Source organism: Akebia trifoliata, chromosome 14 (assembly GCF_017979445.1).
Source record: "Akebia trifoliata isolate Shusen 1 chromosome 14, ASM1797944v1, whole genome shotgun sequence".
Taxonomy (NCBI): Eukaryota; Viridiplantae; Streptophyta; class Magnoliopsida; order Ranunculales; family Lardizabalaceae; genus Akebia; species Akebia trifoliata.
This window is the reverse complement of record NC_141388.1, coordinates 34,121,543-34,193,631: the sequence shown is the minus strand read 5'-3', so window position 1 is coordinate 34,193,631 and position 72,089 is coordinate 34,121,543. Positions and strand designations below refer to the sequence as shown.

Below are 72,089 nucleotides of genomic sequence, written 5' to 3'. Positions count from 1 at the left end.
AATGTTGAATTCCTCCCGAGTGTTTTGAAGCAACGCATCAACAAACTTCCTTACTGGACCAATTCTTCTTCCATTATTAGTTATATTCATGATGTATATCCGCTAATATTTACATCTGTGGTTCGCTAGGTATGTGGAGTGCACTTCATCAGTAGTTCAGGCCCTTGCATTATTTAAGAAATTATATCCTGGATATCGTAAGAAAAAATTGAAAGTTGCATTGCTAGAGCAATACGTTACATTGAAGACACAAAATCCAAATGGTTCATGGTATGCTATTTTTGTTATATACGTCATATGTGATAACCTTGCTAAGTTTCCGAGAACGACACTTTAATATCGAAGCACTTTATAGCTTCTTATTTTCAATTTTTCCACTATAATTCCAAGTTTGCCAACATATGTTCTTCAGGCACTTTTCATAATTTATACTTCCCTACCTTAAGGATTTGAATTCCTTGAATGGTATCCATCATTCACATATATCATCCCCATTGAATGAAAGACCTTGTTGGTCTGTGTTTCATGTCAAAATGTGATTCCATCGTAAACAAAAAATCTATGTATGTCAGTAATTTCACATGTATGGTGCTATTTTTTTTTTTCCAAAATAAAGATTTACATTGATGTTTACATGAGAGTAACATTTTTTTAAGTATGGTAGTCGAGGAATCTTCTTCACCTATGGACCATGGTTTCAGTAGAGGAACTGGTAGCTTGTGGGGGGAATTACCATAATAGCCCTAGTATTCGTAAAACTTGTGCATTTTTACTATCAAAACAACTACCATGTGGTGGATGGGGAGAGAGTTATCTTTCAAGCCCAAATAAGGTAATTTTTTTGTTCTTTCAAATTCTTTTCTTGACTTCTATAATTGAATAATATGGAGTCTTGGATCTTGGATGAGTCAACGAATGGGCAATTCACAATGGATATCTCATCGGATAACTCCAACTTGGCTGAGTTTTAAAACCATGGATATAACCGATTTCTTTGTCCTGTCTTTATCCTTCACAATTATTTCAAGCTCTACAAGTTGAAGATGTAAACACAATGTGAAAAAAGCCCAAATTTGATTGCCCAGGGCCATCAAATTTCATAAAATTCGACGAACAAAGGGGTCGAATTGGCATCAAATTTTTCATTGTCAAATTTTTATTTACAACAGGCCCAAACTATCAAATTAATGAGGATGAGAACATCGAGAATTTCGACGGTCCTAGATCGTCAAAATTCAATTTCTAAAATCCATGGGCCTTGGCCCATCAATTTTTTTGTTGTTGAATTTTCCAGTTTTCACGTGGTGAATCCAACATTGCTGAATTTATTTCAGAGGATGAGTGTTCCATGGAAGCCTTTTGAATTTGATTTAGAAAGGAACAAACTTATCTTTATTACTTCCCGTTTAATAGGCATTGCTTTGTTTGTTTGTTCAAGCAAGTGTATACAAATTTAGAGGGCAACACTACAAAATCGAGGGCTTTTAGAGGCTTTATTTTTGGGCGGTTTTCTTAAAGAGTTGAGATATGCAAAATGAAATGGGACTTTTAGAGGCAGTTTCGTTGGAAATGCCATTGAAGAACAAGGAGCACCTTTTTCAATAGATCAAAGGGAGGTGTTTCTGTTGGAAACGCCTATGAAGAAAGAAGAAACGAGGCTTAAAGAGGGCATTTTAATGGCAAAAATCTGAAGCACTTTTCCTTAAGCGTCGAGATAGGCGATAAGGAAGAAATGAGGCTCCTTTGAATGGATTTTAATGGTGAAAATCTATTGCCATTTTGTGAACCACTACAACAAACCCTAAATCAAGGCTCCTTCTTCCAAAATGCCATTAAAGAGATGAAGAATTGAGGCATTTTCAATTTGGCGACTTCGCAATCTCCTATTTGGCAATAATTTTTTTGTTTCCTCTCTTCTCCTCTCTCTCCCTCTCTTCCACTCCCACTATATATCTCCATCCCATTTTCTAACGATCTCACTCTATCATGATTTCTAAAGGTTGAAGAAGAAAAAGGAAAAAAAAAAAAGGTTTTTGTTCAAAACTCAAATCTGTTGAGAGTTGGAACGGGTAAGTTAGTTTTTGTCCTTTTCTCTGTATCAATTCCTTGCAATACAATTGGTTTTGAATGTTTTATTTATTTATCACTAGGGTACAATGCTGATTCAAATTTAATTTAATTTTTTTTTATTTTTTAAAAAATTTGATTTACAATATTTGGTTGATTCCAGATTACCAAATCTCCTAAACTTTCGTTCTACTGCTCTCTCTATATATATCATGTAAGTAGGTGCCCTTCTTCTCAGACCCTTTCTTGTTCTATTTTTCATTTTAATTTTTTTTATATAATTTTTTATTTGCTTCTGTTTGATCGTCTATTGTGAAAATGTATGAAGTTTTGTGTTATGGTTTTCCCTTTTCGTGTTGTTTTTGACATAATTTGTAAGGTAATTTGTGCTATTTTTTGAAGAAAAATCGAAGGTGTTGTTCTTCATATTCCTCGTTTAGTTTGTTATTTGTGATTTTTTACTTCATGTTCCTCATTTAGTTTGAATATGAATTCTGACTCACCTTGAATCCTGAATTACTTCCATAAACAGAATTATGTGAAAAAAGAGAGAGATTAAGGCTTAGAAATAGCACCTTTGGTGATTCAGTAGGAACCATGTCATCCCCATTAGAGTATTTGGGCTGAAGAAAATATCATGAATGGAGAAAGAAAATATGATTGCTAACTAGTAATTCAACCATGCTCTCTATTCTTGGCTAGGATTCAATTGATTGTTAACTAGAAATTCAAAATATGTGAAAATAAAAAACATATTTTCTTATATGGGGTAAGAAAATATGTTTTTTATTCTGAAATTGGTTTGGATTTTCCTTTAACTATGCTCTGTTCTTGGCTGGGATTCAACTGATTGTTAACTAGTAATTCAAAATTATCTTTTACTCATCATATACATTTGTTTTTTCATCATGTCTACCTTTTAGTTTAGGGACTTCACATCGGAATCAAGCTAGCTTTTCTAGTATATACATACACAAAATGATTGTCTAGTAGGTGAGGACCTTCACCACCTCTAAGGGGAAAATTGTAAGACGGCAGCTCAAATCTCAAACCTTAATCATTTGCTCATTAGTTCTTACCATAAAATCTTCATTAAGAATGAGAACTCTAAAATTTATATATCTTATGTTCTTCAAATGCTTCAAAATGCTAATTTTCTCTTCTTAACACACTTATTCATGAAAGATATAAGGATGATAAAATTAAAATAACCAAAATTATTTCCTCTGATAAAGCCTACCTTGATTTTACCAGCTTCATCTAATAAAAAGTTAAATAAGCAAAATGGCTTACCAGATGGGTTTAATGAAAAGTAAGAGACTAACAGCTCTAAACCACATGTAGGTCCTTCAGAAATATATATTCATTATTTATTTGCAATTATAAAATTTCCCAACAAAGCTTAACAAGTTTATGGTTCAACAAATAAAAATAATATACAATCACCCCTTCTCATTTCGAAACCCAAGGTTGAAACTTGAAAGTTTTACACTAAATACAATTAAGAAACCTTCCTAATTTTAATTATAATCCAAAAAAACAATAATTTTCCACATTAGCATCATCAACAAGCATTGCTCTTTCCTAAATGTGTAAAAATGCTTACCTTTCCTTTCTCCATTCATGGTCTTTTCTTCAGCCTGAATACTCTTATATGGATGGGGATGGGACGGTTCCTACTGAATCAGCAAAGGTGTTATTCCTAAGCCTTAATCTTTCTCCTTTTCACATAATTCTCTTATGCACGTGCGCTTAGGTTCTTTAATTCATCGATTAGGTTTTGCCACTTGGATTTGCTTTTATGCCTAACAATGATGTAGTAGGAAATGAATAAGAGGACAAGCATGGTTATAATTTCTTTTGATCTCTCTAACCTTACTGCAGATAACTGTAGGTAGGATCCTCTTGTAGTAATGGTTTTGGGAATTGTGAACGTTGTCTTATTTCTTGAAGACTTGAACTGCGTCCTTCCATTTGTTATAGGTTCTCATCTTCTCATAACAGTGCAATGGTTTTATTGCGTGAATTGAAATTGTTTTTTTGAACTCTTAATTATATTGTTTTACAATTAGTTTTACTTTGGGCATAGGCCTACATAGTGTTGAATACATTTCTTGATTTATTCCTATTTGATTTCTTATGGTAATGGAATATAGTAGTATTTAATATCCATATTTGCGAATGAAATTTTCATTTCCTTAATTTCAGTCACCGAATAAATGAATAATTGCTGGATTTGTAATTGGTTACTATGTTCTAGAGTACTATACCATCAAATTGCCCACTTTCATCATATAAATGTAGCCATAACATCAGATTTCATGTCTGGCCAAATATGCCGGTTATATTTTGGTTGTTGAAATCCCACCTAACTTCCTCGATGTTAGAGTTGCTTTCACTTACGGTATCCTAATTCTACCAAATGGTGTATGCTCCATGGTATTCCAATTATCTCCTACTAGTTCTAAGCCTCTTGCGTAGTCTGTATAAAGTAGTTTATGAAAATAACCCACAAAGTTCCCTTAATCCCTCCATCTTTTACCAAGACTATGTCACTGTCAGGGGAAGATTTAAAGTGGAGGCACTTGCCCCTCACAAGAATTTTCAAAGTCTAGGACCTTCTAAGACCAAATAACTTGACTATGTGGGTTGCCTTTATTAATTTGTGGGGTACTTCTATAATTTTCATTTTATTAGATGTGATGATAATTTCTATTCTCATTAATCTTATTAATAACAATAGGTATGTTGTATAGATGTTTGGATTTTAAAATTTTTATTACTCAGCCATAGTAATGAGTTTGATATACTTGTTCGATTCATACCTTGGATAATTCTAGAAATACTTCATGAATGATGAGTAACCTCGTCTTTTACTTGGAGGCAAGTATGAAGTTTTAGTAATGTCTATAAAAGTTAGAATATATATATCTAACTCTTTCTCGCTTCTCCATTTTAGTGTCAGTTCCTTTATAGAGAAACATAGGGAAAGATACATGTATTTACATATATACTATATATGTATGTATGGCATTTCTTTCAGGCATGTGTTGCAGATGACTGCCAAGCTAAAAGATCAGTGCTGGAGTTTCTTCTTCTACCTTTATTCTCCTTTTCTTCTGTTCTCTCACTACAACTATTTTTTATTCCTCATTCAGGTTAAAGAGTTGTGAGCCTGAGTTCCTTGTTTCCACTCCTGAGAAACTTTTGGAGCTTGTTTCCTTAACGGCAATTGACATATCTAAGCTATACATATTCGTAAGGTACTATCATAGTTTATTGGCACTTGGTATTGATGCCATTGCACTTCATTAAGGTTTTATCATAGTTTGTTGACCGAAGATCGTTTTAAATGAAGTGCAACTATTCTTAATACTTGAGTAGGAAGTGAAGTGTGTAGAAATTGTCCCATCTGACATACCATACATGACACAGACCTAAGCTTCATTGGACCTGCCTTCTGGTAAGCCCCAACAAATAGGTCTCCCGGGTCAAAAACATGGATCCCATTAGATTGTACTTGAAAAACCATGTTATTAATCATATTCTTTTGGGAGATTTAGGCATACTCCTCCATGTTATGATGAATAATGTTTATGTGATTTTAGTTTCTATTTGTTTATTATTTTGGGGCGTCTTTATCATTGCTTGTAGAATTTGCTCGCTTTTTGAATATTTGAGTCAAGATCCTTTGATAGTTGGATTTTTCCCAGGATTGTGGTTTTCCGTATTTAGTATTAATAGTATTAGTTTACTATGGTTAAGTTCAATGTGGGTAGTAATATGAAGTGAAGCAAGCTGATTAGTGGATTTTATATTTTTCTTTTGTTTTGGGGTCTGGTGAACTATGGGTTCTCTATTTTAATGTCACTAATATAGTTGATGATTCCAATCTAATTCAATCTTTATTGTTATAGTGTCCATCTTTTGCTTTTGAGGGCATTTTAATTTTATTATCCCATACCTGTGAAATAAGATCTATTAGAACTCAAACATTGGAGTTTCCTTCATTTTCTTCTCACTGAGAAAACTTGATCTTAATGAGTTCTAATGTGTTATGAAGTGGTTTTTTATTGATATAAGGAGTGCATTCCCATCCGTTCTTCTAGTACAAAAGAACATGGGCTTGGGAATTGAAGAATTTTTTGTCCTCATTGCTATTAGTATTGGGAGCTATGATTTTTCTTTCCACTGCACTTATAGCTTTTGCTGAAATGTAATTTTCTTCCAACTAGTTTGGTAAATATAAATTATTTTTTCCCTGCAACAGTCAATGGTTGTTCATAATGAGCACCTCTTGTGTTATTTCACGTCCAATATCATGGTGACCAGATGATTTATGTACTTTACATTTGTGGAATTTTGTGTCCCAATTTTGTATCATGGTTACTAATGGTCATGTTCATTGGACTCTTCTCATGTATTCATATACTTGATCTGGCATGTTTATGAATCATGGACTGTTGGCAATTATATCCTCTCTTTGAATCATTTTTCTGTGAATATTGAGTTTTAAAAAGTTAAGAAAGTTGTTGCATATGTATATGGTTCAGCTAGTTTTTTCTCACTTGGTATCATGGTATGTAACTACAATTTCATTATCTGTGGATCCTCAGAGAATGCTATAAAATGGGGACTCGACCTTTGTTAAGTGGGGTGGTGTGTAGGCGAGCCAAAGTGGGCAAGGGACTCTCTGAATTCTCTAGCCTCTTCTTCTCTTCTCTTCTCCAGAAAAGTCTCCGACGATTTTCTCTCTGTCATTGCCTTTCAGACCTCAACACTGAGTTTACTAATTTGCAGAGTTTTCTAATTTATTTAATTACATGGACCCAGATTTAATTATTGCTAAAAAAAATTTCAATACCATTGAATTGGAATTGCACCTACCCCTCTTCAAACAAACTTGATGGGAATTTTTGAAAAGTATAAAACGATTGCTTGTTGAGTAGAAAATTCAAGGATTCATACAATAGGTCGAAGACATGGTCAAATAAGTTACAAATAATTTATCCTAGAGGTTGAAGAGTGTGAAGAAGATGGATTTTTGTGAGAAAAATCAAGGTTTTTCCGCTAGAGGTTGAGAATGAGGGCATTTATGTAATTTTCTCGTAGTCTGTCATAGTAGACCAATGTCAAAGGGGAATGTGATCAGTTTGAAAACATAGGGTATCTCAAATATTCACAAAAAATGTGTGTGTGTGTGTGTGTGTGTGTCTCTTGGACAATCCAATGGAAGTAAAGAAAAATATCACAAAGAACCATAGATCTTATGGTGTCAAGCACAAATTCAGAAATTTTAATTGTAATTTTCACAACTGATTGAGATGATGCATTTTTGTATATTTTCTATTTTCTTACAACTTATCTTGGGTGCATTTTTGTTCAATTAGCATGGGCTGCTTTGCATAGGTCAAATGAGGCACATGGAGTTCTCCATTTTGAAAGGTTCTAAACTACTTCATACATGCATTGATATTTTCTTGCCATTGAACTATATTCTTTGTTCTAAGTGACGATTCAATCTTTTTTTGTTTTCATATATTTTCCAGATATTAAGAGAGCATTAAATCACTATTTTAAAAATTTTCAGATGTTTCTTTAGGCACAAATAATGCTTGGAATTGTGCAAGTTTTGTAAACCTCAATCATTCTAAATAGCTTGTATTTAGGTGGAAGTAAAGATCCTTGGAATTTTAAGGTAAGAGGTTTAAGATTCTAGGTTGGGGAGGCATTAAAAATTGTTTTTGTTTGTTGAATATTATTTTTTCATATGCTTTTCTGTGAAATTGTTTGAAAAGAGTGTGATAATGTTTTGTAGTGTGAATATTGTGTTTTATTCTATTTATGGTGTGATAATTAATTGAAGAAATTGAAGTTTAATAAGTAAAATGTGATGTGCCAATAGCATTTCTTAAGAAATTGATGTGTGATAAAATAAATTTGGGGTGTCAATAGCAGCTCTCTTTCATTATATATGTGCAAGGGTTTTTTTTTTTAAATGAAAATTTATTAAAATTTTCTAACAATATTATAGGCAATTTTGAACCTGCCTAAAATCATAGTCATTTCATTAAAATAACATGGGTATCTTTTTTTTTTATTTTAAAAACACAATTATATGCAGTTATAAACCACCTCTAAAAGTATTACATCCACCTATAAATCATATACATTAGAGGTGGTTTTAAAATTGTCGTTAAATGTATAGAATTAGAGGTGGTTTTAAAACCGCCTTCACTTGGCCTCTATAAGTTATTAGCAACACCACTATAGTGGGCGTTTTGTTAAACTACCCTTAAACCTTTTGGAGGCGTTTTTCATGATTTTGGAGGCAGTTTAAAACTACCTCCAAAATCATCATATTTTGTAGTGCAATCGATCAAATTTAGTTCATACAGCATGGGCTATGTTGTCTCTTATAGATGCTGGGATGGTCAGTATGAATTTTCTTTTTCTAATTCTTCAAAGGTTTTATCCTTAACTAAACACTTGTTAGAAGTCACAAAAGCTATACCGTTTGCTTGCTTGTTAGATGCCAATTTGTTTGCTTTGTTTCGTATGGATATCTAAGAGCATTGGTAATCAGCTAAATAATTCCTATTGTTTTTCTTACTCATGAATAGAGATGACGTTACAAAACAATTAGCAAATATGTTGAAACAAATCATTTGTTGGTCACTTGTTGCATGCTTAAGGAGCTCAAACGTATAAAATCGTGTTAAAAGACACATGTCAGAACATGGGGGAGATACATTGGGAGAGAAGTCTGAGTATCAAAAAAAAATTGACTCCTTTTAAAATTCTATAAAACCCATCAGAAGCTATTCAAAATTCAGTTACAATTATCCCCATTGACAATGTTGAAGTTTTTTCTTTGTTTTATTTTATTTTTCTATATAATCATGTAATCTCCAAGCCACTCAATCTACATATATTTATTCTCTTATTATATATAAGATCACTTTTCTAGTATCTCTAAACAAAAATTAAATTAAAGCAATGACACCAGCTTTATGCAAAATTGGTTTAATGACAACATGCAGAGTTCATGAGTCCCTTTTTTTATTATAGGTTTCAACCAGTTTAGACTGCCTATTGGTGCCTTTCTTGGCAAGTTCAATCTTGACGTTTAGGTAAGGCACCAATCCACAAGTTTCCTATTATAATCATCAAAATTTTACGTATACTATCAGTTTGTATAAGTTTTAAATTTTATTTAAAATTTACACTTTGAAACGGTTTTCTATTCTTATTCAATTATTAAGATTTATATTTGTTTGCTACAGATTTTGACAATGCTAACCAATGATAAGAAGTATGTATGTTATGCTCAAGAAATGACATTGGGTGAGTTGCAGTATTACCTTACCACTTCTAATTTGTTGACCTTTCATGCTTTCTATTTTCCATGGTAAATTTTGAAGGAATTTATGTAGTATGCATCCATTCCTTGAAACTGTAAATTTTACATGCATGCATTTAGTCTTATATATTTACAAGAAAATTTAGGCATATGTGTTTGTACTTGATCCATGTGTTGAATGCATTTTGGATAGATGTGTACTCATGACTTGATGAGTCTACATTAACTCTTTATTTGATTTGCATGTGTTTCTTTATTGAAAATTATTACTCTAATAGGAATTGATTTGCATTGCAACCTTATGCTCACATATCAGATATTTTACATGGCTTTTATAGTATTTGTTTAGATGTTGATTATGTTTCTATGAATTTTTACTGATTGCAGGTAATGCATTATGATATTCATAATTAAGTATGGGAGTACAACAATGTTGGAGGACCACATTTGAGTAGCTGATTTTTTATTTTTTTATTTACAATGTTAGTGTTTCAATTAGTACTTGGTTTGTCATTATAAGAACTAACCCTTGTATGTTTTGTAATGTGAATGTTATGTTTTATTCTAATTATGGTGTGATAATTAATTAAAGTATAATAAATAAAATGTGAGGTGCCAATAGAGCTATTTTTCTTTATATAATTGTAAGTTTTATTTTGAATCGAAAATGTTAATAAAAAAATTTTACAACATTAGATGCGATTTTGAACCGCCTAAAATAATATTTATTTAAAAAAAAAATTGTTACTAGGGGGCGGTTTTAATCCGTCGGGTATAGTTCATCTACATAATTATAGAAATTAATTCGAGGTGATTTTCAAATAGCCTATAAAAATATAACAACCGCTCTTAAATTGCCATTATGCAGTTTTCAAATAACTTCTAAAAGTATAAAAATCACCCTTAAATCACATTATTTAGAGGCAGTTTTAAAATCGCCCTTAAATTGCTTTTACTAAAGGCGATTTTGAAACCCCTGTTACTTGGCCGCTAAAAGTAATTGGCGACGCCACTATAATGGGCGTTTGACTAAACCGCCCTTATATATATTTGAGGCAGTTTTCATGAAATTGATGGCAGTTTAAAACCACTTCAAAAACCTCCTTCATATTTTGTAGTAATTGATGTGTCATAATTTTAAGTGTCAAATATGAGAATTATTCAAACTAATATTATTAGAGACAAAAGAGTAATTTAAAATAACAATTTTATTAATATTTTCAATTAAATGCAAATTTTCTAATAACTCTCCTCTAATAATTTGGACACCATTGTTTTTCATAATTACACCACTCGACATAAAATGAATAGAGAAACCAGTCTTATCCAATATAGCAATTGAAATAAGATTTTACGAATACTGGGTGCAAACAAAACATCATTGAGAGTAACCTCTACTCCGGCAATATTAACTTTACATGTGTCTTTGCCCAACACATCACAATATTTGGTATTACCATATAAATGTGATGTTCCCTCAGAATTATGGCTTCTATGTTGACGAAATAATTATTGATGTTTGTGATATGCCTTGTAGCCCCCGATTCAAGATATCACTTGTTTGTGTTTGACCCTATCAACATTACTTCAAATACAATCATGGAGATGTCCATTGCATCCTTGTACTTCGGACAATCTTTCTTGAAATGACCAACCTTTTTGTAGATGAAACAAGCACATTTCTTCTTCGATTTGAATTTTTTTGCATTGTTTCACTTTTTATATTTTAAGTTTTTAAACTTGTTATATTTCTTTGGAATAGGATAGATATTTTTCTGAAATCCTTCTGCAATCATGAGTTTATCATTTTTATTATGATCAAATTTTCTTCATTTCTTACGTTCTTCAATTGCTAAAAGTGTTGGAAGAATGATCATGCTTAGTGTTTGCCTCCACGAGAAAGAGAAGTTACTACATGTTCTCAAGAAGGTGGGAGACTATTCATGATAGTTGTAACTTGCATCTGATCCGATAGTGGATGCCTAACATTGGAAAGTTCTTTTGCAATCAATTCTAATTTATGAACATAATTTATAATTTGTTTTGCTTCAGTCATATGCATCCCATTAAATTGATCTAGTAACAACTGGATATGATATCGATATAGGACCATATTTTTCTTGAAGTGCATCCATAATATCCCGTGTTGTTTCATAATCCTCATAAAGAGGAACGATATTGTCTACCATAATTATTAAGAGAGTAGCCCTAACCAAGACATTATCCTCTTCTCATTTCTTAAATTAGGTTGAGGTCCATCCGATTTGGGGTCGATGATTGTGTAATATGTCTTCTCATGAATTAAGACATAACAAATTTTTCGTTTCTATATACCAAAATTCGTGTCATCCATTTTATCTATTTTAAAATGGTCATTGGAACATTTTTCGGACATTTCTTAAAATAAATTATATGAAATATCACAAAAGATATGAAAAATATTAAATTAAATAATAAATTGAAAGGAAAATAATGAACTTACAAATTTTCACTATTTCTTCCAAAGAAGTTTGGCTTGAAATTTGTTCAAACGCATGCGATGTAGTTGCAAATTAGGTCATACTTTTGGAATTTGTTGTCGAAAAATCTCGAAAACCACTTCAATTCCATATTTTTAAATCTCCTTCGCAATCACAATGGGTATCTTCCTGATAGTCTTCGTGAATAATTGATCTTAGTCAAGGATTTGTTTGGAATACTGAATTCAATTTCCTAAATTCCAGAGTGATGGTTGTAATATCTCGAATATTTATACTTCGAATAAATATACTAACGTAGATAAATATCGAAGGTCTGGATTTCACAACAAGTGCAAAAATCCTAGTTTTTTAATCCACCTAAAATTTTAGATATACAGGAAAATCGAAAAGTCGAAGGTGCTAGTTCTACCAAGTTAAAATTATTTTTATTTGGCAATTCAAATAATAACGAATTTTAACCAACACTGCAATCTAGAGAATTTTTTCAGATTTCTAAACACACACAAAAATGAAGGGAGAGGTGAAGAGATCTTCTACTTTCCTTCAAACGAAATCAACCTTGCTCTAATACCACTAGTGGAGTTTTGATCTTGTAACGATGTGAGATATTGTTGTTAGACTCGAGAAGTTCACAAGGATTTGCCTAAGAAGAAAATAGAGTGAATGATCCTTATGGATCATCTAATATTTATAAGTATTGGAGGGGCCCCAATGATTTCCAAGAGGCATAAATGCTGGGGTGCCAAAAGTATTAATAGGTGTCGCATAAGTGACCGAACCATTGCATCTCCATGGCTTAAAACCGAACATAAAGCGCTAGTGTTTGCTCGTGTAAAGAATTTTATGGTGTCTCTTTGTTGAAACACCTCTTTAAATAAGTTATAACTACTTAAAGGAGTTATCTCATAACTAGTGAGTAACATAATAAGTTACTTCCAACCAATACTCTCTTACTTCTTTAAATCTCCTTATGTGAAAACTATCTCACGGTTTTGAGTAGTACAATTACCGTGGACCAACACATTGTAATAAGTTCTATTCGGAACAATCATGCATACACACTTACACATAACCTAACTTTTATTTTCTAAAAGGCTAAGAGTCAAAGTTGTGGATCTTCTTAAATCTACACCTAACTCTCTAAGCCAACAAAAATAATTCAAAAGTGAGCAATATTCTCATACATAAGGTTCTAGATCAATTATGGTGATGTCCAACTCATGGACATTAACTATGAACTAAACTAACAAAAATGGCTCTCACAGGAGCACATAAGTGTCTAAAAAAGCTTAGGGACCCAAACGAGTGAAATCCATGTGAATTTGAACTCAAGTCCCAAGCTCACAAAAAATCCAGCAAGCATGCACCCACTTCTTTATTTGGCTTGCTCACCATCTTCCTCTTTTCAATTTTACAAAACTAAAATATAGTCGATTTAATTAGTAACTTCTCTCATCTCCTCTAATTTAAAATTTAAAAAAATCAAAAAAAAAAATTTAAAAAAAAAAAAAAAAACCTTTAAAAATAATTCCATACTTCACCCTTGGCCAATCCATGGTGACCATCACTTGATGGGTTAGATAAGGTGCCTAACACCTTCCTTGTCCCTCAACTAAACCTCCTTACCTAGTTCTTTAGGTAGATCTACCCCTTATCCATTTGATTGTTAGTCATTATAAGCCAAAAATAGAATTTCAAAACTCTTTTACTTGCTTGCTTAGCCAAAAAGGAAAAAAAAAAAAAAAAAATAGTAGTTACTAGTTGATTTGTCATATCATTGCAATGAGTTCCCCCTTATAAGTAGTGTTCCACTACATGAAAATTGAAAATTTTGACAAGAAAATTCAACGGGTTAAAGCTCATATATTTTAGAAATTGAATTACAACGAGTCATGGTCGTTGAATTTTTTTATGTTCCCCAATTTGATGGCCTAGAGTCATCAAATTTCTCCCATCCTCCATTAATTTGATGGTTTTGATCCGTCAAAAAAAAAAAATTGACAATGAAAAATTCGACGCCTTCACTACGTGAAAAAAACCTATATTTGACGGCCCAAGGTTATTGAATTTCATAAAATTTGACGGACCAAAGCGTCAAAATTTTCATTGTCAAATTTTTTTTTCGACGGACCGAAAACGTTTAATTAATGGAGAATGGGAGAAATTTGATAGCTCTAGGCTGTTGAATTGGGGATAATCAAAAATTTCAACAACCATAGGCCGTCAAAATTCGCTTTCTAAAATTTGTGGGCTTGGCCCATCGAATTTTCTTATCAAAATTTTCAGTTTTCACATAGTGCTTGGTTCGTCGAATTTTATGATATTTGACGGCCTTGGGCTGTCAGATATAGGCTTTTTTCACGTTGTGTTCCAGTGCTCCAGATCTTTCTTGAAATTTATTAGCAATTTTAAATCTAGCCAAAACATTTTCATATCACAAACTATCCATTTAGGATCAAACCAAACATTTTCTATAAAATCCCTCATTTCCTAAAGAAAATTATCAAAATATCCCTTATTTTTATCTCAGTGACATGATATTTTTAAGGGGAAGAAGAAGACAACAAAATTTTTGGAAGAAAAATATTCTAAGGTTTTCTACAAAAGGTAGAATAGGTTAAAAAAATAATTCAACATAGAGTCTTGAGATTTAGGGTTACCTATTCAACATGTTGCACCAAGAAGCTAACAAGAAGTAAAGATCACATCCATGGGATATGATCAGATCTTCTTCACTATTAGAATCAAGAGAAAATTTTACTAGAAAAACACTCAAGTTTCAATCCCAAACTCCAACCCTAAAACTCTTGTACAAACATATCCTTACCTCTTTCACATCTTAGAAAGAGAATATCCTATCGAAATAAAAATGGTCTCATACGTTATTATTTTTAATATTCTTAAATAGAAAATTTGTCATTATGTATAGCAATATCTATTGACGGGGATAAAAGGAAAAATTAACATAGAGGGTGAAGCATATTAACAAAGATTGGATTTGGCTATTATCCGGTAGGTGTTCAACTCAGCTAATTTTCATAATTTTCGTAAAAATAAAAAAAATAAAATAAAATAAATAAAAAGGAAAAAAGTTGGGAGTGTGCGATTTATGTTTTTAGGTTTCTTATAAAAACCTTTCAACTTCAACCTCCCTAAAAACACTATCTTATTCTTGACATTTAAATGTTGAAGAAAATAAAATTTTGAGGGTAAAAGGTAAAAAATGTTTTCATATTGAGCAATTAATAGATAAATCACTAATTAATTCGTTGATTCATCTATTTATCTGCTAGTTCTTTATTTGGAGAATTTGATGAATTTTTCTAACAATGGGGTGAAGAGCTGAGTATATTGGCATTGTCAGAGGAAACCCAAATTTTAATTAGGGTTGGCAATGGATTAGATAGTATATACTTATCCGACCCGAGTTATTCAGGTATGGGTACATTTTTGTATTTGATTAAGAATTTGGATAAAATTACCTGTAATTATATTATCCAAAATTTGTTTACGGTTGGATGTGGATATGCATCATATCCAACCCAAAGATCCATTTATTAGTTTAAAATGGTAAATTCACAATGACATGTATATTCCCCCCAAAATTATAGGTTCTCCATCGCCCACAAAATGAGCTACACATATATCGGACTCGAATATTCATTTGAAATTTGAGTACAAGTTGGATACGGATTTCATTTAAAAGTTGGATAAATAATCAGATATAGATATCCTTGACAAAATCGAATATGAATAACCGACTTTAGTATCAGATACTGATACAGATACAGATACAGATACAGATATATGCCTTAATTTTATATAACTTGATGAAAAGGGCATTTAGGTCATTTTCTTAATCATCCAAGTAGACCAAGGTCAAGGGGTATGTCACCATTTCTAAAACATAGGAAGAGGGTATCTCAAATATTCATCAAAATGTGAGGGGTATGTTCTAAATAATCCTACTTTTTATCCATTCTCTCTCTCTCTCGGTGTCTCCCCTCCAAGCTCCAACTCTAACGGATAAGAGCCGGGACCCATTCCAACATTTCTCTCTCTCGTTCTCTCTGTAATGGCGACCTCTCCTTCTGTATCTCCACTCTCTAACATCTTTTCCAGGATAAGTTCTTCTTATTCTTCGCCAAGATCTCATCCATCTTCGCTTCTAATTTTAGAAACCCACCCCATCTCTTCGATCAAACAAATCTCTTCTACAAGCACCGAATCTAATCATCAAGTCTCTGGGAGAAGAGAATTTCTCAGAGGAATTGCTTTGATTTCAGTTCTATCCAGAGAACCATTGATCGCAGAAGCTCGAGAAGTCGAAGTTGGATCTTATCTTCCTCCATTGCCCTCTGATCCTTCCTTCGTCGTCTTCAAGGCCACTCCTAAAGATACTCCTGCTCTGCGTGCTGGTGACTCCCCACTTTCTTCACTATTTTCCGTTCTAATTCTAGGAAAATTGCAGTCTCTATGTAATGTCGTTGGACATTAATTTTCCAACTATAACGGTAACACTGATCCCTAGGAAAGCTCTTATTTATCTTTCCACATTTGCTGTTTGTTGAACCAACCCTAGACAAGTCGTAATTTAGTATACAGAGCTGCTATTGGCACTCTAACTTTTACTTATCACATCCCAATTTAAAAAAATCAGTGGTTGAGAATAAGTAAAAATTCGGATGCCAATAGAAACTCTCTAGTTTTTTTTGTGTTTTTTAACATTTCTATTTGTGTTAGATTTAGGATTGAGTCGTCATTTAAGAACGTTTCCCGTTACCATAACATTTACGGTGTCTACGTGGCATGTTTTAATTTGTGTTTAGAGACATTGGGTCATGGGCTCAAAATAGTATGCCACATGGTATTTTGTATTCCAAATTACATATTACAAAAGTAAAATGGGGATACGTAAAGATAGATGTTACTGGCACCCTAACTTTTACTTATTACACCCCAATCCGTTAAATTACTTCACCCCCTAGTACAATTGAACCACACCATTCAAACATAACTAACGTTTATTTCAAGATTATGAAATTTACCATTAGAATTAAGCCCATATAAAATCCAAAAGAGTCAGAATCCGGCGTCCCGTACAGTGTCTACGTGGCATGTTTTTGTTGGAGTTTAAAACATTTAGGACTTCTAACTAAGCCATTTTATATGCACCCTGCAGCCCAACGTCTTTAAACACAAATTTTGGATATTCAAAGAGCATGCACTCTAACCGTGCAATCCAAAATGACTTCATAAATATTTTAATATTTTTTTTAATTCAATCCAAAATAGAGATGGGAATGGATTGTGCACTGGAGACCCTTATTATCCAAAATGACTCCCCCAAAATAGTAGTTGGGGTTATGAAATTTTTGGAGCCAAAAAATAGACTCCAAATTAGCTAATCCAAAATGGGAAGAGGGGGTGGGTAATGCCTTGGAGACCCCTGTTTTGGATTTCGCTCTCCAAAATGACAGTTGAGAGGGGATGGAGAGTGGGATAAGGAGTGTGTTGAAATTACTCTAATGTCAAATATTGACTTTCATGGCTCTATTTTGTGCAGGAAACGTGCAGCCCTATGAGTTCATCCTTCCGCCCACTTGGAAACAAACACGTATTGCCAATATACTTTCTGGAAATTACTGCCAACCCAAATGCGCAGAACCTTGGGTGGAAGTGAAATTCGAAGATGAAAAGCAGGGTAAGGTCCAAGTGGTGGCTTCTCCATTGATACGGTTGACGAACAATCCCAAGGCCACCATTGAAGATATTGGGAGCCCTGAGAAGGTCATTGCCTCACTTGGCCCCTTTGTCACAGGAAACAGTTATGATCCTGATGAACTCCTCGAAACTTCAGTGGAAAAGCATGGTGACCAAACGGTAGTTTTCAGTCTTTACTTCTATCCATTTTACTATCACAATTGATATATGTTTTTATGTCTGTCAAAGGTTCTTGTAGATTTAAAACATTTCTTTCCGTGGTACACATGCAGTATTACACCTACAAGCTTGAGACTCCGCTGGCATTGACGGGTTCACACAATCTCGCAAAGGCTACCGCCAAGGGTAACACAGTTATCTTATTCGTCGCAAGTGCCAACGACAAGCAATGGCAGGGATCTCAGAAAACCCTCAAAGCCATACTTGATTCCTTCCAAGTGTAGTTATGTCGTCCAAAACAAGTGCTTACATTCAATTTCTTACAAAACCCATCATCCTTTATACCTCCCTAAAAGCCCCATCTTTCTCTTGATATTTGAATATTGAACAAAATAAAATTTTCACGGCAAAGGGTAAAAATATTACTATATTCTGCTATTAATCAAAACATTGCCAATTAATTATACCAGAAAATTTTAAAGAATTCAGAGAATTTTGTGACTGTTACTTGAGAATTTGAAACTCTCCATCTTTGCAGTTGGGTTTCAACTACATTATCTACAATTCGGATTCGCCTATATGTTACTTCTCTATATCAGTTCAAAAGCATAATATATAAAATAAGACTCATGGAACTTGAAATATTAAATTGTAGCGAAGGAAAACATTTTAATCTCCAGCCAACTTGTTCAGGTTGCTCTAGTCATGCTCACTGCGGGACAGTGAGGCCATACTTTAAATTTTAGAACATAAAGTCAACATGACTAAGAAAGCTTGGAAAAGATTTCCCCAAAATGAAATTTCTACCATTTTGATAATTCTACAATGAAATTCTTGCGTAGAAGAAAGAAAAAATGTTTATTTTAACAAAATTGCAATTGTTTTATAATTTCAATACATTTGAAATTTCCTTCAAGGAGAACATCCACACAGGACCTCGAGGTCGAAGATTTGAAAAATAAGTCTACAATAAAAAATATTTCAAATCTGATCCGATCCTGATCCAGAACCATTGACAGCACTAGATATTATAAGGTCTCCTAATCTTTAATTGTCATTGATTAGTGCATTGAAAAATTAAATAAAATAACTCACAATCAAACTAAAAAATTACTTTATAATAAATGGATTTTCAAATCCACAATAAGTTTTACAATAAACCTACATCATCTCCCAAATACAAATAAAACACACCAACAAACAACAAAAAGAGTTTTATGAGTTACTTCTACTTTACGAGCTTTAGCCTGAAATCAACTTCATAGACCGAATCGGACAGACGATTACAACTTCTCTACTTTTTTCAGAGTCAATGTCGCAGAAACAGATTCTGACAACGCAACCAAGGATTCTTGGTGTTTCCATCCATGGTTGTGCTAAGACTATCAAAGATTAAACAAGAGAAACAAACTACTCAAAAGGCGATGACTACCTAGGTACCTTTCAAAGGAAAAATTTTATATCGAAAGGACAAGACAGAGAACTATGGAAGTTATTATTCGGTAATGTACAAGAGATGGGTATTTAGTTGAAGTTCTATATGTGCGAGATCCTTCGATCCTCTTCTCAGGTAGTTACAAGGTTAGGACTAGACCCTTTCAAAGGAAGCATGCACGAATATGTGACGTACTTGACACTATCTATAAGCACAACAACAAAGATCCGAGGCAGAGACTTGGGTGGAATCACTCCATCACCTTCATTGTAATCAGCCTCCCTAGGATCAACCAACACAGAAACAACCATTGATGAAACAGATTTATTACCATTAAAGCTGCCATTTTGTGATGCTCTTCCAACATCTTGATCGGATCCATTGAAGGCTGAACCAGCAAAGGGAATCGGTAGAGGATCAAGAATCCTTCTGTTCATCCTCTTGTTCGAACCTGGACGATGCTTGGTAGAAACATTGGCAGTCGATGTTGCTGGAATGATGGCACCTGGTTTGGCAGAATCAGGTGAGACGTTGAACTGAAACACTTCGGTGCACATGCCAGAACTTAATATCGGTCCTGCAGAAAGGGAAATGAAGACCATACGAATCACGTCAAGTAAAAAAACAAACTGAAGTACCAAAAATGAAGAAATTAAGATGCAACTTTATAATGGACAGACATGCATGATTGTACATAGGAATCAAAATTTAGTAGGTGTCGTATGTCACATCAGTGATTTAGACACCAACAGCATTCTATTGGGAAGGGAGACCGTGAATGTATGATCAGTGCATTATAAGGCGTGAGGCTTACACCAGGGTTAGCCACCATGCCTCAAGGCTTAAGGCATTTCAAAATTATTTGAGACTAAAGCCTCAATCCAAAAAGGCTTAAGTCTCAACCCAAAAAAGCTTAATCCTTGAGGCTTATCAAGGCTTGAGCCTCGATCTTGATTTGAAAAAATCAAACCGAACCTCCATTTTTTACTACTTTATTATTTTTTTCTTACATTGTTTTACTTTTTAAAACTCTTGATGTTATTTATTTACTAAAAATTCTTAAATTGGTGTGTTTTAAGGTTAATAAACAAAAGATTTAGATATAAATCTCAGAATCTCTCTTGAAACCTATTTTCTCCTTAGACATTTCTTCATTGTGCTTTCAATATTTATCCAACTTCTATTCACTCACTTCTTATGAGTTTCTTACTAAGATTTGCATCAAATAGAATCATTAAACCAAAATTTTACTTGGTAATGTATGTTGTCATTATGTGCATTTTCTTCAAGTATGTCAAAAAAACAAAAAATTAAAATCTCATATTTTTCTCTTGTTTTGTGTTCTGTTCTTATTATTGATAGTGAATGCTAGTAATGTAATGGTTAGACAAAGTGGTAAACAAGTGGGCAGAGGTGGAGATAATAAAAGACACCCCTCTTGAGAGCATGGGATTGAAGTTGATGAACTAAATACCGGTTCGGGGAAGTCGTATATTTACGTAGTATGTGTGTAATGTTCCAATGTAGTAAAGAAAGGTGAAGAGGCTGAAAAACCATTTTGTGTGCCCTAGAAAAAATGTTACTCCATGCTCACATGCATTCGACGATGTTAACAAGGAAATGAAAACTTATCTATTGGAGAAATAAGAAAATAAGAATACAAGTCAAAATCATTTTGAAAGTTTGGAAAATGAAGGAGCATATTATGGTGGTCCCATAGAATTGTTGCTTCATTTCTCTCTCTCTCTCTCTCTCTCTCTCTCTCTCTCTCTATCTATATATATATATATATATATATATATATATATATATATATAGGGATTTTCTATTAAAATTGTCAACACTTATGCCTCACTCAAGAACCCAAAACGCCTCAAGTGCACCTTTGGAACTTTAAAACAGTGTATATGATGTTGATGTCATTCATCTCATTAAAATAAATAATCAGAAAATTTTTGTTTAAAAAAAAAGGGAAAAATTCACTTCATACACTCATCCATTCAAGTCATGCCAGATATGAATATGTGTGGAGCATTCCACGAAAATCCTACAGTTGGAAAAATGGAGAATGGGGATTCCTCGAAATCAAGATGAATTTTCACAATTCTATTAGGTTGAAGAAAATTCAATGGAAGAGGTGAATGTAAAGGAATTTCAGGGTTGAGTTGAGTTTAGTAAATTTGTTGACATAGAACTCTCAGAGACCAATTTGATTATTACGATAATATCTTCTGACCAGAACTTCTGTTCAATCAACACTTGTACATTAGTTTTTCTCATCATTGAAATAATTTTACAATATTTTCCTTTTCTGCTAAGTATAATTTTATTAATGTAGAAGAAAGGAGGTCGAAGAAACTACCAAATTACATGAGAAGAAAGAAAACTAAGCTGAAACCTTAACACATTTTTTAAATTTTTTATTTTTTATTTTTATAATTAAAACTGATTTCATTGAAGTAAGTCAAACCCAATCCCATCTCCCTATTAAATCTGCAAAAACCACCCCTTTAAGCTCATCATAATATTTTGACCATAAGAAAATAAGGCCCAAGATTGCTGTTATAATTTCTGTATTGCGCGCATTCTTCTCTTCGAATATCCTACTATTGTGTTCCTTCCACAAGCCCCAATAAATGGCGAAATGAGCTATACTCCAAAGAATCCTTTTCACCCCCCGAGAAAGAGATTCCAACATGCAGCCATGATTCAAAAAGTGCTCTTGTAGAACCCGGAAGACGTAATGAGACTCCGAATAAACCCAAAAAGAGAACCCACACCTCATTAGCCACCTTGCAATGGATAAGCACATAATGAAACCATTCGCTGAATGTATGCCCCTCCTCATCAAGTAATCCATAGTTTGGATCCTCTCCAATGTAGCGGTCCAAGCGAAAAAAAAAAAAAACCGACCTTTGATGAACCCCAATACCGCTATTTCCGAGAATGAAAGTGAATCGTCCTCTAACCAAGGACCGATAGAAGGATCCAACCGAAAAAAGACCTTTCTTGCACTCCCTCCACATTCTTACGTCTTCTCTCTCTAGATCAAATTGGAAGGAACTAGAGAAAATTATCAAGCCACCAGCCTCCTCAACTTCCAAGATGGCTTTCTGAAGTCCACACCCATGAGGTGCTCTTGCCGCTCCACTTTCCAACCCGAATTGATTCTCCCCAAACTTTGTTGCAATAACCTTCCTCCATAACCTTGTCTACCTCCACCCCAAACCTCCAGATCCATTTTCCTAGCAACGCTGAATTAACCACCCCAAGTTTCTTAATACCAAGCCCTCCCTTGTTCTTTGCCTTTGTGACAACCCTCCAACTTACCAAGGGGTGTTTCCTTTTTTCCTTCTCTATCATGCCACAAGAAATCCCAAACCATCTTATCCAATTTGTGTTATATCTTTTTTGAGCATCTTAAACAAGGAGAGAAAATAAACAGGTATATTAGAAAGGACACTCCTGATTAGAGTTGGCTTACTCCCCTTCGAAAGGTAGTTCGCTTGCCACACCACGAGCTTCCTGTTCACCCTTTCCAACACCGGATCCCACATTCTGGTACACCTAAACGGAGCCCTCAAGGGAAGACCTAGGTATGAGGTAGGGAGGTTATATTCGGGACCCTTCCTACCGCAAACCATAGTTACCAAGTTGGGGTTCGGGAATAAGTCGGCAAGGAAAAAAGTCGAAAAAAATAATGAAAAAATTGGGAAAAAGTTGAGAGAAAATCGGGAAAAAATCAAAATAGTGTAAATACAACATATTTTTTTCTACTAAGTGATGTTATCATTTATATCATCAAATCCTATGTTAACCTTAAGAATAAATGGTCTTTGAAAAAACCCTTTTAAAATAGTAAAATAACTTGCTTCAGCCAAAAAAAAAAAAAAAAATCAATCTTCTTTTTGTTTAAATCGCTACTTTTTCAAAAAGTCGAGATTTAATTGCCAATCTTTAAAATCGCTATTTAAACACGATTTTTTGAAAAAGTCGGCCACTTTGGTGACTATGCCGCATACAGCTTACTTTTCTTCATATTTACCGAGATGCCAGAGACTGCTTCAAAGCAACACATCAAACCTCCAATCCTCTCTTGAAAAAAGGGTCTTACACCAAAAAGACTCTCCTGAACTCCCTAAATAAAAAGTCGTCAAAAAAGACTCTTGAACTCCCTAAAGGGTTTACACTAGAAAAACAAAATGCCTAATACATTAATAATGACAACCTGAAGAGATTTTTCTTCCCCTTCGAAGCTTATGTTGTTCCTCTCTCTACAAAAAAAAAAAAAAAAAAGCCTTATTCTGCCAAAAATGAAATATTGTAAAATAGAATTAGATTATAGGTGGTAAGTATCCTATCGAAATCAGCTAGTAAAATAAACAACGTCACATTGGACACAACCTTGGGACCTCAAATGCTAACGTTTAGGGGGGGAAAAGGAGATAAGGTAGAAAAAAGATCAAAGGAATTAGAAGATGATTTCACCAAGAATGTCCCATCCCAACTACTTAGTCCTCTCCTTATATCTCCTAATCATTAAAATCACTTCTAAATCCAAAATCCCTCTACTACTATCCTCCATTCTGTCAAACTAAAACTTCTTCCACAAACTAATTCTTTTTGTTTATAAAACGGAAAAAAAAAAATAAGGCTAGACATTGCAGGCAGAGAGGTGAGACCACACTAACAATTCTCCCCACACCCCACCATGTACCTCTCTTCCTACCCTAAATGCAAACTTCTTACTGAACTCTAGCAAAACAACACTAGAAACTGCATGCAGAGGGGTGAAACTCACACTAACAATCCCACCAAAATTCCACCATGTTACCTCTTCCCATATCCTAAATGCAAACTTCTTGTAAAACTTCACAAATATTTTAAGAACTCTTTTCCACATACTACCCCCACATGAAGACTTCACATATCTGCTCTACAAAAAAAACCTCACACCATACTTCACTTTAATAACTCTCTTCGACAGACATTTCTACCCTGCTTCAAACCTCCAAAGTCATTTTCCTAGTAGCACATAATTCATTAGTTTAAATCTCCTAAAACGTGAAGCCTCATTCTTTTTTGCATGGTAAATCAATTAACATTTCCAGAGATGAAATTTTTGCTTCCCACCTCAAAGAAAATATTGAAAGATCTTGTCAAGATACACCTCTACCTACCTAAGCAATGAGAATGGTGATAAGAAATAAATTGGTATCCTTGTTAGGCTGCTTCTGATCAATATCATCTTACCTGCTTGGGATAGATACTTCTTTCCATGATCCCAATCTTTTTCAATGAAGGATCCCAAATGCTTTATTGTTTTGTCTGCTACACCAAGAGGTAGACCTAGGTATTTATCAAAAAAATAAAAAGGTAAACCTAAGTAGGAAGTAAGGAATGAGCCTACTTGGTATTTATGCACCTTGTGAGAACATGGATATTGGGAACTTGCTCAATTCCAAAGACTTTGCTCTTCTGCAAATTTATTTCCAGACTTGAAACTGACTCAAAGCAACAAAACAGACCCTTAAAGAATCTCACTTAGTTAATTGACACATCAAAAATTAAAATTAAAATTAAAAGAAAATTATAATCAGTAAACTAAAAGTGAGACACCAATAGCCTCCCTCGTTCACCTTAGGACCCGATAAAGCACTGATGGAATCGGGCTTGGATATTTGATGACCAAATGCTTATGCAAGAATGAAAAAAGAACAATGACAATGGATCTCCTTGCCTAAAACCCCGAAAGCTTTTGGCAAAACTTGCAAGTACTCCCATTGATCAAGATAGAGATTAAGGCAGAGAATACACCTTTCATAACAAAATAGGACCATCTTTCTCAAGGTTATCAACGTACGGGTTCGAGTCAGGCTTGGTTGAGCCTTACCAGGCCCTAAAGAGGTGGGTTCTACCTTAGACCAGTCCTATACCCCTATTAGTATAAGTTAACTAAGCTCTAATCTGGTAGATTCTGCCGAATAAAAATTATTAAAAATGTTGAGTACAACATTTTCAATAGACAAAGAGCATACTTTCTAAGTGAATATTTGTGTGTGAAGATCATCCAATCAAATCTGAAATTAGTATCATATTTAATCTCTAACAATTATAGACAAAAGATGAATTGCAATTGTATAATATTAGTTTACTTTAGTTAAATCTTGATATAAAAATATGCATCTAACTATATATATAAATATACTAGAGTTTGCTCGTGACTACGGCACAGTCATCCTCTTTGGGGTTAAAGGGGTAAAAGAGGAAAGATAATAAAATAAAAGGAATATTATTAAAAAGAGGGAGGGGGAGGAGAGGAAAGACGATAAAGTTGAAGGAAGTGAAGAGGAAAAGTAATAAAATGACTAATGTGGACCTCACTCCGATAGGATGTGTATCCCCATAATTGTAGCAACGATGGGATGTTTATCTCCCACAAAATTGTAGTATAGTGGGTCCTACAGTTGTGTTATATTATTTATCTATATACATGTATACATACATATATATATAATACCAGACCAAAAAGGGCTAAGCCCTAACCCAACTCAAATTTGACAAGCTAAATTTTTTTTAAACCCAATCCTATCTTTACAAGCTCAATATCAAGACCTTAACTCTTGTTTTTAGGACGAGTCGGATTAGGAGGCCCAATGACACATATGATCTTTCTCCAAAACTCATACATCAATTACCTCAAACTCTCAACTCACCAAATCTATTTTACAAATATTCTCACTAACCCAGATTAGATCCTAAAGTCTATGCATTCACTTGCAATCAATATCCTATCTAGGATTTGATGACCCTTAATAAAACCCTTTTGTTCTAGACATGCCATTTTTGGGAGAATGATCTCCCTTAATATTTTTGCTAGCATATGTTAGATGATTTTGTACATCAACCCACAAGACTAATAAGATCTTCGACTTGTTATATCTTCAACCCCCTTTCTGGGAACCAATGCCACAAAATACTATTGAAGCAGTAATCAAGAAAGCATTTTTTCTTGAAAATCCCTAAAAAGTATCAAGTACAAAGTACATCCCAGAACCTCTGAACACCATAGAGAATTTGTTGAATCAAGAGATTTATCTTTGGTCATACTAATAATGGTTGCATACACCTTGTCAACTTCAAACGGCCTTTTGAGCCGCACTTGGTGTTCTGCCGAAATGGACCCATTCTAAATTGCCAAAGGGCCCAAGGGCAACCTATAAACTCCTTGGAATTCAATCATTATAGAAGTCTACCATCCCATCTTTGATCCTATCACTTCCTTCCAATGGTCCCCTATTAACAATGAGTTTAGATATGTGACTAATTTTCTTATGATTACGAATGAGTATAGACATATGATTGATTTTCTTATGACTATGAGCCATCCGATGGAAGCTGTTTGCAGTGTTGCCACTTTCCTTCAACCATCTCACTATTGATTTTTGTCTCCAACTTACTTCTTCCATGACCAACACTTTCTCAAATTCCACTCCGAGATCAAATCTTCGACTTCTCTTCCGTTGATAGGTTCTTGAGGTCGAGTGTATCAATCTCTTCCAATCATCTCAAAAAAATTCTTGTTCTATGCTCTCTTTTTTTTTTCTTCAGGTGCCTTGAGTTTTAACCTAAAACAATATCTTGGGTTCCCTAAAAAGGAGAGAGATCCCCACCATTCATATACTTTATCATAGAAGTCATGATGAAGCAACCACAAATTCTCAAATCAAAATGAAACTAGTCTACTCTTTACCAAGTACAATGAGACAATTAGTGGTGTCAATTAGTCCCATTGGTTGACTAACACGGCTAGCTCAAAAAAAGAGTTAGGGTCTTCTGATTTTAACCAACAAAGGTAGGACAAAGTTCAAAAAAAATAGCCCATTCTATCCAAGGGAGGGTTAGTTCTTAAAAGTGTCCAACCCGGCCCAATATATATATAGATATAATAAAACACAATGATGGGTCCCACTCCAACCACAGTTGTGGAGTATAAACAACCAACTCTAAGTATAGTGGAGTGGGGTCCACACTACCCCACTTTATTCCCTTTCCTCTCTTCCCCCCATTTTCAATAATATTGCTCCAATTTTACAATTTTTCTTTTTTTATCCTTTTTTTTCAATAATACCCCTGTAACTTTACTATATTTCCTATTTTACCCCTTTAACCCTAACACTGATGCTCGTGTCGTAGGCACAGGCAAACTCTAGTGTGAATATATATATATATATATAAATAATACAATTGTAGGGCCCACTTTGCTACAATTTTGTAAAATGGATAAATGTCTCATCGTTGCTACAGTTATGAGGATAAGATCTCATTGAAGTGAGGTCTACATTAACCACTCTATTACTTTTCATTTTCACTCCCTTCAACTTTATGATCTCCTCACCCCCCCTAATACTAGTCCTTCAATTGTAATGTCTTTCTTCTTTTACCCAATTTTCAATAATACCCCTCTAACTTTACTATCTTTCCTCTTTTACCCTTTTAACCTCAAAGATTTTTAAAAGCACCCCTCCAACTCTCTTTTTTTTCCTTGTACCCCCTTCACCCAGAAAGGGTGCCCATGTTGTAGGCACGGATGAACTCTAGTATATATATATAACATATATGATATATAGTTAGATGCAGGCTTTTGTATTAAAACTTAAATATAAATAAAAGATGATGTACAATTACAATTTAAACCTCATTTATAATCATTGAAGATTAAACAAGACACCAATTTCATATTCAATTGGATGATCTTCATACAAAAAATTGATTTGGAAAGTGCAGTTTTTTTCCATTAAAAATGTGAATTATTTAGCAAATTTTGTTCTTCCCAAGCTCGTTAAGGCTTAGTCAGCTTAAGCCCAATAGGGTATAAGGCTGGACTAAGGTAGAGCACACCTCTATAGGGCTTATGACTCAGTCAAACCCAACTCAAACCCACCCATTGACAATCTTACAGCCAATGATCAAACATTAAGTTGGACATTGTCAATTGTGTCACCAAATTATTATTTTTCTCCCAATCACTTGAAACCCAGAACTCATCTAGTATGGAAATGGTCGAATTATCATTATTGTGGGACCAAGTAAATGATTTCCCTAGGAGTGGAATACTAAAAAGTGACTATTCACAAAATCACCATAAAGTCTCATGCGCCTAGTTATTCTTGAGCCACCTCTCTCCTCAAATGAGAACCTAATCACATTAAAATCCCCAACCAAGCACAACTTCTCCCAAAATGTAGCAATATCAACCAACTCCTTTGTAATCGGTCCCTATCCGCTTCTATAGTTGTGCCATGCACTCATGAAAAAACCCACAAAAAATTCATCACCAAACATTTGCACATTAGAGAAAATAAGCACCTCCACCAGTTCATCCTCCACCTTGACTAGGGTTTTGTCCCACCAAACAATGATACCACCGGATGTGCTAGTTGTCAAAAGTGCAAACCTTCCTTTATTCCAACCCCACAATTTAGCAATAATGATATCATTACAAGAGCTCAACCTTAGACTCATGAAACGTCACAATGTGAAGCATCATAAATCAAATAATAAAAAATATGTAGATATTGAAAAATGTGTACCCCCCCCCCCCCCCCCCCCCCCAAAAAAAAATCTCTGTTTTTCTCCCCCAGATCTCTTGTAGATCTGTAGATATTGAAAAATATGAATAAAAGGATTGAAACTTCAACTTTTTTTTTAATTTGGAAGTTGTTTCGTCTCGACAAGCTGAAAATCTGAAACGTTCCGTATGAAAAATTACAAAACGAAACTAAATTTTAAACCATGATTAATACCACTTGAAGTCCACTCTTTTCTATTAACCTCAAATTTTGGACTTCAAGTGGATCATAGTTCCAAATTTAGTTTCATTTTGTAATGTCAAAGATCAAATTTTGGAAGTCTAAATGCAAAGTACAGAAGCACAAACCATAGTAGAGAAAACAAAGAAAAACAACAATGCTGTTAAAAAAAACCAATGAATTTTAAAATGGAAGATTTCACACCTTGGCTTGCGACAAAGAGAAAATCAAATAGATCATAGGAAAACTCACCAGAGTTGGTGTCATGTAGTAAGAATACAGGAGTTCTGAAACTGATTGTATACTTGCCTTTCCTCTCTAGCAAAAATTGAGCAGCCCAACAATTTTTATTTGCTATTTTGGGACTTTCGCGTGATAGAAGAAAGAGACAAAACCACTAAGTTTTTCTGCACACGAGTACTTACCCTTCTCTATATGCTCTCTGAATCATCACTAGACTCTAAGCTTCCTATGAACTAGATGAAGTCCTCTATTAGCATTGAATTACCGGCACCCTCCCTGCTCATCCCTAATAAAAATCGAATGGCTCTGTCACATGTCTTTCACATCCTCTCTTTTCTTATCTACATGTTAAAGTGTTGGCTACATGATGGGCCTCTATTCTAAGACCCAACTCAATCAACCTAAATGCTCAAGTTTGGGCTTCAAATTTCTGGGCATCCGCTATTACGGGACTAACTTGCCCACACCTCTTGACCCTGACCCAATAGATTTTAAGAAAGCCCAGTCCACATCTCTTACTGAGGGATTTGAATCCCTGCTCTGGGGAATTATGATTGCCTCCATAACCTCATATGTTGATGTTTTATCCATCTCATTGGGACTCATAAGCATTTGTAAAGTCGTAGTTTAAACAGTTTTTGGGCCCAGCAGTTCCAACCCCTCGCCATGTGTTGTCATCTGGGCTCTCATTCCTAGGCAAGCTTAACTCCCTTTCCTAGCAATCTCCAAAGGTATGATGGTTTCATGGACCCTCACTAAATGAACACTCCATTGTTGCCCATAATGGTAGTATCTCCCACCCTACCAACTATGGGACCCCACCCAAACATATCATAACTTCTTTGTTGTCCACCCAATGGAACTTCGAGATATGATTGGAAGTTATGCTTGAAGTATCCTGATTTTCTCAAAATCTAGTCTACCCCTTTGAAAGTGGGACATATGTACATATTATTCCTGCTGGACGTGGCTATTATAGCCATGTTTTTCTAGCCAACTCACACCCTTTCTTGGTACATTAAAGGACCTTCGCCAACCACAATGCTTCCTCAACCAGTAACTACTGCACAAGCCCATCAATTGCTCTTCTAGGTCATTTCCATGGCTAGAAGATTTTTCTCCATCCTTCATAAATTATAAAGCCATTGAATAAATTTTGGTTAACACCATTAACCTCACAAAACTAGAACCTAAACCTTGATTCAGTAGTAGTAGCTGGGATACCCAAGAGATTTTTACCTAACTGAACCAGAGACCAAATCCAGGAGAATCTTCCCCCACTCTGGTCTACCAAAAAAACCAAAGGTCTTGAGGATCAAGCTGTTGGATTATGGAGTTACCTATAGGGAATACAGCAATAGGATCATAGAACCAAAAGTTACAAGACCAAAACAGAGGAAGAAGAAAACAAAACTGAAATAAAATTTATAAATACACCTCTAAACAGAAAAAGTCCTACAAATACATTCTTTCAGATCTTTGCTCACAAAAACTTGTGAATCGTAGCTGCCTGATATTCTTCACCAGTCTTCAAAATGCACCCAGTTTGTCACTTAGAACAAAACTCTTGGCCAAGCTATCTTGAGAAAACCTCACTCCAAGACAACATTCATGAAATGAATAAGAATGCTTCAGTCAGTCTCAGAATGTCATAGTCCATCTTCAAATGTTCTGGCCAAGACATTCCAAGACGAACCCGTAAAAATTGTAGACTATTTTCTCACGAGTTTCTCCCTAAACTAGCCATCATAAAACAGTGATATGGAAATGCAGAACTATTTTTGGAAAAACCCAAGACAACTTCACAAGGCACACTCATCACTGAAGCACTCCATAAAGTGTGTCAATTGTATGTTCCTAGTAAGTGTGTTCACAAAAATGAGAAGTACAATGCAATAATATCCCACCATATTGCATGAGATTTTCCAGGCAGTGGAATACAAAGAAGAATAGGAACACAACATCGACAAAAACAATTGTAGATCCGAACATGTGGCTAAATTAGCTTGGTAACTTTACCCCCATAAAAACTGTCATGAAAAAGCTCTCCAACCACTTAATTAAATGGAACAAGTAAAATTGTCTGCACAATGCAAGTGAATTTGAGTGTCCATTATTGTGTTCCAGTGTTCATGAGTTGTGTTATCATTATCATATTGAATTTCTAATATGTTCTTACTGTTAATAAAGACTACAAAGATGTGATTCCAACAAATCTTGACTGATCTGACACAGCCAATAATAGTGACTGTGGCTGAGATTCATCTTAGCAAAAATTAAAATTATTATCGAAGAACACAAGAGCAACACTAACCCACATCTCTAATTTTTCCTCCTAATTGGCATCTTCTCTAAATTTAGAAAAGATGTTCACCTCCGAACCAATTTGAACTCCAGCCAACCCCCACTCCAAAACACTATTCATTCAATTGAAAAAAGTTGGAGATATGAACAGTGATTTAGAGGGAGTTTTTCTAAAATAGAAACCGGTTGGAGTTAGGTTTGGACGTCTCTATTTCTAAATTTAGAGTTTTAGAGACAGGTTGGAGTTGCTCTAATGCTCAGTACAAATCAATCACTAAGTCATGGCCCCCTACTTGTCAGGAAGGTATCATCCAACAATGAAAGTGTGCCTACAAAATTATGTAGAACACCTACTTCTCAAAGTTTTATTGTGCGCTATACAATAAGTTAAAGCAAGTCTACTGAAAGAAGATACCATAACGAAAAATGAAAAAGAAAGAGCAATAATCATTACCTGCAAGACCGTCACGGAACCACTTTTGCAGTGATCCATCCGCAGCAGTTGACTTTGAATTGTCCTTGTAATTATCTCTAGAACCAGAAGTAATTGCTCTCTGTCTCTCAGTCAGGCTCCTATACAAGTGAGGATTTCTCTCTATGTTCCTTCCACTTTCACCTAAGTGTGGAACCAAATTCCTAGCGATCGCCAAACTAGTCTCTCTTGCTTCATTAGCTGAAGACATGGCATGAGAAGATGCCATAGCTTTCTCGCTAGCTAGAACAGAGTGAATTATCAAGTTCCCATCAATCTTCACAAGCTTGTCATTTCGAGGTACATATAATGATGCAACAAGAGGATCACTAGCATTGTTTTGCTTAATTTCTGATCCATCCCCTTCAGTCCAACTCTTACAATGTGTCCCTTTAGCACCACCCGACCAAAAAACAGATTTTCCCGTACACAACCCTACGCCCACACTTTGATCGGACAAATTTAAATGCCTGCTAACACTTACAATTTTCCCTTCATTACAATCATTGAAACCCAATCCATTGGGAACCATTTCCTTCACTCGCCCATTTCTAACGTTTACAAAAGGAACTAAACCTCCAAAAAGAAAGACAAAAAACAACAATCCAACAAAACTAACACTTGCAACCTTCTTAGTTTTACTCACATTTTTCTTACTTTCGGATTTCTTACCCTTGGGTGCTGATTTGGGTTGTTGTGGTTTAATTCGAGGAATTGGAACTAAAGGAACTTGAGACCCTTGTGGTCTCACTGGATACGAAGCACAAGGGATCCATGAGTAAGGCATCGGCGCCATCGCATGAGGAGGATAAACAACTCCTCCTCCACCGCTTAATTGTTGGCGTAAACTTGCATTCTCAGCCATTACAAATGAAACTTTATTATTTAAATCTGCAATCATAGAATGCATTGATCTTACCTTATCTTCAAGTTCTTCCACATAATGCTTCTTTCTCTGTCTAGAAAGTTGAGCACTTTCTCGATTCCTTATCAATCTCGTTTTCTTCTTATCTTCTTCGTCTCCATTAGAATTCACATTGTCATCAGAACTCGTCGATCTTTGGAATTTTGTACTTCTAGGGTTAGGATTTTCTTCTTCTTCTTTTTCTTTCTTCCTCTTCGGCAAAAACACTTTACTTTCTTCCTCTGATTTAATTTTCCGATCAGAGGCGTCGTCGACCGCGATGACATCGGATGGGGATTCAGAATGAACACCGGAATCCGGTGATGGAGAATTGAGAAATCCATCAACAACAGAACGACAAACACCGGAATCCTGAGACGATACCCTTCCGGAGAACTCTTGATCACTAGTTCCGGACTCCGGAGACAGAGAATTCGAATCCCTAGAAATCTCAACAGAGCCACTCCCGTTGCCGGAATCCTGACACACAACCGGTACCGTTGAGGAAAAGAAATCTGGTCCTTCTCTTAGAAGAAAATCTTCGGTTTCTGAAGGAAGAGATAGATCATCAAAATTGAAATCGAATTCATCGTCAAATTCAAGATCCGCCATTAAACCATTGTTGAAGATGAGATCGTTGGTTAAGAAATCGGCATCGAGAGGAGGAAATTGGAGGGAATCAAATTCAGAGGATAGATTAGGGTTTGATTGATCGATTTCAGATATGGAATCGTACGGTACTACGGCTGGATTCGCCATTGTTAGGGTTAGGGTTTGGTTTTTTCGAAACAGATGGTTTTCTGCTTAACAGGAGAAGAAACTAAGAAAGACGAAGAAGACGTGTTTCGCATGGCAAGATCTTCCGCGTGTCTCCAGAGACTTCCAACTAGCAATTTCTTTTGTATATATACCCATCTGTGTTTTTAAATTGATGATATGCCCCTTGATCTCAGTCGTTTCTGAAAGGCTGATAAAAATGATATAAATGCCCTTATTAACATCCTTTAGCCAAAATTCCTTGATTATTTTTTCTCAAAAATTTGTCTTATAAATAGTAAGGCATAAATAGGTCAGATTTTATTTAAATCCAAATTTAACATGTTTGGGTCCTTAGAGTAGATCCAAATCAAAATATAGGTCAGATTGGGTTGATGTCCCTCAACCCAAGTCGGATACGAATTCATCCATATATTTGCATAGATCCGAATGATATATTGCTTTGAAAATTTTACTTTTATATTTTTCAAAATATATTTTCTCTAATACTTTAATATAATAAGAATTCTTATCAAATAAATGAATTATAATAGTAAAATAGAACAATACATCAAGTAGAAAAAAAATATATCTATAGTAAAAAAAAGTTGAACGGTCCAAATTTTTCGACCCAGCCAATCCGAACCAAGTAATTTGGCCAGGTCAGATCCGGATTTACTGAAATCAAAATGGGTCAAATAAGATTTTAGCTAATTGGATCCTAGTTGGATTCAAAGACAGATTCAGATTCGAGTAAAAAATTTGGATATGAATATAGATACACTCATATTTGATTTTTTTTACCTGTATCTGAATCCGACTAGATAAAATCATATTCGAAATATTTTGCTTTCAGTTAATCTAGATTTGATCCAACCAAATTGCTTGATTCAAGTCGAGTTCGATAATTTGAGATTGTTAAACATTTTTTCTTCTTTATTTATTTGCTAATTGCTATACCATTCTATTTTACTATTATAATTCTTTTATTTTATAAGAAATCATATTAACGTGGTAGAAGATAATATTTTGAAAAACCTAAAAATATAATTTTCAAACTAATATATCATTCGGATCTATATAGATATAAGGATGGATCTATATTAGACGTGAATCGGACTAGGATCAATATTCAACTCATTTTTTATTCATATTTACTCTCAATGTGCAACCCGTTAAATTCGGATTTTGGATCACTCAAATTTCAATAAATTCCTACCCATTTTATATCCCAATTCGTCATCTTCAAGTTCTTTACCCTCTATTGTAAAAGAATAATGCTGAAGTGACCTCAAGATTGGACCTCACATCGCACACCCTAACGTGAAAATTATGGAAATCATAAATGTTTCCTCGAGATATGAGTGAAAAAGCATCTATGGTTTCTATCTACTTTTACGTCAAGATGTGAGATATGAGATTCAACCTTGAGGTCACTCCAACACGTCTCATTGTAAAATAGTATTATTGTTTTCTACCTTACTTTAATTCCCTTTAAAAGAAAAACCTTAATTTTTTCAGCCAAAATTTCATCTTAATCCTATAACTTGTTCTTGAGATCAGAAGGTAGGAGTGGATAGAATTTAAAGGTCAAAAATCAAAGTAAAATATATTTGAATCATGGGTTCTTGGCTATACGGTTGAGCACAAGAATTTTAGTAATTTTTCTTCAGTTTATGGTCAGAGTAGTCAGAGGTCAAGGGTTATCTCGCTAGTTTGAAAACACAAAGGGATATCTCAAATATTCACAAAAATACGGAGGGGTATGCATTGATCACCTCTGGCTTTTCTTTTACGTTACGCGAAGAAGACTCGGTCACAATGTGGCCCAGGTCAACGCATTAGTCAAGCTAGGGTTTTTCGAACTGAAATTTGCTGTTTCGAAAGTTATGTACTAAGCTAGTATACCAATGATATAACGCCATGTGTATTAAATAATCAAAAGTGATTGGTTACTAAGAGAAAATTTGGGACTAGTTTAAGTGATTTATTTTTAGTAATTTTTTTCAGTACACATGGCATCGTGCCATTAGTCATAAAGTTTAGCACAGCGCCCCCCCCCCCCCCCCCCCCCCCCCACGCCAAAGGATGATAGATCAGTTGCCTCGGGATACATAGGAAAATATTTGTGATTATGTGTATCTCAAGACAACTGGTCTACAGTTCATTGATAAGGGTGTGAAAGTGTAGAAAATTATTACACTTTCCATATATGGGTTAGAAGTTTCGAAATGAGCAGATTTTTTGTGAAGATGCACAGCGTGAAAATATTCAACGGTCCAAGGCCATTGAATTTTGTAATATTAGATCGACCATGACGTCAAAATTTTCATTATTAAATTTTTTTCTTCCACAGCAATACTCTCTTTTATCTTACCAAGAGTGAGAGAATGATATTCACACTAATAAAACAAAACAAAAAAAATAAATTGGAGTGTAATAAGTAAAAGTTGGTCTCAATTTCGAATCCCACCAACCATATTCCTGTAGTGGCCATGCATTGGCTTGGAGCAAGCAGGCACCAGCCATAGCCTGGGTGCAAGGCGTAGGGACTAGTCAGGATGCGTGCAAGCTGGCCTGGATACCCTTCGTTATCAAAAAAAAAAAAAAAGATAAAAGTTGGGGTGCCAATAGAAGTTCTCAGAAAAAGAAAAATTGTCCTCATTCTACCATATACAAGACACAAATTGATGAGGACCTAATATTGTTATATTTCTCATTTAATGGACCTAGAACCCCAAAAAAAAATTTATATTAGGAGAGTACAACACTGACAAATCAAAGCGAAGACACAAGGAGGCTAAGGGGCCAAAATTACTGTCACGGTGTCTGGAGAATGTGAAGCAAAATCAGTACTGCTCCACAACCTACAAGCCGTACCCAAAATCATCGATTCATCATGGGAGAGCTCCAGAAGAACCTAAGAGTGCAGGCTTCGTTGACCAATGCTGTTGAAACCTCTGCCTTGCATACTCCACGTAGTCGAAGTCGATATCATTTACACAATCCTGTAAACATTATAGATGAACCATTGTTATTAATCTTAAATACAAGTTCAAATTCACATCTTTTCTATTACTATGTCATTATTTACCGTACAGTACACATTCTGCAGATGCAAGGGGAGAGGTAATTATAACTATCTCTATTCGTCGAAGTTAATAGGATTATTCCAAGGTCATATATTAAGAAAACTCGATGAGTGAAAAGTGGTCCAATCCAAATAAAACTAAGAATCACCAATCAGGTGCTGATCTTTGGGCCGTAGGATCACCAATGGTTGGAAGGACAGGTTAATGGACTTTTCATTAGACAATAACACTTAAATTTGGTTTTACTCTTATTAAGTACTTATATAGTTTCTTTATTTACCATTAAGTCGGTCCCAATAGTCACTAATTATTTTATTCGATGATTTTACGATCTAGAATAATTTTGTATAAATTAGATTATTTTGTAAAACTATTTACATGAGAAAAAGTTCCTCTAGTGTTAAGAAAACCTAATGAGTACGTATAGGCAATGGGTAGATAGTAAATTCAAAACCCAAAGGGCCTATATATGGGATATTATATTATGGAAGGATTTAATTGATCATACTCGTCAGTGAAAAGGACCTATTTGGTTAAATATTGTATCTAGGTATGTAGTGGTAATATGGATATCTCACATCACACGCAATTCCACAACCTACTATCTTGGTCAATTTGATTGGTTTTGGGTAGCCCAGAATAGGATATCAGAGAAACATGTGTTAGCACTCGGATTGAATACGATTCTCTCTTTTTCCAAACAAAACTAGGACCAAGATAGCTAATCCCAAAATTTTAGAGGAGCAAGAGTTGCTCATCCTAACGGCCATCCAATTAAGAGAGGGATCTATGTTTTGACTTGGCAAAATCCTTAATGGATTGGATCCATTGGAATAGACAACCAAGTATGTGGGACCCATGCTTTGGATTTGAACAAAATCTATAATGGATAGGGTATAGGGATCTATTAAGGGTAGGAAAACCAACTCTATTTGGAGTACAAAAACTCTAAAATTGGTTTCCAACCATGGAGTTGGAATTGGGTTAAAAGACTAGAGTTATTCTCTTACGCATACAACTATAGGGCTTGCTAGAATAATGTATGATTTTAAGATTCGTCTCTGAATATCAATAATAGGGTGTGACATATCCAAGATCACATATAGTGAGGGACGGTCTGGGTTGTGAGGGATACACAACCCGCCCTAATATAAATTTGCCGGTGTATTTAAAGATCCGACAATGGTCATGGTACCCAATTGAAATTAGCTTTTAATTGGATTATCCCCCACCCACACCCACAATATTTATGTATCAACTATCAACACATTATGCATGCAATATTGTACACAGATACACATAACAAGTAGTTGTGAAGATAAGGTGAGAGTACCGAAATTATTCCCCATAAGCCCCAATGTAGATGGCTTGCAAGAGTATACTTTTCAATATCTTGTAGTAGTTGTTCCACTTCAAGGTCACTGGTTTGATCGTCTACATAAGGTCATCATCATAATTTCAGAAAATGGCAATTCAAGGACAAACAAATCTTAAAATTTCAACACAAAATCTCAATAAATCTGTTGTGTTCGAGATAGGTTTTGGTTGATTCACCAAAAGGGGAAGAAATAAATTCTCTATCACCTTAATAAATCAAATCTAAAAACCATACCCTTGCACACCATGCAAAGCCATCCAATAATTTGCAAAGTGAGGACTTACCTGAAGAGCTCAGATATATATGCACAAACTTTTTGCGCTCCTCCAGACCTGTTAAAAGGGCAAGCCAACAAAGCAAGCCATTAGACATATCATCATAATTGAATATATTAGGTAAAATAAAATAAAATATGACTCAAAATTGAAGTAATTGAATCACACAAACACATTCATATAGATCTCTCTGTTAAAATGAAGTGGAAGCAATAAAGCATGGGAAATAATTGAATCTCAGTAGTGGCCCACCTGGGTATTTATCAAAGTCCATGATATGAGGTGTTTCAGTATGATAGTTAGCAGCCATCTCACAGAAATGATTTGCAATGTCAAAGGCTACAGGATTGTAACCTGCATACTCATAATCCTGTAAAAAGGGAGGAATTTACAAGAATAAATACACATTTAGTACCATTAAGTTTCAATAATGTTCTTCTCATTTCCCCTAACAAGAAGAATAAATGAAATGCTTGCACCAAATGCATGAATAAACTATGGGCAACAGGTTCAATTTACCTTTTTCTGATAAGTTACCTTGGAATAATCGACATTTAGGAAACCGTAGACATATTTAACTCAACATAGAAAATTAAGTAATGAAAATTTTCAGTACCCAATGTGATTTCTTCATCATTCATTATATTTCCATACTGACGATCATTATATCTGTTATTTTTTCCCTAAAAAACCTTTTTTTACAGGATAGCTTACTGCTCCAACTCCATAGAGGGAAATCTCTATATTAGAAAAGAATTTCTTCGACACATATAAGACTTCTTTCCTACGTACATACATACATATATGACCAAGATGGAGTGAGAAACTTACAATTATAGTAATTAATTTGGTTTCTTCATCCATCATTATGTTTCCATACTGCAAATCATTGTGGCAAAACCCAACACGATGGTGATCCCCAGAAAACTCCTTTTCCAATACAGATATTTCCTCCTCTATGGTGTCCAAACAAAATGCCTTAGCTACACCAGGAGGACACAACTTTTTGGCTTCACTAAGCCAATTTCTGGAAAAATAAAGGAACAATTTAGTTTAGTATCTTTGCAGATAAAGGTAAAAATAAACTTTAGCTAAAAATTTTACCTCAACCTATCCCAAAGGATTACATTCTTTGGACCAGGCATATTAAGATCATGAAACTCCCTCAATTTAGCTGCTATTAGAGCAGATATTTCTGGATCACGCAAGTTAGATGCTGACAGTGTCTGACGTTTCCACATAAACATGAGATAGAAGATATATTATCAATTCAAGAAAGGTAAATAAATTAGCATTTCAATAATTAGATAATTACACCTATTAGACATGAAGCATTATACTTTGCATAAGCATGGAACACACCATGCACATCGAGCATCATACCCAATAACAAAATAATAGATAAAATCCTCATTTTCAATTTCACCATCTCTACTGAAGAAAATCCCCTACACCATGGAGCACTCCATAATTAGAGGGAGGAGTGATTAGGGTGCCTTCTATTTTTTATCAATGGGTTTCCCTTCTCACCTTTGGGGGGAATATTTTCTTTTATCATAGTCCAACAAGGATCCATGTGGAATGGCCGATTATTTTTTATCATGATCTCCTTTTACCTTAACCATGAAGACTATTTCACAAAAATCAGCAAATTGACATTTCTAGCCCTATACAAAGTAGATTACAAGTTGAAAATTCTGAATCTCCTATTTCTAGGATAACTTTTTGACTCCACACTCAATAAAAGAAGAAAAAAGAAACGTCTTTTACATATAACTTGCTCACTTAGAAAAAAAAAATATTCTTTTACATATAAATTGGCGAGGAAATGAATGTAGAACTGAGGAAAAGACTACTGTGATGCAAGATAGGATTAACCCATTATCTAAAAGAGTAGTGGAAGAGGTTCTTGCAAACGGAGGCCATGACTACCCTACACTAGAAATAGGTAGGCTGAAAAGCCATAGCGTGCCAATAGCAAGGCCCCTCCTACCCTACACACGTCAGGTTGTTGTTCTACTCGGGGGGTTGAGCTTGCTGGGTGATCTAAGGGGAAAAGTCACCTGGTAATGGAATAGTGAGGTTCAAATGATTATTAGGAGAGAAAAGAAAGATAGATAACAAAACTAGGAAACAGCTAAAAAAATCAAAGAGATTGTAAGTGAAGCTAAACACAAAGCATTTGATTGTTAACATGATATGCTGGGAATTAGAATGGAGGAGAAAGATGTTTACAATCTTGCAAGAAAGAGAGAAGAAAACTAAAGAGCTATATCATGTTAAATTTACAAAGAGTGAATAACAAACAGGCATGGTGAAAGAAATGAAAAAATTAAGGAAAGCTGGAGGAGTGAGTTATTTTCAAAAATTACTATGTGAAGACCATGCAAGAGGCCTGAGACTAGAAGATGCGTGAGAGACCAAAGAACACACGTACTTTTACATGTTGATGATATCGAATGTGACGGTAGCTTTAGCCAAGATGAAGGCGGATGGGGTTTAGGGCCACATGGAAACAAAGGTTTGAAATTGTTGGATTGTGATTTTTCTACTAAAGTTATTCAATAATGTTGTGAAGACTAAGCAAATTATAGATGAAGATTCTATAGAAACCAAACAATGAACAAAGGAGAAACAATATTTTTTCACTATTGGAACATCAAACTTATGAGCCACTTAATGAAATATAGAAGTCATGGAATAATGATTGAGACAAATGCACGTCCAATGCAGCAGCCCCAGATGGCTACAATGAACCCCTCTAGTGTACCCATCAATGTGCAAAACGCCCCCTTGTACAGCAAATATTTGACCATGTTTATCATGGGAAAAGGTTTCATGGAGACAAAATCGCGAAGAAGGCATAAATCTGATGAGCTTTTGTGAAAGAAACTCTCATTCTTCATTTTGAAAGTAAAAGAAAACAAATCACAGAGAGGGCCGTTAATCAGTATTTTGGTCTTTTGCATAGGTGATTAGAAATTGTTGATGTGGTTCGTAAGATCATCAAGAACCACTAGTTCAAGGTTTTACTCAATCAATGGTTCCCGACTATGAGACCATAAATATGGTGACAGGTTCAATATTTCAGCTAAAAATGAGATAAGGATCCACCTCTTATGCCATTATTATGAAGGAGGTTGAACAGTTCTTTCATGATTCCCATCTATTCATAAAGTACTTAGGGCTACAACTTTGTAAGATGATCCTAAAGAATCATTTTTGTTCATTGGATTTCCAAGGAACTTATAGAATCGATTACATAACCATATCCTTTCAATTGATAGACTTATTTTTTGCCCATTCACCAATTTTCCTCGATTGCTCAAAAGAATGCAGTATGTTAGATTACTGTGTTAGATGGAAAAAAAGTTAGTCAGGGTCCGTGACCTAAAGCAGACAAGAAGGTATTTGGTGAGAGTATTTATCAGGAGCATTAAACTAGAAAGGCTATCTATTAAGGAGTGACCAAGAAGCCCCCATGAGAGCAAGGGAGCATACGGAAGCCCATATGCAAAGTTGATCGAGACCAGAATGGAGGTATCAACCCATCCATGCGCACAATGATTTGTTGAGATCATGCTACTTATCCTTCACAAGTTGACAAGACCTTGGCCCACCTACCACCTCATGCACACTGACCTAGATTGCATGCGACCTGGCATTTCATAATCCACACGGCAGCAACACCTCTATAATGCTAGATGTCGACATCCTATTGATAATATAACCAGGCAAGCATGCATTATGACCAAGGACCACAAGGTTATAAATAGGTAATGGTCGAAGGCATAGGTACACAATTTTCACTTCCTAAGTAGACACTCAACCAAATTACTAACCAACTTGATCGATGGAGTGTTTTTCTACAAGAGATACAATGAACCAAGTATTCTCAACACAACCATCTTCAGAGCCAAGAAAGAAGCAACTGAGAACTTAGACCCGACCCAATCAGAGATTCCACACTAACTATATAATTATCCAATCAGATCGTGTTTTTGACAAACTGATGTGAGATGGAAACCTCCAAAGAGAAAACGAATGATGGTAATCTAAATCCTAGTGGGGGAATCTCAAAATGAAATCAGATAAAGTGAAGTACCTATCAAAAAAAACAAAATTTCCAATAAAGTGAAGCTAAATCAAACTAGTTTCAAATACAAAATGAAATAAAATAAAATAAATCTACCAAGACCCATTTAGATTTTTAAGTAGAAAAACTCAAATAATTCAAAATCCTTAATCAAATAGGAAACATCACCTACACGAGCATGAATAAACTCCTCAATTCGGCCATTAGAGAACCTTCCAAGCAAACGAGGCCCTTGCCCATTCTTCGACATGAAATCAAACGTTCTTATTTCGTCATCTCGATTGAAGAAAACCTCCACACCTTCACCAAAAATCCGAACCAGAACCTTTCGAGGGATTTTTTCTTCTGTTCTTGTCGTCCATTTGATCTCGTAAACCTGGTTGGTCATCGAACCCTTTAATCGGATCATCTGCAATAAGTTCGAATCAACTACATTAGAAGCTATAGATTGTAGAATCTTCTTTGCTTCTGCAGGAAGACGATCTTCAGTGTTGTTTACGAGATTTTCTACAGAACTCATCGTTACTCGTAAGAGATTGAGCAGAAATTTTTAGAATTTCTGAAATTATAATGGCGAGAGAATGTAATCAGTCTCGTAATTCCAAAGCCCATGGTTCGGTTTGGTTGGGTTCGGTTCGGATTGATTCCGGTTTGAATATGAGATATTAAGAACTAGAACCGATTGTATAAATGCCCAATACTCCATTGGTACCAATCTATCAGATAAGATAATCATTCTCTTAATGGATTACGATCATAATCACAAAATTCTTCGAATTTTTCAAAATATTTGTAAAATTCTTCAATTTAGGGGTTAGCCGATTAATATACGATCCCTCAATTAATCTTGAAATATGGTAACATTTTATCCTTCACCTCCAAAATTTTAAGTTTTTTCAATATTCAAACATCAAGAAGAAGATAAAGATAAGATTTAGAGAGAGCAAAAGAGGATAGTTTTTGATAAGAAATCCAACAAATAATTTGTATAAACTTTGAAATTTTTTACGAAATTTACTCAAATTTATTTGAATCGAACCTTCACTAGAATTTGAACTTTGTTACTACAACGAGGATAGTAATTATGGTTTCAAATCTTAAGTGAGACTCAAATGACTTGCCGGAGTTGTCTTGGTATTGTTTAAGAGCAAGTGAAATATTTCCTATGAATCATCACTCACAACATCTTGTTTGACAATCGGTATTGGATAGATTTTGTTAGAAAGTTCGAAGATTTGTTTTATATGATTGAAAATTAGAGTATTTAAGTAATTTTTCAATAGTCTACGAGAGAGAAGACTAAGGTCAAGAGGCATATCATTAACTTGAGAACATGAGGGTTTCTCAAATATCCACCAAAATGTAGAGAGTATGTAGTGGGATCCATTAATGAGTACTTACATGCACTATAAGTATAGATTTGAGAAAACAAAGGTTGATTTTTGGAGGTGATCTCTACCGTTAAGTAGTCGTTGGAAAAGATTTGGTTTGTTGTAGAAGTAGGGTAAGAAATTGCTCCTTTAACAGTAATTTTGAAGTTACTCAAATTATAATTCTAAATTCTAAAACCCAAATTTTCATTTAAGCTAAAAGTCAAAAATCCAAGTCCAAATCTAAATCTAAATGGAATTTTAATATTTAACATGGTTTTAAATCTCGTCCGAGACTGAGTTTGTATTGTCCATGAGAGCAACTCCATCAGGTAACTTTACTTTTCGTCTCAATATTGGCATATTATCTCATTATAGAGAAGATGCTCTCCTCCAAAACCAAACAAGGTGTCCCAACCTCTAAATCTTTATTCATGTCTATAATTCACTATTTACATAATTAAAAATAATAAACTTGTTATTGGTAATGCAATTTTACTTATTACACCATAAGTTAAATATTAAAAATAATAATTAAAATTAAAATTTGTTGTTGGCAACCCAACGTTACTTGTTAAATTAATTTCATTTATTTCAACAAAAACAAAAATTACAAAAAAAAAAATTCATAATCAAACTTATTTTTTATTACCAATTTTTGTCGAATTTAGTTGAACAATTGATTAAATCTGAATTTTTAAATATTTTTATAAATATTCGATAACTTTTTTAAAAATATTGAATAATAATAATTAAAAATAAATAGAGGACAAAAATTATATTTAAAACATATTTTTATTGAAAGAGGGAATTCAAGAATGGCATTTACGTAAAATGATGGGGACACAATTGATATTTATACGAGATGAAAGTTAAATAGAGACCATTTCTATTTTTTTTTTCCTTCGTCTCCAATTCTAAATACGTGAATAGTAATTTAGAGAGTGTGTCTGAAATTTAGAGACTAGCTGGAGTTGCTTGAATGAGACAAACACATGTGGTGTCTCACATGTGCAAAATCGCATGAGACACACAAGATGACTCGGACAATATTTATGAAAATCTCAGATGAGCTAATAAAACTCACACGAGTCTATTGAGAGTTTGTCTACTTTAATAGAAATAATTAAATATTTATTATATAAATAAAATGTGACTTTATTATTAAGAATATCAACCAAGCACATAATCTATTAGCTTATTCCGTCTCTCACGCGATAGAATTGTTCATAAATATTGTTCCGAGTCATCTTATGTGTACAATAATGAATCATTAGGTTCCATAAGCAAATTATTATTCTTGGGATCTCCATCGAGGCATATCTCATGTATGCTATTATTCAACCTGATTCATGACCACCCATACAACAAGCCTTATTAAAATAGTAGAGATGAAAGGACTACCTTCTCTTGCTTACTTGATCAGAAATGATTCTATGATTGAATAGTAAAAATGCTATTTAATCGTATAAATCGAAGAGAGAGATCGAGAGAGGACTCTCTTGTAGGTTTAGCTAAACCCAACCCTTGTCCTGATTAGAATTGGCTACCTCGAACCTCCTAAATAAATTTTCTCCACCACGTCTTGGCATGCACCCCCTTTTTAGAGTATTGAAGTCAAATTATACTCGTATTGCATTTTTACAGTTCTTCAAATTTTTGACCGAATCATTAAATATATATTTCTAATTGTACACGAATTAATCCCGTAACGAATTTTTCCCGTACATTGAATTAGTAACTATGGGCTAGACTTTAGAAGTGTCCGTGTCCAATTAGATCTAAAAGATCCTTCCTCATTGGAACACGTGGGTATCTCTGATTGGACAGAAATAGCGACTTTCGGAGTTTTCGGGTCCTAGATCAACTGTTAACGATGCTGTGAGAGAGGAGGAATAAAGTCTTCTTTGGTCTCAATCTTCTAAGGACAAAAGAAGAGAGAGAGAGAGGGAGAGAGATTCTTTTCTTTCTCTCGCAAATCGAAATGGAATCTCTATCACCACCGGCGCACGTTAGCATCACCCAGAAGGAAAACGATGTACAAGCTTCTCCTCCTCCTCCTTCAGTAGATCCATTCTTGATGGAGGCTCTTCAGAACCCTCGCCATCGCCTCACCAGTAAGCATCATCAAATCTTTAATTGTTTGATTTGATTAGGATTTTTGTTCCTCTTTGATTTGATAGTCTTGTCTAGGGGTAAGGATTTGTTCAGGAATTTTCTTTCTTAAGGTTTATTACTCGAATCAGATCTCGAATTTTTGTTCGATTGTGGCGTCAATTTAGTGTAGATCCAGCAAATTTAGACTAATTATCTTGTGTTTTTATTCCGATTAATATCGATTTTCTTAATTTCTGATGTCAATTGGAATTATTAGCCTCGATTTATTTGAAATCCTAAGTAGATAAGACCAAATTATCGCTCTAATTCAATTACGTGATAACGTCCATTAAACGAGTATTTTCCTACAAAAGGATCTTCAAAGTTATCGCTCTAGCCTTGAAGCGTAATGCACCATTAGGATTTTTATTTTTATTGGTAAAAAAAAATATTTGATTTTTGTAGGTTTTAATGTTTCGACCACAATGGTTTTAGAGGCGAGCCTCGGGATGAGGTTCATTAAAAATGTCCTGAGGCATAAGGTTGAAAATTAAAAGCAGCTAAGCTTACGCCTTAGACCAAGAGGCACCCAAAAGGCATACCCCTCACGTTAACAATCTTAAATTTTGGAAACACTTTACAGCAAATTCTGACGTTAAATGCTTGAGACCACCGTCATTGGGATAAATGTATCAACTAGGAAAAATTCTGACGTGATCATTTGGGGCACAAAAGTTCCATAAGAGATTTCCTTCTTCATTTGGTCTGCTATTCAAGTGAAAATTCTCACAATTGACAACCTCATGGTTAAGGGAATCCCTTTAAGCGTACTTCTGTGTTTTGTGTGATCGAGCGTGGAAGCAGTTAATGACCTTAGTTATTTCCCCTATTCAAGAGAGGTATGGGCTCACTTTCTTCCGTTATTTGAAATTTGTTGATGCTTTCATCATCATTCTTAGACCTTTGGACCCTTAAAGGAATTCCTTTGAAAAAATTATGGTCAATAATTCCGTTTGTCTTGTGTTGGAGCATTTGGCTGGGGAGGAACAGCAGGGTCTTTCAAGGAAAAGAGCACTTTTTGCATGAGGTTCTCATGTCCATTCTTGGTCTCATGCTATACTAGAGCAAGAGCTTTAAAGAATTTAGAGGAGGATGTTTTGAGGATTTTTTTATGAAAGGGGATTCACATAGTGAGCATTGACTGTGTAGCTTCTTGTTTTTTTTTTTTTTCCAGCTACTTCTTTTCTTCTATTTTGATTGGTTGGCCGCCTTGGCCACTCTTCCTTCCCTTTTTCAATAAAATCTTTTGCCTATAAAAAAAAATTGAAGCAACTAGGGAAACACCATGAAATATGGAAAAAAAAATGATAGATAATGTGACCATACCTCTCGAGCAAAAGTCACAATGAATTACAAGATGATAGCAGATTTACCACTAGATTTGCATTAGTAGTAACCTATAGAGATGATTTCCTTAGCTTGGGTACAATCTAAAGTTAAGATTTTCTTAAGAACTTCAGCCCAAATATATGTGAATTTTTAGAACCCTGATAGCAGATGTAGGAAAAGCATAATTGGGACCAAATCAAGCACAGATTAGAAGGAGCAGACATAGAGCTTGCCATCACAGCTGCGGCGAATGAAGATGGAATACGCGAGATATCTCTTGCTTGAGGCATAAACACAAAATCAAGACAATTTGATGAATCTAAGTGCTTGATGTGTTTACCTTATCCCCTATCATTGACTCAATTTGTTGTATAAATCACATTAGTTTCATATCATACCATGTTGGTTAAGGTTGTACAATTGGTTGGATTGTAGCCAAGAGAGGAATCATCAATTTGATTTTTCCAACTGATAAATTGATTTTACAAATAAAAAAATGGTCATAATAAGTCCTGATGTGTTTCCTGTTTTTACTTTCCTTTTTCTGAAATAGAAATGATATGACCAGTCAAACTATGTTTCTTTGTTAAAGGCATATGTGGTTACCATGGAATGCCGTGGGAAAAGAGGAGTGAAATGTGATTTTCTTTTTGGTGGGAAGATGGGTATCCTTTATGTTGTCGAGAGTCGAGACTAGAGCGAAACATTATCTCGATTGTCTTGGTTGAGACAGTCTTGTTTTTCTCCTGACCTAGACAATGCCTTGAGATAAAATTTTAGACGTTTCCAAGAAACATATTTGATGCTGTTTTGGAACAGAAGAAACACTCTTTGCTTACCTATTGAATGGTAAATTGCACAGATCTGCAATAAAGTTTTTCATTGGGATGTTAATCTCTCTAAATAATCCCAAATCTTGTTAGACAAACAACCACCCTTTTACTTCACTAGAGAAAAATGATTGAGAATAAAGAATGTTTTGGAATCACCTAGGACTTATCTTATACCCTATTGGCAGGAAACAATGCTGTGATTATATTTTATCATTTCATATTTATTTTAAATCTTAATGTACATTAAAGTACTATTTCACTACAAATATTGGTATATCTGAGCCATATCAACATGACTCCCTAACCATAATTTTGTGTCAATTTGGGCTTGTTGGATGGTTTTAGAAAGCAGGATATCATTGCTAGGTAGGTTCATGTGGCTGACCTGCTTAAGTGTCAACACTAGTGACTTCAAATGGTCTTTAAAAATTGGGAGGTTGCAATTTCCATATATAAGGCTTCTTAGCCATATTGCACTAGGATGGGGAATGGATATGATATTTGTTGTTATCTTTGGTATAATTCTTAGCTTTTATGTGTTAATTTGGGGTATGCCAGACGCAAGCAAATATCACACATTTAGATTTCTTGAAGAACACTAGTGGATTAGTGGGCTTGCTTAAGAATTATAACAGAAAACATTGTTACCATTAGCATTTTGATATAGATTCTCTTTTTTGTTTGATTTTTTCCTTGTGATATGTATCTTTCCTTCAACTTTAGTTAATATCCAATATTTAAGTAAGAGACATTCTCGACAGGATATTGTAGAAGGAGAACAAGTGCTTATAATGCTTTTATGTTGGTTCTTCAGAAAAGAGAATTCCATTTATTTCTAATGCTAAAAACTCATGAATTTTAATATTTTTGTGGTGGCATGTCAAAAATGTTTTTGTTCATTAACTTGGGCACTTTCAACATTTTTTTATTCTTTTTTTTCTTTTGCTTGTACCTGTTAGTTCTGCGAATCGAGTTGGATATTCAGAAGTTCATGCAGAATCCTGATCAACAACAATTTGAGTTTCCACATTTCCCTACTTCATATCTTCGGCTTGCCATTCACCGAATCGCTCAGCACTACGGGCTGCAATCTATGATACTCGATAACCTCATTGATGGTCTCGGAACCGGAATAGTAGTGAGGAAAACAGCTGAAAGCAAATACCCAGATGTCTGTTTATCTGAAGTTCCAATACAACAGTCAGAAAACGATAAACCCGAACACGTTAAGATTGCCATCAAGTTGAGGCCAAAGCAAGCTTCCTTAAATGATGCAAATGGTTTGGGATCCAAACACAATAAAGTGAGGACCGTAGAAGAGAGGAAAGAAGAGTATGACAGAGCACGAGCCCGTATCTTCAATGGCTTTAGTAGTCCTGACTTGGTAGGTGCATATTCTCAGGCTACGATCGATGGTCGAAGTTTTTGTTCAAGTAGAGATGAGAGTGAAACTTGGAGGAATTTCATCAATGAGCCAGAGAAGGCTCATATTACAAGGGATGGTAGTACTTCAAGAGTCGCGATACTTAGAGACAGAGAGAAGGACCGTAGTGATCCAGACTATGACCGAAGTTACGAAAGGTACGTCTTATTTTTAGAGAGCTTGCATTGGCACACCCCAATTTCTTAAATTATTTAGAAAGCTGCTATTGGCACCCCAACTTTTACTTATTACACCCCAATTAAAAATAAAGAAAATAAGTGAATTGTTGAGAATAAGTAAAAGTTGGGGTGCTAATAGAAGCTCTCATGTTTTTTTGCTAGATTTCTATTTTTTGGGTTTAGGATTTTATATGAGCCTAATCATAATTGTAAATAACTACTGAAATTGTTTGAGCAAGTGTTATGATAGATTATAATTTGAGCTAAACCTTGGTAATGTTTGAAGAGTGTTTTAATCTTTAATTGGGGCGTGACAAATAATTTAAAAAATTGTGGTGCAAATAGCAGCTCTCATTATTTATCACACCCTAATTGAAGATTAAAACACTCTACTCAAACACTACAAAAGCTTTGTTGAAGTTATTACCTCAACATTATAACACATTCAAACAACAACAACAGTTGTTTACAATTGGAACAAAAGGTGTGTTGGATAATTGAACAAACTGAATACATTCCTCAAAAAAATGGTGCAGGTATGTAAGGGTTCCCCCGCCAAATCAAAGCTTTAGTTTGGGGCCTTTCGATATGCAGAGCTTCCAACCTTCATATATTCAGTATGAAACTGGTTTTCCTAAAATGAATCAGTTGCCGAGGACCCAAACGCCCCTCAATTACAGGCCTTCTGCAAGTCCAAGTGTGAGCCCTTTCAGTGCCGGTGGATTGAGTCAGACTTCTGGGGATGCCGCTGTTTATATGCATTGGCCTAGTCCTGCAATGATGTACACACAGTCATATGGGCACTTTAGACATGGTGTTTTCCAGGTAGGCTACTACACTTGATTACTTGTGGCTCTCTGTCATTCCATTAAATGGATCCCATCCCACTTTGGATATCTAGTTGGTTATAATAGCAAGTCTCAATTCATGAGTAATGACAAACACCAGGGGAGGTCGGATGATCAATGCAGGTCAAATTTTACATTTGGGAACACCTAGTAGAACCCAGTGGGCGCAGCTTTTCTCTTCTTCCCTGGCGTTTGTCACCAATTACAGCTTGCTGTATAGAATAGAACTGTTGCCTATAAGATATATCTGGTGTATATAGAACTCTGAAAAGATTTGATCCATGAGTTCGCAGTTGTAGCCTTGTAGAAGGTACGGGTGCAACTTGGTTGGGTTTGGGTCAAATTGGAACCGAACTGACTTAAATTGGTTCCACTAAACAAGAACAACAACCGAACCAAACCAAAATAAGGTTCTATGGGTTTGCTAATATTCTATAAACCTGCTTGGAAGTAACATATTTTTAATAAAAAATAATGAACATAAAATATCATATAATAAATCATTAACCTATCCATAGAAAAAGTCATTGAATAATTCATAATTAATATATATTTATTTATTACATGATGGTTCGGTTTGGTTCTTGGTTTTAAACAAGACTTGAATTGAGAATTGAACCAAACTGACCGGTTCTCCATTTTCTTTACCTAGAACGGAACCACTTGTTCCAAACCGAACCAAACCAGTCCAAAGTGATTGGTTTGGTTTGGTTCAGTTCTTGTTTTAAACTGAACCAAGTTGCACCCTTAGTCGTAGGCAGTCTCATACTCATTTCACATAATCGCATGGGCATTCCAGAAATGTTGTTTGAAAATGGGTTGGTAAGATTTAAGAGAAACGGTTTTCAAGAGAAAATCAATTCCTCAAGGAAATGGTTATGTGAAAATGGGTTTCCTAAGAAAATGTTTCAGGTGTTTAATTGCACCTACAAAAAAAATGCCAAACAGAGTGTTGGTTTTTAGTTTTCAAGATCAAGGTAATTTTGAGAGAATAACGTTCAAGAGATGAGGAAATTTTTTTTTGACAAAGATGGGAATGTTACTTTCCCAGATTAAATGATTTCCTGCAATCATACACCTGCAAGTCGCATTTTCAATATTTTTTTTAAAGAAAAAAAAAACATTTTCCTGCTGTTTTGATAATTAAAAGGAGCATAATCTCTAAATTAATTACTTCTTTCTGATCATTTTATCCTATTATCGCTGTTAATGCAGGCACCATTATATCACCAACCCTTGAGCTTTGATTACTCCCAAAACCGCTAGGAGATTTGGGAACTGTCGATTCATGGATCTATCTGTATCGAGGTGTCTCTTAGATTATCTTGAGTAGGTAACATTGTGGAAGATTGTTTTGACATAGTCTATTTCAATTTTAGTTTATCTTTATTTTTTTTATTTTTCTCTTTTCTTTTCTTTTCCTTCTTATTATCAGCTAGGGACAATAAAAATATGGGTCCTTAGGGCATATGTTAAAATACATTAAATACACCTTGGGAGCAAGAAACTGGAGGTATTTTTGGTAAAAAACAATTTTTGAGGGCAATTTCGGTAGAAAATCCAGATCCCAAGGTGTATTTAAGGCACTTTACGTGCTCCCTAAGGGCAGATCATAACAAAATCCTTAAAAAAAAAAATTATTACTGCCACTTCTTGCATGAATTTGGGTCTCTGATTCTCCCTCCCAATTGCTTTTGGTGTGTAGTTAGTCTTCTAAGTGAGAGTTTGGTTTTTAATTTTATTAATTGGTGTACTATAAGTAAACTTTGGTTTTTAAATGAGAGTTTTCTATTATTAATTATAATTAACAGATAAAAGAGTAACATATTATATTTTGGAGAACTATTGCCACCAACTTTTAGTCATTAAAACCCAATTAAATTAAATTAAAAAAAGAAAAAAAAGAAAAGGATGAGAATAACATTTTCTCACTTTGGAAAAGAACATAAGTTCTGGATATTTTCTTCTTTTTTGATGGAGAGCCACCGGAGAGCACATAATCAACATAAAGAGGTTAGAGTAGATGATGACTGTCGTTGGTTGGTGGATTATTGTAACATACCGCTTTTTTTTTTTTTTCCTTTTGAATCTGCTGCAAGTTTAATGAAGAAAATTTTGATGTGGAAATATTAATTCTTATTTTAAATGGCATGGGTGATTTTTTTATTTATTTATTGGGGGTGTGAAATAATTAAAGTAATTGGGATGTAATAAGTAAAAGTTGGTGTGCCAGTAGAATCTCTCTATATTTATTAATGTTCGTGCAACTCATCTATGTGGAACATGGTTGAGACTGAGTTGATCCCTCCGAGTCATCTTTTCTCAGATGAGTCAAGATAACGAGCATGGATGATAATGGTCTCCTCTTAGGAAATTTTTATACAATGACCTAAATACCCTCAACCCCTAGCTAGAAAACCTGTTGACAATTCTCTCCCAAAAACGACTCATCTTATAGATAAATTAAATTATCCCATTATCTTCGAGTTCGTTTACAAAACCCACCCTTGTTTCTTCTACCAAAATAAAATATCCATTGTCTTTGACTTGTCAAAATTTTTCTTTAAAGAGGTGATGTTGAAAATCACGGTAAAAAACTAGGGTTGAAGATCATTTTATGCTGTGCGTGTGAACGTGGGGATTAGAGAGAGAGAGAGAGTTGATGTAGCAAAAAAAAAAAAAAAAAATTATTACTTGACCTAAGTCAACCTATGGGGATCTCAACAGTATGAAAACTCAGGACATCTCAATAGAGATTCTATTACCATATTAGCATAGTGGCATTAGCAAAAGTTGGTGTGGCAATAGCAGCTCTATCTCAAACATTTACCAATTTTTTATTTTATTTTTTGACAAGAGGAATGGAAGACATCATTCACTGACAGAGAGGTCCTCCAGCCTATAATACCGAGGGTATGAGCTATCACATTGCCATGCCATGGGACTAAATTATACTAATAATAAGTATTAAAATAAGCCTTGAGATTGAGAGTATCAAAGGTCAATGATGAGGCCTAAGATTTGGCACACCCATCATGCCTGACCCATAAATTAAAGAAGAGTCTGTGTTTTAGCTGGAAAATCCGTTTTGAAAATCATTTTCAGGAAGAAATTGTCCACATCTATTTTATCAATAAATTCATTTTTCATGTAAGATGCATAACAATTTTTAAGCCCTATTTAATAAATAAATTTTCAGAGAATTTTTTTTAAAGATCAACTCTCTTATACGCAAAGGATCTTGTGATAAAAATGTTCTAAGCAAACAAACAAATCCTAAAATGAAAAATGGAGTTGCAATTGTCCTGAAATTTTAAAACAGAAAATGTTTTCAATAATTGGTAATTGAAGATTCGAGGGAGAGGCCCCCCCAAGTTTTCTCTCACTTCCAATTCAGACCCAACTTTGTTTGAATTGGGTGCCCTTAAGGATGAGAGTCACAATCCAGTACCGTTCGTCTACGTGGAAAATAAACACATTGGGATGCGTGCACAGCTTTGATTAGGAGCCCAAGGTGTTATAAACTCCAACTAAAGTGTGCCACATAAACACTGTTCCTATTTTATAGAAACGGGCCACCATACTGGACCACACTAAGGAAAAACGAAAAAAACCACTTCCTTCCTCCACATGCTCATCCAGTTACAAAACGAGTTCCATGAACGCACACAACTGCATGTTGAAAAACATCTGAACCTAACTTTAGTGTCCCCGAAAATAGCTTCTCTGATGAACAGAACAATCCTTTAATTGTTGAACAACTGTAGCAAGCCCTAATATTGCTGTTGATAGAAGGAACCATAATGAAATGGAGTAAAAGAATTCGCACCTAGCTACCTTGTTCATTGGAAGTTACTATGGTAGGTCTATATATAAGGACAAGAAGAATCCCTTCTACTAACAATAACTAGTTTGTCATCAAGGCAAGCTCTATACTTTTCACAATCAATACTACTTAATCGATACAATTGTTTTTTAGAATAATCACATAAGAAATGAACCCCCTTTTTTCAAAAGAATTATAATCACTAATAATATATATATTTTTTAATAATCACTAATAAAAAAGAGAACTATAATAAAATAATTTCAACAATATATATAGTACACTACTTGCAAGTACTAACACTTGTTGCATCTGATCAACATAATTTTTGTCCGAAAATGGGTTTTGTACTCATTTGTGTAAAGTGTACTTCAGGCTCCCAAAAACCTACAGCCCACATCTCAGATGTTTGTGCCCTAGGAATGGTGCACGCAGACAGACGTTAAGTGGAAATCTTGCTGCCTTCAAGAGCAAGGCACACACACAAATACAATCTTATATTACATCTAAGATGGTCAAGATGACCAACCTCCATGAAAATGTATACAAGACAAGGGACTTGGAAATTTATGCTATCATGAGATGAAGTTCTCTCAGAATGTAAATTCATAAACATTGCAGTTTGATTCAGCCATAACAGAGTGAAACATAATGAACTTTGACATTTAAAATTGATCTCTTTCCCCTTAAACTTAAAATATTCTAAAGATCATTCAGCCCACAACTATATTTGGATCACAAGATGGGTTCATTTAAATATTGCATCAAGCATCTAGGCAAATAAAGTTTTTATTCCGAGAAAATATCACTCTTCGGATAGAAAGAAGAGTTGATCACCATAGAGTGAAACATAATGAACTGTAAAGAAAAAAATACAGAAACTATGGCTAAAAGATAAGTTACTAACAGAATAAAGGGGAAATATATTTGCTTTCTATATTTGTAGGCATAGAAAGTATGTTTAATTGTTCATCTGGTTTGAATGGTAACATTGTATTGGGATTTCAAAAGGCCAAGCAGAACATAGTGGATTAAGACTTTATACCGTGTCTGGTTGAGAATTGGACATTTCCAAACAAGAAGGAACAAAGTTAAAGACATCTTTTGGATATGAGAAGCAGAAATAACTCATTAATGGAAGGGGGAGTGTTTTGAGTATATATTTTCCTCTACTCTGTGGTGTGTCATACCCAGTTAAGCCCCGTGACCCTCTTATATTCATAGTTCTCCCCATCTCCAACAGATCAGTCTTTTGGAGTAGTTGGTTGGTTGACGGTATAGTCCGGAAGTGCCAACTTAGCTAAGGTGGTAAAATGTGTGCTGTTCCCATATCCTAGTTTCAAACCCCCTCGAACTTACATTCAAACCCCCTCATACTAACATTCAAACCCCCATGTGGTTATACCACAAACCATTGTTCAATTCCTCTCTTCACCTGCTTACCTATCGAGAAAATTTGTAATGGAGATACACGGTACATATCTTTGGCCATTGTAACTTTTTTAAGGCTCTTCCATCATGAAGAAAATTCTTCTCCAACTTTTCCCATCCTATATGCTGTTTGTATCCAAACCCCAGTGAAAATTCTCTCTCTCTCTCTCTCTCTCTCTATATATATATATATATATATATATATATCTTTTCTGTTTTTCAGACAGAGGTTGTTTCTGAAAGACAGAACAATCTTATCTTTCTTCTTCTCACCTCTTTCACCTTTTTTTTCTTGAGAGGGACTGTATTTGTGAAACAAAGAAACAATCCCTTCTCTATCTCTATTCTGTTTTAGACGAGTTGTATTTATCCAACACAGAAATAATAATCCTCTATTTTTTGTTGTTTCTTTCCTATTTTAATTTTTTGCTCTACCATTCTCTCTTCTACATTTTTATGTGCATTGTTTATCTCACTATCCAAGAAGCAAAACATGACAATGGCTTTGTTAGTACAAAAAATCTACTTCGTTTACAGCATTCAACATGAAAATATTTTAATAGTAATTGATGATCAAGTAACATAATTTGATAAGCCTTTTTGGCCATGTCTTACATAATCAAGTACCATTCATAATACACAAGAGCTACTCCGAGAAGTACTTGATAACTGATCAATTTCAACGTTGAAAGTTCAGGTAGATTTCAACATTCTTAGAGCATTGAAATATATCTAGCATTCAAATAACATCAGAATTTTCTGAAAAGCGCCCCCCCTTATGCCCAGGGGGAGGTGGGGTTCATTTTCCTACTCACAGCAGAATTATACAATTTACAACAAATAGAAACAAACAACTCCATCGTTCAAATCCTTCATCTTTACATAAGAACAAACTGAAACACTTAAGAACATATCTACCCAGAAGAGCCATCCGGTACTAATCCCATTCGGAGATCCATAAAAGAAAGCATAAATGTCACCCCCCACCCAATCCATAGGATGGTGTTGCCGCCACTTCGACCATCACTATAACACCACCACCCAACATAAAGGCTCCAACAGAAAGTGATTCCCAAATTACCATGACTATGAAGAAAACCCTTAGAAGTCTAGACCAACAGAGAAAGAACATCACCACAATTATACCAAGTTTACAACCACTACCGTCACCTTGAATAACATCACGACCAATATCAGTCATCAGAAGCGACGGGTGGAACATACAAGTACCGCCAATTTTTATTACGCCGAGCAAAAATTCAAGGAATTGACCAAAGATTATCCAAATTGACACTTAATAGCACCTAAAATTGGAACCATTTGTAGAACTTCATACACATAATGCATGCAATTCTAGGATCTAGAGAGGGAATTTTGACATACCCCTATGACCAACATACTAACAACAATGAAAATGGCAACAACAATAACAACAATTAAAACCCTAAATCACACTAGACCCAATTCTCCCACAATCCTACCTATCATTCTCCAACACAATTCCAGAAAACCCAAACAAGGAATCGGAAATAAAACATGGAAACGAAATAAGAAAGGAGACTTATTACCCAAATTCAATCATCTCCATTAGGAAAAAGAGTCAGAACCTTCCTTCCTCCACCGCCTCCTCCTCCTCCCGTTGCCGACTCCAAATCCTCCACGTAAGAAGGCTGATGAGCACCAACTTGTGCTGCCATCCTATGAACTTGCGGTGGCGGCTGTCGCGTCAAGAACCCATGCTCAAATTGCCCACCTGGTGGCGATCCGAACTGGCCCACTTGTCTTTGATGGTATTGCTGTTGTTGTTGGGCAACTGCCACAGCCGCAGCAGCCATCTGTTGATGGTGGTGATGCTGCAACGCCTCTGCAACCGGTACAAACGGTAAGAAATGACCTGGAGCAGGGCGACCCGGATGCAAGAAATGGTGCGGCACGGGTGCGCTCGCAAACAAATGATCCGTAGCTGCATCAGCTGCCGATAAAGTACCACCACCACCTCCACCACCACCACCAGTTGAAATCCCCTGCATTCTCTTGAGATAAAGCCGATACTTTTGTAAGTGACTCGCTACGTTTTCTCGAGTCAACCCATCGACACTCATCAACTGCATTATAGTCTTGGGGACAGCGTTCTTGATCCCGAGATGGGCTACGGCATCGACAAATCGTTTATGTAATTGAGGTGTCCATACGAGTCGAGGACGTTTAAGGGTACGAGCGGGTTCATCGCCCGGTGGAACAGAACCTAATTCGTTGGAATCAAAGTCGGAAGAGTGAGGTAGGGATGGAGGAGGAGAGGGAGCTGTGTGTTGTTGGTGATGGGGTTGTGAAAGTGGTGGTGGTGGTGGTGGCGGTGGTGGTGGAGGGGGTTGTTGAGAATTGGGGGAATTAGGGTTAGGGATGTCAAAAGCTAGGGCAAGATCAGTAGTAATTAGGGTTTGGGAGAGAGGGATTAGTTCATCAGGTGATGGTAGGTCTTCTTCCCATCTTGAAAACCAATTTGAATTGGAATTGGAGTCTTCTTCTCTCATGATTTGTTCTATGAAAGAGAGATGTTGTTTGTATTTGTGGTTAGGGTTTGAAGTCTGTGTGGATTTGTGGAAAGAGAGAGGAGAGAGGAAGAGAAGTAGTCATTGGTGAAGAGGGGAGAGATGTTCGAGGTGGATCTTGTTTTCTATCACCTCTTTTTATTTTCTTTTCCGGGTTTTGTGGGTCTTAGAGTGAGTGAATGTTTGTAAAATTACAGATCTAGGACATCATTATGGGTTGGGTTGGGTTGGATTTTATTTCATCCCATATCCGTTAGGGTTGTCCATGGATTTTTGGGTCAGATTCGTTGAGATTTAATTTCGATGACAACGATCCAATTTTATATCTTATATTATGGGTTGGGTAACGATCCAATTTTATATCTTATATTATGGGTTGGGTATTCGATATTTGATTCATTGAGATTTAATAGTTCTAGATCTGGATCAAGGATTTGGGTTTCAATAAAGACTGAATCCGATAAATATTTGATTTTATATCTTATATTATATCTGTTAGGGTCATCGATGGATTGGATCAAACTTGATAGCTGATCCATTTAGACTTGATAACTACATTTTTGGATCAAGGATTTGATTTTACATCTTGTCGAATTAATTTTTGGATCAACCATGAATTAATCCAATGAGGACACGACGTGATAATGTGTTTGAAACAAATGATTCAAGGAAAATGACTCTAGCATCCTAATATTAAAATACGGATTTCAATGATTGTGATTTATATATCTCGATGATTTATATATATCTTATCGATACTTATCCCAACAATAATCTCAATAATTGGATTTTGTGTTTTATTTGTCCGAGTCATTTGTTTTTCATGAGTAAATGGGTTGATTATGTCTCATGATCGAACAAATGAATGCGACTATTTAAAGACGGAATTCAATGATTGGGAACTTGGGATTTATAAGTATGACAATAATGAGGTTTTATTAACTTGTGCCCTGAGAGTACATGTTAAGGTGCAATAAATACACCTTGGAAATAAGCATTTCCGAGTAGTATGGTAAAATAAATTCTTTTGAGTGCATTTTTGGTAGAAAATTCAATTTTCAAAGTGTATTTAATACAAAACCCCACAATAATATATACTCCATTGATGTTTTTCAGAGCATAAATCCCAATCATTAGATTTTATTTTACAAGATTGGAATCATGTATTTTTCTTTTCTTTTCTTTTTTTTGATTGAATCAACCTATCCCGAGTCTCATATTGTATATCATATTTAATATATATTTTTGTAAATCAATTTGGCTTCAATTGAATGTTACGTATCATATAACATTAGGTTGGACATTAAAATGAAAATTTTGATGGGATCCTATTCTAGTCTGAATCTAATAAATTTCTTATAGGATTGATAATTATTATGTTTCACTTGAACTTGACCACGATCTATTAATAGATTTAATATCCATGGATTAAAGTGGGACATTACAACTATCTATTGATCTTTAGAGTGTCACGGTTACTATTACAATCACAATTATTCCAATAAGAAAAAGAAATGAATACTAATATCAAAGACCTCATGAGGACGTTAAGATTGTCTACCACTTTTTTTTTTTTTTCAATAATACCCCTATTTATTTTTATTATTAGTGAAAAAGATAAGGGTATGTTAGTCTTTTACATGATAAATACATTTATTATGTCATTAATAAATGTATTTATTATTTTAACATTAATTGTCAAGTCATTTATTAAAAAAAAAATATTTAAATCAAAATACTTAAATGCCCTTACTATTTATTATATAAAAGACCAATACCCCTTGTCTTTTTCACTAAAAAATAAAATAGAAAGGAGTATTATTGAAAAAAGAAAAGAAGTGACGAACGATGATAACGTCCTCATGAGATAATGCACATACCATTCCCCATAAAAGAAAAATCATGGTTGCTCATTGATATTGAGTAGTCATGTGAGTCATTACACCTTGAGCAAAACCAATTTGAACGTTTTAAAATTTATTTATTACTACATTTATAATCAAATAATCGTATAAGAAATCTTATTATAAGTGTTGAATACGAAAAAATTCATTTTTCATAAATAATAAATTCTAAATATTGATAATTTTACATCAAAAGCACAAAATTCGATTGACTTAGCCAAGTTTTGATAGTAGAAATACTATGTAATCTCTAGAAAATGTACAAATAAATTTTTTGTACTAATATATATCTAGAATGATAGCATTGATTTGTAAGATATCTATGATTTCTCTCTCATCTCGGCCATTTGTTTGATGAAGAGACTTTCCATCACCATGAACATTGGGATTTGCTGAAAAATGTAGATTTCCTAGAGATCAATACCGATATTCCTGGGATTATCACACATTTTTCTCTATTAACTAGATTGATGTTTTCAAAATATTGGACCCCAATAGCCTCCAAGACTAGGATGACTCGCCCAAGTCATCTTGGCCTTAGACGAGTTTTAAAACCATTAATGTAACAACATAATAGGCCTACTAGCCAGGGGTAGATTTACAATGGGCACTGCTGGGGCACTTGCCCCCACAAGAATTTTTAAATTTTATGTATTAGTGAGCTATTATGACATATTTTAACAGTGGATCAAAAAATCTGTCATTATTGTCCCCATAAAAAAAATTTCACTCTTGATTGCCTCCACATGGGAAAAATCCTAGCTCCGCCTTGCTACTAGTAGTAATATTAAAAGATAACTTCTATGATAATAATTGAGACTTTTCTCCATTTCTCTTTCTGATAGTTTTCTCTTTAGGTTTTCTAAAAATTCCTAAAAGAAGATCTCAATAATCATGACTTCTTTGGATACCTATTGGGGGTACCTGAAAAATTGAAGTCAATGGAACAAAATGAAGTCTGGGATCTCGTCTATAAATAATCATATCCATGATAATAGATCCAAAATCAACTAATTGATTCCAGATATAACATCTAGTAATCGGGCAACTTGGTACCCATTCGCATTTCCCACCTAATGAAGAACATTCTGTGTGTGAGAGAGAGAGAGAGAGAGGCATTTTAGTAAAATAATCATAATCAGTTAGAAACATTTTGTCTTAAACTTTTCTTTTTTGTTTGGGTTTTTGTGTGTGTGTTGTGGCTTTGCTTTGGTCATTTGAGTTGTTGCAACAAGTCCCCTTTTTTGAGGTATAAAGATGGATCATTAAGTAAAAGTAGGGCAGTGAATATGTGAGTAATTCATTAAAATAAATGTACAAGAACACAATTGGAAGTAGATTGCTATAATGAATTGCAATGAATAATGCCTTTTTTTGGGAAATTTATCAAAAAGGTCATGTATGAGGTTAAAATTACTGGTTCAGCCAAATTTTAAAGATATTTATCAACCGTATACCCATTTTAGTATTTATTTATTTTTACCAAAATGTGCATCAGCTTGTCACCTTTGTGATTTTAATAATTTAGCCTTCTTCCCAATTTCAAATAAAATACAATCTCTTTTTTTTTTTAACAGGATTATAAAAAAGTTAGAACTGCATTTAGGGTTTTAAGTTCATTTTAGGTAGAAGAAGGGTATAAAGGTAAATGCAGCTAAATTGGCATATTTTCCTTTAAAAAAAATCTGTTCATTTGTATGAATTTGACAAAAATGGTATTAAAAAAAATCAGTTTAATGTCCGTATAATAGATAGCTCTTTCCATAAAAATAAGATAGATACCAAACATGTGTTTAGACCAGACATTTTGACCTAATATTAGACCACTTCGATAAAGTACCCTAGTTCATTTTTTTTTCTTTTTCCCTTCATTTATTTTTTTCTTTTCCTTTCGGTTGTTTTTATTATTATTTTTTTTTTTTATGGATAGCTTCATGAAAAATTATATTTCATTGTATATGACAAGCAATGTTAGCAATGTTTTAAAACCCCCATGGGATATAGACTTAACTTTTTGCACCACTAATAGAACTGTAAGTTCGGCGGGTCAAACATAAATCCAATGGGTTCAACCTACACGTTTGGGCACAATTAACTAGGGTTTGGACAATTTTTTGTGTGAATTAAATTGGGTTAGGTTTGGCATAGACATTGAATTGCCTGATTTGTCTAAACCTGAATTTAATATGGTTATAATTTAAAAATATTTTTAAATAACTTTATTTCTTTTGCTTTCACAATTCACATTTAGGGAAGTATTTCAAGGTCCTAAAGAGAGCTAAACATTGTGCCAAACATTTTTTCAAAATAGGGGTTTAAAGTTTTGGAATGGGCTGATTTTTTGTGAGGATGATCTCTATGGTGAAGAGATCATCCTCACTAAAAATCAGCTCATTCTGAACCTTCTAACCCTAGTTTATAAGTTGAAGAATGGTGGACAATTCGATTTTTGTAAATCACTTTTGATAGGGTTTGAAGTTTTAGAATGAGGAGATCATCCTCACCAAAAATCAACCCGTTCCGAAACTCCTAACCCATACATTGAAAAAATGTTTGGCACTCTTTAGGGCCTCCGAACGCAACCCATTTATGTATCACTTATCTTATATAAGTCATTAACTATATTATCTAATATTAATGAGGAATGAGCTAACCCGACTTGCGTTGGGCTTGGGTTGAGTGTTAGGAAGTTGTGGTCATGCCAAAGGTTGGGTAGGGCATGGGTTAATCCCCAATCCATCAGAGTTGCAGCCCTAACCACAACACCAAGGTGGTTTTGTTGGATTGGTTATAAGGCATCACGACTAGCACAACGTCATAGGTTCCAATCTCAAAAGGAGTGACTTGGGGAAATCAACTTAGGGAAATTACCATATAGGATTCCAAAAAAGGGATGCCCAAACAAATACATGGGAAAAGATACCCTCAAACACATGCAAAACATAAGGCAAGGCGATCACTTTGGCAAGGGTTTCGTAAAGGTAACAAGGTAGTTTAAGACTTCCAAATTGTCGAGGGAATGCTAGTTTTTCAACAAATTCCAAGGAACTTGAACGCTAATAATGTACTAACTTTAAGGGAAATTTGGTGGGATGCTAAACCTAATTCCTTAAGAGTATTTATTGTTGTTTTGTACAGGAGAAAGATGGTAAGTTATTTTTTGACCTTTGGGCATAAGGAAAATCGCTATGCCCCGTGCATTTTCCCTGATTTTGGATTTTTCAACGTAAATTCATGAGTTGTGGTTGATTTCTTCTCTTGTTTATTTTGTACAATAATTTCAAATCCCAAGATTGAAGGATAGAGTTTTTCCAACACGACTCACTAGATTATCCACAGAACACCAATTTCAAGTCCAAAGATATATACTTTAATTTCATATAATAATAATAATAATCAGTCCCATAACACATTTATTTCTTGATTGATCATTTCATTGTGGAAACAAAGTAAGGAAATTAAACTGGAAAGTGTCAAACTGAATTAGTAGTATTGTATTTGTATGATGAGAGGGCGGTCATCACCATCCGCTTACACCTGCAACAAGTTCAAAATATGTACACCTTAATTCCCTAAAAAAAAGAGCTTAAGTTATAGAAATTTAAAAAAATAAAATAAAATGTGCAGTGTGTGTTTCAAAACTGAGGATCCATAACAATGAGAAAGAAACTGACTAGAAATCGAGAAAACAATCACACACATGAGACATATATACATGGTTTACGACTAAGCACTATGCTCCCATGGGTGACAATGGTTGATCATCTTTTGTTCCATTCTCCTTTGTAAGGGAAGTCTCAGCTCATTATCTATCATTGTCTATCATTGTTGATTGTTCCATACTTTCTAGGTCTTCCCTAACTCTACAGTGGCACTGTATTGAAGTCGGTGGAGGATAGAAAGAGAATTCTATGGGTCCTAACACCTTTGTGATATATGTTGGTTCTTTACTTTAAAGAGTGAAAGTTGAAAAAACAATCTCTAAGACTCTTTAAAAGTAAATGTTAAAATATAGAGGGGCTTCTCTCTATTTGTAGAGAATCTCCAAGACGAGTTATTTTAATGTTAAAAAATTAAAAACACTTTTTCTTACTAAAGGTTGTTGAGCCCACATGGATTATCACATTGGCAATCCAACACAACGTTCTTTTAATATATATATTAAAAAATAAAAAAATATTTTTGAGATTGATCCAAAGTGTTGAAAATGCACGACTAACGAACTCGCAAAATTTCAAATTAAAATTTAACGACGAAAAACAATATTCAAAATTCTTAGAATTTTATTCTTTACAAGCTTGTGACACCAGATCATATTTTTGGATGTCAAATTGTGAGTTCACGACCCTTACTAAGATTGAAGTAGGTTTTAGGAAATATTTGTTTGTAAAATAAAATAACATTAAATATAATAATAGAAAAAGAATTGTTGAGTATGTTAGGGTTGGGATCAAATTTTACACTAGTTAAAATAACTTTTGTTACTTTTTTTAATACAAAAGATGCTCTTTATTTTAAGAGTCATGATAATTTGACTACCCCACATGGCACACTCAATCGACTCTCCTGCCGTCACAAGTTCGAGAATCGTAAATCTGTACTCCTTGGGATACACAGTTCCCTCAGGATATACATTTTTATGAGGAAGTATAGTTTTGTATTCTGAGGCATATAGATGCACAGTTCTCGAACTTGTCACGTTAGGAGAGGCAATTGAGTGTGCCACTTGGGATAGTCAGATTATCACGATTCTTATTTTAAAGAACATTGTTGGAGATGCTCTCATTTTAAAGAACATTGTTAGAGAATCTCTAGCCTTTACCCATAGTCATACTCAAATTTAAACTGTCACTTTTGACACTCCCATCCTAGAACCAAACTTATACCGAATAGATTTTTACGCAAACTCAAACTCAAACTCAAATCAAAGGAGAGTTTAGTAAAATTCAAATCCCAACGGTAATATCTTACATAAGAAAATTACTTTTCATACCAACTTAGTAAGTTTCAAATATTACCAAGTGTCGTCGGTCCCATACGGAATCCACATCGACAATCCAACATCAGAGCCTTCTAGATTTCATGGAAAAACTCATTAAAAAAAAAGTTTTTGGCATCATCCAAGATGTTGAAAATGGACGGCTACCGAGCTCTCAAATTTAAAATTAAAATTCAATGGTGAAAATTAACATTTTTCTATTTTTTTTTTTTTTCCAGAGTTTCTAAAATTTTGTCCCCTACAATTGTGGGATTGGATCATGTTTTAGGATGCCACAATGTGAGCTCAAGACCCTCCATAAGATTTGAAATCTTACTAAGTCAAATAGGTTAGCCTGAGTTTTTTAATTTATCACTAGAGTGCTTCATATAATGAAGCTTTTACTCAAACTTTTACATAAATTTGAGTAAAAATTTGAGTCATGGCTGGAGATGGAAGAGCCGGGAAGCGACTCTACGATGGAAACATGAGCATCCTCAAAAAATTATAAATTAGGTATAATTATACCTTAAACTCTTCATCCGCTAAATTGAATTATTTTGCTTAACTAAAAATAAAAAAATTCAAATTTTACCTCTGAAATCAAAGAAAACACTTCTTCTTCTTCTGGTTCTGAGTATATCTCTTTCCCACCTCCACACGCCTTGCTCTCACATTTGGGGATTTTCTGAAATTGCTCTATTGGTAACTTCTCAGACAAAGCCCCAACATAAAATTCCAAGAAATCTGAATCAACCTCAATTCCAGTAACCGATACCCATAGTAACATTCTCTTTGCTTTGATCCCAGAAACATCAGAAATCACTCCGTATTTCAATTTCCCTTTGATCTTCTTGTCGTACAAGACGAGATAGTCGAATTGGACGGAACATTGGCGTTTGAGATCGATTTCGAAGTCTCCGCTGTCGGACAGAGAGTATGTTTGGACGGCATCAGGAATGAGACCTTTAGGGAATCCGTATTTGGGGAGGAGATCGTGAACAGTTGTGATGGAATCTGAGAGGCTTTCTGTAATGGAGAAAGCTTGATGTTGAAGAAGGATTATTGTTGTTGAAAAACAGAGGGGAGAGAGGAAACAGAGCGAGTTTGCCATTTTTTTTTTCAGCTTTGCTTTTGCTGATAATTGTCTTAATAAATAAGATTTTTATGGATACCCATTTAACCGGAATCCAACCCGAACCAAAACCCCCAGTTCGGATCTTTTCTAAAAAACACTAGAATCGAATCAATAATCCATTTGGTTCTTTAACACTTTCCTCACTAACTTAGTAAGATTTTAACTCATATTAAGGGCCCTTGAGCTCAAATGGATTACCACATTTGCAATCCAACAACACAGCCCTCTCTAGATTTTATAGAAAAACTCATATCCAAAATTTCAAAAAATTATTTTTTGGGATTTGATCTAAGGTTTTTAAAATGAATGGCTAATAAACTTTCACAGAACTCTCACATTTAAAATTTATATTTAATACTGAAAAATAATATTTTTTTTTTTCAAAGTTCATAGAATTTTGTCCTCTTCAACTGGATAAGATCATGTTTTTAGATTCCACAAGGTGAGTTCAATGATACTTAAGGTTTGAAATCATACCAAGTTAGTATAGTTAGTTGGAGTCGTCATGGAATTAGGTTCAACGTAACTACACCATGTTGGCCAGTGACCACAAAAAAACACAATGGTCGATGGTTTTCCTACATTTTAAAGTTCATGGATATTACATAAAAAATTTCAAATTTTAATATAAATTATGTATTTTGATTTAAAAAATAAAACCCATAAATGCATTCGATTTTATCCAATTTGATTGATCCAAAATAAGAATTTAGCAAGTTTAACCCCTTTGTGTAGATCTGAATTAAAAAAATAGGTCAAATATGGTTTGATGTTCGTTGGCCTGAGTCGAATATGGGTTTAATACGAATTCATCTCTATATCTGTCTAGATCCAAATGATGTATTAATTTGACAATTATATAATTTTTTTTTCGATTTTTCAAAATATCATTTTCTATTACTTTAAATCAACAAGAATTCTTATAAAATAAAAAGGATTATATCAATATAATAATTAGAAAATAAGTATAGGAGAAAAACTTAAACGGTCTGGAATTGTCTAGCATGACCTAATCCAATCAAAGTCATATAATTTAGGTTGAAACCGGTTTAAGTGAAATGAAATGATCCAAATGTGATTTTATCTATTAGGATTGAGTCGGATTTGAATGCGATATAAATCTAAATAAAAATATCTAGATCTAAATATGGATATACTCAAATCTAACCTGGGTCATACTCATTTTAATCCCTAAAAAATATTATCTTCTTTACTTAGAAGATGAATTTTAATTTCTTGAAAGAAAAAAAAAATTATTCAATCAAATCTTTACTTAGACTACATTGTAATTATGTTGATTCTTATAATTAACATGTGTTGCTCTTTTAAAGAAAAAGAAAAATAAAATAAAATAAAATAGATCACATTTAGCATTTAATAAGAGACCAAAGTTGTACTTAAAGGAGTTGAATGCTACTAGAACTTGAGATATTTTATTTTATTTTATTTTGTCTTGTTGTGGTTACCTACAATTCTTTGTGGCTCTGAATGTGCTTGTTGTAGGAAAATAAATTCATAAGATATTAAAGTAGATCGGTCAATTTTAAGTTAGTTAAAATTGAGATGGTTAGTACACATTCCAAACAGCTTTTAAGTTATATTTTATCTTATTTTTGTCTTGTTGTGGCTACTAAAACAACTTTTCTGAGATAGTACACAATCCAAACAACTTTAAGTTAGTTAAAAAAAAAAATTTGGTAAATAAGTTGGTTTTTAATGTTGATTGTACATGAAGAATAGGGTGGAAAATCAATTTTATGAAAAATGATATATTTTTTTTGTATTTAATTGTATTTTTTCATGAAAAATTAATTTTCATCCCAATGAAAAAGTTCACCAAAAGTTAGATTTTACTTTTCCACCCATATGAGTGAAAAAATGAAATTCATTTATATTTTCAATCTTCAAAGTAAATCCTAATTATCTCTTTTTCATTCTTACCACTATCACCAACAAAGCCATCGCACACTTTACCTCATCATTGTCGTCGTTATTGTTGGTCACCTTCTCTCTTTTCTTCTTCTTCTCTCACCTTTGTTGTCATCATGAGCTATCATCTTCTTCCTCCCTCACCAATGTCGATGCCACCACCACTGTCACGTCCTCCCCTCATCTTCTTCTTCTTTCCATTTTATTTTTTCCAAAGAAGCATTAAACTATGGATTTATGTTTTTTATCCTAGTCATTTTCTATTGATTTTGATTTTCCACAAAATCAAATACACATTTAGTAAATATCGAAAATGAACTTAATATTAATTTGTTGAAATACCAAATTTACTCTTATATATTAACATTTTAAATAAAGGGTGGCATTCAGAGGCCCTAAAGGGAGTCAAACATTGTGCCAAACATTTTTTCAATGTATGAGTTAGGAGTTTCATAACAAACTGATTTTTGGTGAGAGTGATCTCTATGATGAGGATATCATCCTCACAAAAAATCAGCTCATTCTGAACATTTAACCCTATCAAAAGTGGTTTATAAAAATCGAACGATCAACAATTCTTCAACTTGTAAACTAGGGTTAGAAGTTTCAGAATGAATTGATTTTTGGTGAGGATGATCTCTTCACTATAGAGATCATCCTCACAAAAAATCAGCTAATTCTAAAACTTGTAATCCCTATTTGAAAAATGTTTGACTCTCTTTAGGGCCTTCGAACACTTTCCTTAAATAAATCTACTATCTTGTCAATTTTTACTAAACTTTGAAAGAGGCTAGCCTTACTAACTTAGTAAGATTTCAAATCTTACTAAAGATTATTGGACCCATATGGATTATGTAATTGAAAATCCAACAACATAGTCTTCTAGATTTTATGAAAAAACTTAGATTAAAAACATAATTGAAAAAAAAAAATCTTTTGATTTTGATCACAAGTATTGAAAATAGATAGTTATAGAACTCCAAATTTAAAATTAAATTTCAATAGTGAAAATTAATCTTTTTTTTTTGTTGTCAAAATTCTTAGAAAATTGTCTTCAATAACCATGTCGCACCACATTATGTTTTTGGATGCCATAGGATGACGCCTACAACATACGTCTTTTGGTACTTTGAAAGACGCAAACCTTATTAACATTGTAAGATTTCAAATCATACTAAGGGTGTAGCGCCCCGCCAAATGCTAACACAAATCCCTATGTCAGATCTCGAGGTACTAGGTGGCACCTTGAAATTTCGGCATAGTCTCCTCTGTTTATGTTAGCATTCCAAGGCGTTCAACCTGCACCTAATAAACGACATACAATCCTGCATATAACAAAACAAAATATAATATTAGTGGAAACCTATATACGTACGATAGATCAGAGTGCGGAAAAAGAAATTATAATACAGGATTATACGAAATTTCTCACTCTAACATAAGTCCTATCGTTCAGAACAAAATCTATAATACTTTTTGGACAAATCGACACCACTAGGGGTAATAACCCCAATACTCACCAAGTGACAAACTCTGGTTGTCTATCTGACCCACCAGATGATTCTCACTCGTGCTCTATACCTGCATCGCCAAGCTTCGGATCTGAAACTAAAAAAATGGATAAGGAAAGGGTGAGTAACAATGGTTACCCAGTAAGGAACAACACAATTTCTGCTAATAACCTCTTCTAACATGAACGACTAAGCATACTAAATCACTTTAAAATATACAAAATTTTACATAAGAAATTATGATTAACTGGTACATATAGTCAGGGATGAACAACTAAACATTTTAAAACTCACATTACATCGATCAGCAATACTCACTATAACATTTTCTTTTTATACAAATCTAATTGATCAAATGGAAACAATAAACATGGATTTCATTTTATATATCAAAATAAGCAACAGATACATAATACACAATGGTGGAGTATTAGAATTAGAGAGTTGGGATTCACAACTGAATCGCTCACAGTCAGGACATGATGTTACAATTCTTTTCTGGCTTTTAGTTCCTGATTTTGTAGCTGGTCGCTGTTTACCACTCTTGGTTGACCATTTATTCGGCTCAGGCTGGCCATTTGATGTGACCGTAAGCAATGGGTCTCTTTTCGATGTGTCAGAACGTTCGACTACTATAGATTGTTAGTGATCACTGACTAATCATCTTCGTCTATGCCTATCAGGTGTGCATGTGATTTTCAAATATACAAACCATTCGTATACGACCACCTTTACATTACAAGTTCACTGATAAAGATAGAGAGGAATAACCCGGATTCCAATTGTGACTCCACTCTCATACGCGTCCCACACCATGTATGAGCTTGGTGGTCCCTACCGTACATTCCAGGATAGTACATCACTCCGGATGATATGACGCACTATCCCTTCAAGCATTTACAGACTCTTTAACAACTCACAAAATAGCTACATATACAAGGTTGAGAATGGACATCCAGTTTCCTACCATGCAAGTGTGGCCACTCGGCCTAAAATAAATAACAAAACGGAAACGTAAACAGCCCATCGCGCTAACAGAAATTTAAATAAACATGCAACCAACAATATTATCCCTGGATATCTGTTCACCAACCTGCACACAACACAACAACGTAAAATGCAGACATCACCCCTCGGGTGTGACTCTGACATTTTACCGTTTCATACCCTTTTTCCCTTTTTCCGATTTTTACAATTTTCAATCTTTTCAATAAAACATATATTTTTCTGATATTCATCAACTCAATATGAGTTCATTGAATATTAAATCACATTTTCCAACTAAAGAATTTATTTTTATTAATAATATTAAAAAAGAAAACAAATTTTATATCAAAACGGGGTCCGAGTAATGCACAAAACCCAATTTATGGAAATAACCCGTTAAAATACCCTATCCACGTATAATTTATTAAAAATACAATTAAACATATTAAACATGCAATTTCTTGCGTGAATTTTTGAAATAACAAAAGAATTCTATATTTTAGAAATACATCTATTTTTTTTTGATAAAATCCTAAGTGCAATTTTAACAATCTACGATTATTAATAGAAATTGAGAGTTCCTTACAATCTCTAGGCGAAAGGATTGAAGTGTGTGCATGGAAATTGAGACGGACCAAATTTCTAAGCAGTTGATTTTCGAAACCGACCTGGTGGTTTTGAAGATCTCGATGTGGTCATCCTTTCTCCCTTCTACGGTGGAAGACGGTTTGACCCTGAAACGGATGAAAATCGAGGTCGAAGTTACGAAATCTCCTTATAAAAATATAACTGATTTTTGACTATACGGGGTGAAAAAGTTGAGAAAACGAAAGGAATTTGGGTGGGTTATGTAGAGAATGAGACTACGGACGTTTCTCCTTTTTACGTCGGAAGACGATTTGACCCTAAAACGGACGAAATCCGAGGTCAAAGTTTCGAAATTCTCGTATATAAATATGGCTAATTTTTGACGATATTTGATGAAAAAGAAAGTGAAATGGAAAGAGGTTGGGTGGGTTTTGTAGAGAACGCAGCTGCGGATCTTTTTCTCTTCTGCGGCGATCGTCGAAAGTGGACCGTTTGATAGAGATCTGAGGTGGAAGATCAAAAGAAAAAAAAATGAATTTTTCGTTTATT

The 72,089-nt window shown here is 34.4% G+C and overlaps 6 protein-coding genes and 1 long non-coding RNA gene across 9 annotated transcripts; 3 read left to right on the top strand and 4 right to left on the bottom strand.

The window, feature by feature from the left end:
* Nucleotides 1-1,317: 1,317 nt before the first annotated feature.
* LOC147386910 (uncharacterized) lies at nt 1,318-10,222 on the top strand. Of its 3 annotated transcripts, none has more exons than XR_015172295.1 (9): nt 1,318-2,069; nt 2,231-2,281; nt 3,707-3,760; nt 5,226-5,330; nt 6,684-7,512; nt 7,658-7,765; nt 9,139-9,200; nt 9,354-9,414; nt 9,818-10,222. It is a non-coding gene; the product is annotated as an uncharacterized LOC147386910 (long non-coding RNA). The 3 variants fall into 3 exon arrangements; XR_015172296.1 differs by having other exon boundaries at nt 3,707-4,050; XR_015172297.1 differs by lacking the exon at nt 3,707-3,760.
* A 5,681-nt stretch (nt 10,223-15,903) lies between these two features.
* On the top strand, nt 15,904-18,308 carry PPD6 (thylakoid lumenal protein (Mog1/PsbP/DUF1795-like photosystem II reaction center PsbP family protein)). The gene is made up of 3 exons (XM_086422886.1): nt 15,904-16,328; nt 17,477-17,793; nt 17,907-18,308. The coding sequence occupies exons 1-3, from the start codon at nt 15,986-15,988 to the stop codon at nt 18,075-18,077; spliced, it is 831 nt and encodes a 276-aa protein (XP_086279012.1). The 5' UTR covers nt 15,904-15,985; the 3' UTR covers nt 18,078-18,308.
* Nucleotides 18,309-18,892: 584 nt separating this feature from the next.
* Nucleotides 18,893-33,841, bottom strand: LOC147386908 (bZIP transcription factor 17-like). Its single transcript, XM_086422884.1, has 2 exons — nt 32,042-33,841; nt 18,893-19,805 (listed from the first exon to the last, which is right to left on the bottom strand). Exons 1-2 carry the CDS (start codon nt 33,720-33,722, stop codon nt 19,360-19,362), a joined length of 2,127 nt encoding a protein of 708 aa, XP_086279010.1. The 5' UTR covers nt 33,723-33,841; the 3' UTR covers nt 18,893-19,359.
* A 2,193-nt stretch (nt 33,842-36,034) lies between these two features.
* Nucleotides 36,035-43,268, bottom strand: LOC147386907 (putative choline kinase 2). Its single transcript, XM_086422885.1, has 7 exons — nt 42,733-43,268; nt 39,569-39,690; nt 39,296-39,491; nt 38,717-38,834; nt 38,474-38,521; nt 38,145-38,245; nt 36,035-36,727 (listed from the first exon to the last, which is right to left on the bottom strand). The coding sequence occupies exons 1-7, from the start codon at nt 43,078-43,080 to the stop codon at nt 36,617-36,619; spliced, it is 1,044 nt and encodes a 347-aa protein (XP_086279011.1). The 5' UTR covers nt 43,081-43,268; the 3' UTR covers nt 36,035-36,616.
* Nucleotides 43,269-45,839: 2,571 nt separating this feature from the next.
* Nucleotides 45,840-52,095, top strand: LOC147386906 (uncharacterized). Its single transcript, XM_086422262.1, has 4 exons — nt 45,840-46,047; nt 49,209-49,830; nt 50,388-50,676; nt 51,915-52,095. Exons 1-4 carry the CDS (start codon nt 45,915-45,917, stop codon nt 51,963-51,965), a joined length of 1,095 nt encoding a protein of 364 aa, XP_086278388.1. The 5' UTR covers nt 45,840-45,914; the 3' UTR covers nt 51,966-52,095.
* Nucleotides 52,096-56,522: 4,427 nt separating this feature from the next.
* LOC147386905 (transcription factor MYBC1-like) lies at nt 56,523-58,659 on the bottom strand. The gene has a single exon (XM_086422263.1). It carries the CDS (start codon nt 58,485-58,487, stop codon nt 57,531-57,533), a length of 957 nt encoding a protein of 318 aa, XP_086278389.1. The 5' UTR covers nt 58,488-58,659; the 3' UTR covers nt 56,523-57,530.
* A 5,106-nt stretch (nt 58,660-63,765) lies between these two features.
* On the bottom strand, nt 63,766-66,508 carry LOC147386904 (uncharacterized). Its single transcript, XM_086423522.1, has 2 exons — nt 65,983-66,508; nt 63,766-63,946 (listed from the first exon to the last, which is right to left on the bottom strand). Exons 1-2 carry the CDS (start codon nt 66,499-66,501, stop codon nt 63,941-63,943), a joined length of 525 nt encoding a protein of 174 aa, XP_086279648.1. The 5' UTR covers nt 66,502-66,508; the 3' UTR covers nt 63,766-63,940.
* Nucleotides 66,509-72,089: the final 5,581 nt, after the last annotated feature.

Excerpts from the sequence above, each read along its gene's own strand:
- PPD6 (XM_086422886.1), top strand. The coding sequence starts at position 15,986 with ATGGCGACCTCTCCTTCTGTATCTCCACTCTCTAACATCTTTTCCAGG. Across the intron at positions 16,329-17,476 it reads TACTCCTGCTCTGCGTGCTG|GAAACGTGCAGCCCTATGAG; the intron begins GTGACTCCCCAC and ends TATTTTGTGCAG. Across the intron at positions 17,794-17,906 it reads AAAAGCATGGTGACCAAACG|TATTACACCTACAAGCTTGA; the intron begins GTAGTTTTCAGT and ends GTACACATGCAG.
- LOC147386904 (XM_086423522.1), bottom strand. The coding sequence starts at position 66,501 with ATGGCAAACTCGCTCTGTTTCCTCTCTCCCCTCTGTTTTTCAACAACA.
- LOC147386908 (XM_086422884.1), bottom strand. The coding sequence starts at position 33,722 with ATGGCGAATCCAGCCGTAGTACCGTACGATTCCATATCTGAAATCGAT. Across the intron at positions 19,806-32,041 it reads GTTCCGTGACGGTCTTGCAG|GACCGATATTAAGTTCTGGC; the intron begins GTAATGATTATT and ends CCCTTTCTGCAG.
- LOC147386907 (XM_086422885.1), bottom strand. The coding sequence starts at position 43,080 with ATGAGTTCTGTAGAAAATCTCGTAAACAACACTGAAGATCGTCTTCCT. Across the intron at positions 39,492-39,568 it reads ATCCTTTGGGATAGGTTGAG|AAATTGGCTTAGTGAAGCCA; the intron begins GTAAAATTTTTA and ends TTATTTTTCCAG. Across the intron at positions 36,728-38,144 it reads GCTTATGGGGAATAATTTCG|GATTGTGTAAATGATATCGA; the intron begins GTACTCTCACCT and ends TAATGTTTACAG.
- LOC147386905 (XM_086422263.1), bottom strand. The coding sequence starts at position 58,487 with ATGAGAGAAGAAGACTCCAATTCCAATTCAAATTGGTTTTCAAGATGG.
- LOC147386906 (XM_086422262.1), top strand. The coding sequence starts at position 45,915 with ATGGAATCTCTATCACCACCGGCGCACGTTAGCATCACCCAGAAGGAA. Across the intron at positions 46,048-49,208 it reads CCCTCGCCATCGCCTCACCA|TTCTGCGAATCGAGTTGGAT; the intron begins GTAAGCATCATC and ends TGTACCTGTTAG. Across the intron at positions 49,831-50,387 it reads TATGACCGAAGTTACGAAAG|GTATGTAAGGGTTCCCCCGC; the intron begins GTACGTCTTATT and ends AAAATGGTGCAG.